General features: G+C 39.3%; 1 protein-coding gene across 1 annotated transcript; it reads left to right on the top strand.

The window, feature by feature from the left end:
* The first annotated feature begins 1,184 nt into the window (after window positions 1-1,184).
* Window positions 1,185-37,310, top strand: ANKRD50 (ankyrin repeat domain 50). Its single transcript, XM_010081479.1, has 4 exons — window positions 1,185-1,755; window positions 22,103-22,332; window positions 30,946-34,493; window positions 36,786-37,310. The coding sequence occupies exons 1-3, from the start codon at window positions 1,277-1,279 to the stop codon at window positions 34,488-34,490; spliced, it is 4,254 nt and encodes a 1,417-aa protein (XP_010079781.1). The 5' UTR covers window positions 1,185-1,276; the 3' UTR covers window positions 34,491-34,493; window positions 36,786-37,310.
* The last annotated feature ends 24,140 nt before the right edge of the window (window positions 37,311-61,450 follow it).

The raw sequence follows: 61,450 nt of genomic DNA, 5'->3' as shown, positions 1-61,450 counted from the left end.
ACCCCCGTCTGCCCGCAGCCCTGCTGCCTGTGAGTGGCGAACAAAGAAGTGTGCGGAGAGCTGTCGGGAGCGCTCGCGTGGGAATGAAACTTCACCAAAACCCCGTAGCTAGCAGTGGAAAAAAATGGGTGAAGAGAGAATTTGGTGATGAAGCCTTGTTAGGAAGAGTGGTTGTGAAATAAAGGGGGGTATTGTGTTGTCCTCAGGAGAAAATGCAAGACTTGCTGCTCCTGTGGTTTTGAGGCCACTGTCATATCTATTTGTTGGTTTTTGTTATGTTTTTTATATGTGGCTAATCGTGCCTGGTAACAACAAATTTCTGTAAAACAGCTTTTTTAGATTAATTTGATTTCATAGTATGAGTAAAAACAAAGAATAAGAGCCCTCGGTGTTACCCTTTGTTGTCTGGATTTGCAATTGACTGAATTATGACTTGCACGGAGGGTTAAAAGTGCTGTCTTCTTTATTTCAGAGCTCTAGGGGAAGATGTTGTCTCTTCTGACATCTTGCGATTAAGATACCTGAGAACAGGTTCAGTAAGAATCCAAGCTCCTGAAGAAGACGCTTAAGAATGTATTGAAATAAGAAGCTGTAATCATATTTTTTTTCCCTCTGTTGTCTCTACTGCATAAGAAACCATAATCTGAAGCATTTCGCAGACACTCGCCCAGATGTGTACAGTCTGCAAAGCTTGCTGTCCAAGCTGACCACTTCTTAGTAAGTGGTACTTATCCACGTTTCTGGTATGTGTATAGTACTCTGAGGAAAAATCGCTTTCTTTATAAAATTCCCAGAAGGAACACTTTGTTATGGACAGCTTTTCCTGGATGTATATCCAGAGAGATTAATGCCTAGAATTGAAAGGCATTTGGTATACACTGGAAAGTTGGCTTTCCCTCAGTTTCTCCAGATGTATTTTCTCCCCGGTACACTGGGAACACACACAACTGCATAAACTACAGATGCAGCCATGGAGCTGTATGAACTTTTGAGCCATATGAGAAGCACTGTTGAGCGTTGGTATCAGACACCGCTGCACGATGTCAGCTGAACTGTGATTGTGTTATGCTAATCACAACAAAGCACACGAATGGAGTGACACCCTTCCTGAGAAGACGCTGTCAAGTTTTACGAGAAAGGTTAACTGATCACCTTAACCTCTGTCAAGTTCCGTGCAGAAGACTTTTCTGTGCAAGATGAACCTGTGTCTCACTGCTCTGAGATGTTGACGGTGTCCTGCCGCTTATGACAAATCCAAGAGAAGGAGCTTTACAAAATGGCTCAAACCAGCTTGCTGCAGGGAAAGCAGTTCTACTGTAGGGAGTGGGTTTTCCACAAGCTTCAGCACTGCCTCCAGGAGAAAGCTAACTGCAGCAGTAGTGCTGCCAACAAACCATCTCTTGTAGCGAATTCTGGGAATAACACCGGTGTTGTCTCTGGGAAAGGAGCTGCCTGGGGTGTATTGTTGGTAGGAGGGCCTGGGAGTGGGAAGACAGCCCTCTGTACTGAGTTACTGTGGCCGAGCTCACCTGCAAACCTACAAAGAGGCTTACATCGCCAGGCTCTAGCCTTCCATTTCTGCAGGGCCCAAGACTCTGACACACTCTGTGTTGGAGGGTTTATCAGAGGTTTAGTTACACAAATCTGCCGCAGTGGACTGATCCAGGGATATGACGACAAACTAAGAGATCCTGCTATTCAAAGTCTCTTGCAGCCTGGGGAATGTGAGAGGAACCCTGCTGAAGCATTTAAAAGGTAAAAACAAATTAAAAAAGAAATTACCAAAAATAAAACCCAGATAAAAAAAATACTGACTTCTGTTTAGGTCTTCCTTCCAAAGGGTCTACAATGCAGACAGTTTAAAACATGCTTGTTTCGTGGCATGTTATCTCTATCAGAGCTTGCAGACCTACCATGGGAAAATACAACTTTGTCCTTATAGCTGACACAAATAAATATTTACTTATTAAACAAAAATTATTATTAATAGTGAATTTATTTACACTTGTATACTAATACCCTCAGTTGTAACTGGTGTTTTGGAAAGACTTTAAAGTAATTTACTCAGAGTGGGAGATAGCGGTCAGTGGCCTTCATGTGACGTAAAGGTAGGGCAGTTGTTCTTCATAGGCCTGAGGCAGACCTTTTCAGACCCTTGCAAAAGCTTCCAATATTGTGCCCTGTCTAAGAGGAAACAACTAATGGATCTCTGGGTCTGATCCAGCACATCAGTTTTATGTTTGTCTAAAAATATGTGGTAGGGAAATGTCGATTAACTCCTTATGTTGCTTCTCACAATATGTACAGATTATGTCAAATATTTATTGCTACTTTATTCCAAAGCGATGAGTGGATCAGAAATTTGTTAAAAGGGCTCACCCTGCCCCTTAGAAGGTTTGTCAGCTATCTAAGCTGCATGAAAATATTTATTTACTCAGTGTTTGCTAGCAAACCAAAGTCTCTTAAGTATGTCACTGAGGATTTTGTTTCTGAAACTATAATAATGTGTGTGTAAGCATGTATATCCATAGATCACTCAGAGTGTGCTGTCGTGAGCACAGCCTTCATGGGCATGTGTCTCTTGGTCTTCATTCCTTTGGGTCACAGTGAAGGAAAATTTAGAAAGAATACGGCTTGCCTCTAGCAACAGAGCTTCAGGGGATTTTGTTGGTAGTATAAAATCTCCCTGGAAAATTAGAAGTTCTTTAGTATTGTGTAGTGACATAACTTTTTGTGGTGTTGTCTCTCTTTTATCTTCCCTCCCTGCCCCCAACTACAAAGAGTGGGTAAACAAGTCGTGGGGTTGAACAGTGGTGCCTGCTCATTGTCATGGTGGTGTAAAGAGCCTTCCAGTTCTGATGGCTGTTGTGTCCTTGCCTGCTGATTAAACAGGATACGTGTCTACATTGTTCTCAGTGTAGTATCTTAAAACAAAACAAGTAGTATAAACCAAGCCTAATTCTAGATTTTTTTTTTTTCTTTGTTGCTGAGTGAAGATACAACTTCTAGCAGCTATTAAGGTCCTAACTTCAGGAGTGTTAAGCCCTCTCAATTTCTAATGACTAAAAACTGGGTGAAATTAAGTGTCTATAAGTAGAACAGCAGACTGGCCATCTAGCTTTAGGCAGTTTTTTAAAATCATGGACATGGATTAATCTGGTAAGTAAGAGCCCCTTTGTGATTAAAAACCTATTGAAAGGAAATTTTACTAATATAGTCTAGGCAAGCTCTCTCCAAGAGCTGGAATCCTTCCTCTGTTCTAAACATGATTACCTTACTCCAAAGAACAGGAGTTAGATAAATGTCTTGAGACAAAAATGCAGTATAGAAATAGAAAAGATAATTGTGAGTCAGCCTTTTAGACAAAACTGCTTTTTATCAATACAGGGTTTGAGTATTTAGGTCAATATACAGGTTTCTTGGTTTTGTACTGGAAAAATAAAATATGACACAACATCTGGTACTAGTCTTCCCCTTCTCAAATTTTGCAGCTGTGATTGTGAACTCTTATTATGCTAAAAATACTTACGTTGTAGTAGAACAGCTTCAGTTAAGGATCTTTAGGGGTGGTTTTGTTTGGGTTTCTGGGTTTGGTTTGGTTTTTTTTTTTTGTGCCTTCCTGTGTTCCCTTGCTGCCCACCTACCCTGCTCTGCTCTCAAAAGCAGCTGTGGTAGCTGGTCTTTGTTCTCATATTTCAGATTTAAGGGAGATGAGGTGTTAGAGACAAGGTGCTGTGCTGGGAATCTAAGTTTTCAGCACTGTGGCAGGGGACCAGGAGATGGCTGTTGACAGCAGTACGGTGAGCTTGTTCTGCCACCTGTGTCCAACCACTGTCCACACGCAAGAGGAACGTGGCAGCCCCTTCCCCCTCCACAAATATCGCAGTCATTGGGTAGATGAACTTTTGTTAACATACCAAGCGTGGAAGAAATGTTTAAAAAAAACATAAGTTAGTATTTTTCATGGTTTCTGAGATTTATCACTGAGCGTTTCAGCATTCTGATCTGGTGTGTTTGCATGTGCTTTCTGTGAAGTGGAAGCTGTAATGTGAAATGAGTTCTAGGAAGACTTAACAGTCATCGGATCGCCTTTCACGTTGTGTAAAGGCACTGAAACAGCATAAAGCTCTCGTTTCAATGATCCATTGATTTTTACCTTATTTTAATTTTAATTATTCGGTAGAAGAGGGGAAAAGTCTTTCTTTAAAGACACTGTCGAATTTTGGCTCTGCTTTGCAGGGCTGCTCCAGACCCAGCTATGTATTCATGGCCTAAAATGGAAAGGCTTCTCTTCATAGCTGCTAAACAAGATTATAGTATTCTATTTTTGTGCTAATTGTCCTGGAAATAGTAAGAAAGAAAAACTTTCTGATGCCTTGTAATGTGCCAGTTTATAAACAATGTAACATCAGTCAAAGTAGTGAATCTTTTTCTAAAGAACACTTTTTCAGTAGGTTTTCAGTAACCCTGATGGTCATAGTGATACACGTGCAGGTGATAACCCAGAAAGTTACGACTTTTCACCTCCTGTGTGAATGTCTTCTCTTAAAAATTTCTCATGTATTTATATGATTATAAAGTGCCCTAAATATTCTTTCAGGGGCAGATCTTGCAGATTTGAAGAGCTGGAAGGGCTGCTGCATACAAATATATTTAGCAAGCATTTGTTGCTGCACTGCCATCTGAGAGAAAGAACTACCTACAGCCCTGCTGCTGGGGCACTTCTCACCTGTGCAGTGGTGGGGCAGAAACCGGTCTTAAACGTAAGGGAGAATGCTGGAACCTCACACTCAAATTTTAGGTGAAAGTGAAGCAGGAAATATAAAGGAAATGGCAAAGAGTGTTACAGACTCCAAAAGTAGGAAGAAAAGATGTGTGTGTGGTTGAAAAGGTCTATTAGGCTATTCTTCCCTATTTAAACAGAAAACTTGAAATCAGAATAACCCAGATTTTCCCATATGGTTGTGAATGGGAGTTTTTTTCAGTTTTGTTGCTGCAAGTTTATACTTCCAGTGATTAGTAGGAATACAGGTGGCTGTCAGCTATCCAAGGCCGTGAGGACATAGAGGATCTCTGATATAAACCCTGGATAAGACTGAAATTTGTGCAAACCAGGCTGTAAAAAGACATTTACCCTTATGATCCTGGTTTACATTTTTCAAAGGAGATTATGTTAAACAGATTTAGACAGTAGGGGAAGGCACATTGTCTCCCATGGGTTGTGCTGCAGTTAGGATCAGTGGCAGGAGGCAGAGCTTGGTTAATTCACATCCTAGAAAGTAGCCAATACTGGAAGTGTAGACCTAGTTTACCCTGCAGAGGTGATTTCTTTTGCAGCCATTGATGTGAGTTTCAAAGACACCCATGACCAGAGCTCGTGAGTCAGTTTCAGACAACTTAGAGATGGAACAGCTGTCTCTTAAATAACATAATGTAGTTAAGCTTGTGCTCAACTCACCTTTAGTGTGTGTTGGTGTAGTACAAACTTAAAGCAAAATTTGAATTTGTTTGGGTCAGTTGCTGAAATGAATAAATCCCTAAAACGATGCAATTTCCACATCTCCCAGCAGGTTGGTGCGGATTGATCTCCTTTGCTGTCACTTGCAGATGAAGTTTCTTGCTGCCTTCTGCATGTCTGTTCAAGAAACTTCAAATCTTGTGACCTTTCACATAGTTATTTCTCACATATTGAATTGGGTCAGTGATGTTCAAGTGCTTTCTTTACTTGTGAAGTGTCCCAAAAATTGATTACTAGAGTATATCTAATACAATTACTTTAACGTGAGATGATCTCATAAAAGAGATTTACACAGGGGAAAAAATTAAGCTGTGAATTCAGATTTCCACTTCCTCACGTTCCTGAAATTGCATTCACCTGCAAGTAGCTGTCCCTGATCAGTAGGGACCCAAGAAAGGACAGTTTAAAAGAAAAAAAAAAAAAGCTGATGAACAAGTTTGTGATTGTATAAGAACTTCATAGAAGTTTTCTCAAGCTGCAGCTCTATCTTCTTTATGAAAAATGAATATAGTGAAAACTGTGCCCCAGAAGTTTTGCGTTATATTGGAATGGGAGCAACGTTGATATAAAAAGTAAAGCTGTTCTGTAGTTCTCTAGAATATGTGAATATCTGTAGACTTGATTGTAACATGTGTGAGAGGTCATGTGAGGTTTTAGGCTGACTGCAGGTTTGAAGCAGGGGTCTAGGCTGATTAAAGTTGAAAGCCTTCTTGTGTGAGTCATTGGTTTGGACAGTGTTAAAGCACAACAAACCTTGTGCCAATAGCTGTTATCTAGGTAAAGCTACTTTTACCTCTTTGGAGGAGAACTGCAAAGATTTGAGCCTCTGGTGTTTGGTATTTGTCAATATGATGGAAATCTCATAAGAGCAGAATTCAGAGTGAAAAACTAGGACTATCAACTGGTGCTAACAAGCATCTCCTCCCTCCCAGCCCTTCACCTGTAGTGGCTTTCCATGCTACTAATTAATTTAGTTTTCTTTTTTCTTCCCTGTTTCCCTCAAGAATGGTGTATCATCAGAAAGTTGTAAATTGTAGGTGACTGAGAGAGCTTTTACCCTTACCTAAATGATAAGGGGAAACAATTTGATTTCAAGTTCTAGATTGTTTGTCTGACGATATAGAAAAACACGGGTTTGTTCAGCGAATGTTCTGTGATGGTTGTCCAGGAACTTTAAGTCTGCAGTACTGAAATGCCATTTTTCTTGCTATTTATTTAGCATAGATGAAGGAACAGGTTTAGTAATTGAGTTGTGTGCAGTAACAGATGAAGTGTGAAGAAGCTGTTCTTTTTGGAACTCCTTGTACAATCTTTGAAGCCAGTAACAGAATTAAAATTACCACAGATTGTGTAGGCTTTATTGAGCAATTAATTAGTGAGATTTTCACTGTGCTGGAGTAGCTTATTCTTAATTGCAAAAACTTAAGTGGTTTTTGGAGTAAATCTGAAAAGTTGAAGGCAAGCTCCTGCTTAGTTCTTTCCTTTCCCTCTTTTTTTTTTGTCCCTCTCTTTTAACTGTTTATGTTTGCATTATCTTTAGCTAACAAAAAGTTTCGAATCCACTTTAATGTCTGAGCCCAGAAATTAGAGTATCCTGACTTTCGTGGAAGCAGTAGGAGTTAGTTTTTGATACTTTACCCTACAAACTCTGAGTTATCCTTGCTAGTGCATTAACCACAGTGCATGCTTCTGCTGCTGTTGGCAGCTGGCAGAAGCAGGAAATGGGCATCATTTCTGGACGTTTTACTGGCACCCAAAGTCCTGTGATTTCTATGAAAATAAGCGATACTCATTTAGCTCTGGAGGGGGTGAAGTGGTAGTGTGTGATATTCGTGCTACTTTTCTCTTGGTTTTATTTTTATTTTTAATTAAATAAATTTACTAAAAGTCTGTTTTTACTATGAGTGTAGGAGGGATTGAAAGAAAAGATAACACTGAAAGGCAGCCTGCATCTTTTTCTCTAATCTTCTCCCTTCTTCTGGAAAGGACTGCTACACAGCCTTCCCCTTTGCTTCTGCAGCTTCAGGACAATTTTGGTAGCTGTAGCTTTGCAATGGTTACAAGGAGGGTATGAACATAGATCTTGTCAGACTCTCTAGTTTCATAGTGCTGTAAGTGGTAGAAACAAAGCCAAGGACCAGCTTCATGTGAAAAAAGATCTGAATGCATAATGAATTAATTTACAAGACCCTTTAAAGAAGAAAGTTGTTAAACTTCCTGTATGTTTATTCACTTACCACATGTAAAGTTCAAATGTGCAAGTGACTGATTTCCACCTTGAGAGAGAAGCTTGGAAAGGGACCTCAGAAAATCAAGTCCATCTCCTTCCCCAAGCAGAAGAAACCAAGTGTGTTTCTGAGAGATGCTTGCTTCATCTGCTCTTACACTTCACAGTTCTAATCAGCAAAAAATTCCATGTGTCTAACCTCAGTTTTTTCTTGCTGTAATCTAAGCTTGTTACTACTTAAGATGTTCTCCAGAGACATGGAGAATAGATTATATTTTTCCTTTCTGGGACAGCCTTTTGTGTATTTGAACACTATTTCATTCTCTTTCATCTCATCTTTAAATAATTCCAGCTTGTTAGGAATAGGAGTAGGAGCTATAACTATTTTTAGTTAAAAACAAGCTCAGAGATCGAGTAGTTTTGTGTTAGGTACCTTTGTGGGGACTTCCTGTGATGCATCGATGAGTTGTTTCAGATCTTGGCACCTGCAGCATGCCAAAGGAGAAGTGCAGGGCTCTGGCAAGGGAGGTTCTGCCTCTATCACTGACACTGCTGTGTTCTTGCTCGTAATGGAATAATCACAGTTCACTTTTAGTATTTAATTTCTGGTGAAAAAAGTCTGTGTCAAAAATATGTACCCTCAACATCAAGTGACTGGGGTACTTCTTAAATCAAAAAAGTCTGCTAAACAAAATTTTTTTTTTTTTTTTAACAGTGCAACTCCTGTGGGTTTCACCAAAAAGACTGGACGGTTTTACAGTCTTTAGCTCCCTAGCAGATTGATGCTCATACTGTGGAAACTTACACTTAAGGGATTGTGTAGTGAGAGACGTAAAATATTAAAAATAGCAGACAGACTTCACGGCACATAGTCTTTTACAACTCTTTATAGGAAGCAGATACATGCAAACTGGTATCTGCAAGATCAAAAGATCTTTCGAGATCTAATGAAAAAAATGATAAACAAGACAGTCTATATGAAAGAAGTAAGGAACAGTACAAAAAAAAAAATTATGCTGAAGCTTAATGCTGCATCCTCTGTGGTGGTGTACTGTGAAGATCTGAGCAGCTACAGCGTTAATGGTCAATGTGTGGGACAGTGCTGCCTATCTGCAGTGTAGCTTACTAGTTGTAACCGTTCAAGTAATTACAGTTTCTGTGCTGACTTTCACTTTTGTTTGGAATGAGTCTGTTAATTTACAAGTATTTTCATATTTGTCATTTATATTATGGAGACTTCTAGTGAATACAGCATTTGTCTACATTTTGATTATTCAGTAACATGATTTATTTTATACTCAAAAGTGATCAAGGACACCAACAGCAAATCATACCAGTTCATGGCTGAGATGAGAAACTATTTTTATAAGAGCATGCACAAGAGGTTAAAAAGAATCTGCCAACTCAGCTTGTGTTTCCAGTTCAGTGAAAGTGAAGTTGCAGAAGATGACTTGGCATTTCAGAAACTCACTCTTGTGAGAATATCTTGACTCTGATGGAGCTTCTGATTCCTAGTACGTACACGTAATGTGTAACTGATGCTTTAGACTTTTAACTGATGCTAGGTTTCATAGAAAATGCCGTGTTCTGGTGCTTTCTAGACTGTTAGAAAGTTGGGCGTTGCCTGAAGTTTAAGTACTTTGTGGCATGTGTCTCTTTAGGCTTTAACCTAAAATGTGTAGAGTTAAGGGCTCACATAGTAACAGTTAGTGTTTCTGCAAGAGCCAAGTTGTATGTTCTTTCATTGTGTGGAAGCACAGTGTACAGACTGAACAGAATACCATTTAAGGTTTTAACCTTTTCAGTTTAAATTACCATAAGAAAGTTTCCCTAAGGCATTTTAAGAATGACAACTTACATAGGCCTTTTTGTCTTCTACTACTATAGGCATTAACATTTTGCCTTTAATCCATATGGCTCAGTCTTAAACCCTACAGGTTTTCCTATAAGCTGTTTAGTTAGATGGACCTTCGTAGCAATTCTCACTTGTTAATTATTTCCCCTCCCTCCAGTTTTCTATGCACATGTTCATAGCTTGTGGAAGGGTTTAAATTTCTTTTCTTTTCCTCCTTTTTAATTAAAAAAAATGAAAAGGATTTGGTGGATTGTGAAGTAGGATTTAGTGGGTCTACTATACTGGGAAAAGAGTAGTGAGATACTGCCTTCTGAAAGTGTTAACGAAGCAGTGCATTGAAGAGGCTTCAGTTTCTTCTGCGTGACAATGGGTACAATACACTGGGAATGGTGAGAAATCTATCTTTTTTAGGAATGTTCTAAAAGTTAGTGTAGAAACACTTCATGATTGAAGACTTTCTGCTCAGAAAGAAATAATTAGGGAAGAGGGTGAGTGTGATTGTAAAAAAAAAAAATTAAGAAGATAATTCTGTTGAAATAAGGGTTGAGTTGCGTATAGGTGTTCAAAGGTATTGCAGAAGAGGTGCCACAAAGAATGCAGGTGGGGAGGTTGCTGGTACACTCAACAGCAAAATGTGCTGGGTTGAAATGAAAGAGGAACGAAAATGAGATCAAGAAAATAAAGCAAATGGGGAAATTTACATAGCTGATGGAGTGAACAGGGCAAAACAATTACAATCAAAGTCCTCTCTGTGTTGCATGTTTGTGTATACCTTCAGACAAAGCAGGGACCAAAAAGTCTCTTTTGTTGATAGAAGGTGATCAAACTTCTTGGCTCAGTTTTGGATACTGTTGTTTGAGTTGATGGGCTTGGGAGGAAGAAGGGGAATAGAGGATCATATGTGAGTGGACTTTCGGTCTGGTGCTTATCAATTATGCTTATCATTGTTTTTTCTTTGTCATGTACTAATAACAGTTGGTAGTAGTGGTATATGTGTGGAGAAGGAGAGATGAGTATCTGCCTGTACAGACGGAAGCTGTGATATCCTAGCAGATGAAAGAGATTAGGAGCAAGAGTGCATGGTAACATCTTATTTGAGGTTACTTGAAGAATCGTGTAGTTGTCCTGGAAGAAACAGAAAAATGTTCAGAAGCTTTAGGTTGGTTAAGGAAAATACCAGCAGTATAGAGATGACAGTAATGAAGCAGATATGAATGAACCTCATGAGGAAAAGCTGTTAAGAAAGGGATTACAACATGATTTCCGTCTTAAAGCAGTTAATTAACAAACCTTGGTTTAACTACAGTAGCTCTCCTGCGGTGATGATGAGCATGATAGAAGCACTGAGCTGTCTATCCTTTTTCTACACTTTCATGAAGTAGAGTTTAACAGGACATTGCAAAAAGCTCTGTTTGTAGGTAAAGTGCAGCTGATGTGCAATAAGAGAAATTTTGTCCTATATGCTTCTAAATTAGCAAAGGAGTATCAACTCTGCCTGGTCTACCAAATGGAAACTTAAGTAGTCAACAATGCAAAGAGTTTCAGAATGTTACAAGCTTGTAAATTGCCTCACTGCTGCACTGGTATGAATGGTGGTAAGGTTACTGACACACCTTGGTTTTGACTAGTCTAGAAACACTCTGGTAAACTTTCCAGATTTCTGCAGCCTTCCGCTGACAGTTGTATGCATCACTTTAATTTCAGATTCTTTATTTTGTATTGGAGAGTGTTGCCATTTCCTTTGCTTCCGCTTCATTCCACTTAGTTTCTCTTAAAAAATGAAGAAAAAAGGTTATTTTTTCCCCAGAAGATTTGTAGCAGGTACTGCACAATCACATTAAGTTTGATTTTTGTGACTTCAGGAGCCCTTTTGTCCTTTAGTACCTCCTTCTATTTTAAATTATGATAAAGTTACCATCCACAGTATCCATTTTGTGTATAAATTGTTGCAGGGGGGACAGAATGTAGTTTCTGTCACTTGTTCTATTGTAGTTAAAGCTAAAAATAGATCTTACTAACTATAAAGCTATAGAATCAGTTCCAAAGCTAAATGCATCACCACTGTAAGATAATAGCACCGTGTGAACCTGATTCTAACCTAACAATGTTTTTTTTAAAGTAAATTACAGAGAAGATACAGAAAGGATCAATAGGAGATTTACAGTCAAATTAAGAGAAATTATATCTGCTTGGGTCGAGGGAGAAAAATAAACCACAAAGTGATTTATATGGACCCAGAATGATGCACGAGGAACATATGCTTTGGATTCTACTTTGGGGAGTATGGGAGAATAATTTGGAATGGGACACGTGAAAGCTGCTCCATCTGTTGCACTGTCTTAGTTGAAGAGGCAATTAAAGGTTAGGATAGTCCCTTTTACTTCAGAAAATAAGATGGGAAAAGGTATGTGGTAACGCAAACATAGGAGGAAAGCTGTCTTAAGTGTTTGACTAGTAAGGTAAAACCTTAACAGCTTTTCATCTTGTATTTGTGCAGAGGATTTTCTGAAAATGAGGTTGGACGGCATAATCCTGCAATCAGTTCAACAGTTGCAAGTGTGAGGTTCTTTATGGTGATGTGCAAGAAATGAGAAAGGCAGGTATATAGCAACTTCATTGGGGAACGATCAAGATTTCAAAATGTATATTGTTGTTTTAGTCTGGTTCCTCCAAGTAGGCAATTCAAGAACCTTCCTGCTAAAATAGCCACTGCAGCGCCTCTCTTTGTGCTTCCCAATCAGTAATGTATTTTTTTTTTCTTTTGAAATCAAATGCATAGAAAAAATCTAATTCATTTGGGGACTGTCAGGCTGAACTGCAATAGTAATGGAATGGTGGCTGGGTTTGGATCGTGTGCATTATGCTATTTTCTTCTGTTACACAGTCATGGAATAACAGAACGTAGGGCTGGCTGGGCAGTGACCTAGAATGCAGCCTGACAAAAGCCACACCACTGAATGTATTCAGTGCAGTTTTCTACCTGTCTCATCTGGGAGGTTTTTTTTTTTTTTCTGCTTTGTGGCTAGTATTTCTCTCATGTCAACAAATACAATCGTATACATGGAAAGCAATATGTGTTTCTGCAGTTGTGTTTATGCTCTGCATAAATTGAGACATAAGAAAGAAATGAATTTCATCTGTCTCCAAGAGGTAGAATAATACAACTTAAGCTACAAGAATTTTGATTCAGTTGTATACTAATGTGTTCAGATAACACTACTCATAGAAGAAGATATATTTTTGTTTAACAAGTGAATATTAGGGGTTTTATGGCTAAGGAACCAGGTAGTTAATAAGGAAAACTGAAAAGACTGTATATTTCACTTTGCTGAACCTTTGGTTTCACAAATGGTTTAAAACTAACTTCGCAATTTTAATACATGCTGTTGCATATATAAGCTTGTTTTTCTTATTGTGGTACCCCACTCCTACATGTTGCATTTCAACCACAGACTTCTGAATACTTACAAAGTGAGTTGTTATCCTGACTTTAAACGTATGGAAAACAAGGTGCAGTATAGGTAATTCTGTCATTTCAACTAATAATAGTTTTCAGTGAGTCTGATTTGATGCTTTCATCTAATGCATTTGATGTAAAGTGTACTTTCTTTGACAACCTCCACCTTTCTCTTTTTTATTTTTAAGAAGGAGATTGAATTGTGGAAACAGACAATGATATTTTAATTCATGCTTAATTCAGAGAAAAGCAGTGATACTTTTTTTTTATTATTTTAATAAAAGAGAGCTTTTCAACAACACCTGGTGGATGACAAATCCCAGGGGTAAATATAAATGATAGAAACTTAGACAGTGGCTCAAAAACGGGGGCTGGAGGAGGAGAGGAAAAGGGGCTATTCATATAGGGCCATGGGATGGACCAAGAAGAAAAGTGAGGTAGTTAATCAAATGCCTTAGTTGTCTTTATACTAATGGAAAAAAGGTATGGAGTATAAAGCAGAACTGGAAATATTAGTACACAGTCAGGGCTGATTTAAATGCCCTAAAAGATCTCTTGGGATAACTTGTATAACTGGTATGTTTAAAAAAAAAAAAAAAAGCAGCTTGTTTAGAAATTGATTTGTATGGTCTGCACTTGCTAGTGGTTCTAGAATAAACTAAAGAAGTTAAAGGTACTGGAAGATCTGTGAATAAAAGATACATACTACATGTGATAATAGTTTTGCCTGTGTCATATCTACCTAAAAGTGTGTTGGTAGAAGTGTTATCTTTTATGGACTGCAAATAAAACTACCTACGAACTACCCTATGAGACCATCCTGTCTATCTAAAAGTTTGCATGCTTTGGTGAAGTATAGTAGTTGTCAGTAACTGAGATTCCCACACCTCTAAACCATGTCTTTCCTAAAATATTAATGTTTTACTTTACCAGACCAGCAAGACCAAGTAAGTTAAGCTTCTCCAAGATATCAAATGGATATCCAGTGCATAGAATTTGAGTCAATGGCTCAGTGTCCAGGTGGCGTTCCACATGGACAGTGGGATCGAGTGCACCCTCAGCAACTTTGCCCATGACACTGAGCTGTGTGGTACAGTTGACATGCTGCAGGGAAGGTCCCTCTGCCATCCAGAGGGACCTTGACAGGCTGCAGAGGTGGGCCTGTGCAAACCTCCTGAAGTTCAGCAAGGCCAAGTGCAAGGTCCTGCATGTGGGTTGAGGCAATCCCCAGCACAAATACAGGCTGGGAGGAGAATGGATAGAGAGCAGCCCTGAGGAGAAGGACTTGGGGGTGTTGGTGGATGAAAAACTCAACATGACCCAGCAATGTGCACTTGCAGCCCAGAAAGCCAACTGTGTCCTGGGCTGCATCAAAAGCAGCGTGGCCAGCAGGTCCAGGGAGGTGATTCTCCCCCTCTACTCTGCTCTGGTGAGACCCCACCTGCAGTACTGCATCCAGCTCTGGAGTCCCCAGCACAGGAAGGACATGGACCATTTGGAGCAAGTCCAGAGGAGGCCACAAAGATGGTCAGAGGGCTGGAGCACCTCCCGTATGAGGACAGGTTGAGAGAGCTGGGGTTGTTCAGCCTGGAGAAGAGGAGGTTCTGGGGGGGCCTTATAGCAGCCTCCCAGTACCTAAAGGGGGCTACAGGAGAGATGGGGAGGGACTCTTGACAGGGGGTGTAGTGACAGGAGGATGGGTAATGGCTTTAAGCTCTCTCTTTTTAGTGTGTTCTGTAATGGTCTGGCTGGCTGTGTAAAGGGAAATGGTTACAAATTTTGGATGCTACTGGCTTCCTTGTAATGACTTGTGTTATGCATGGGACCAAAGTAATAGGACAAGAAGTACTCGGCTTAAATGGCAAGAAAACAGGTTAAGTTTAGACTCATGGGGCAGGGGGGAGTATAAAAACTTCCCAATTATAAGAATATTGAAGCACTGGAATAGATTGCTTGGGGAGCCAGAGTATGGGTCACTGGAAGTCTTTAGGAATGCCTTAGACTAGTGTTTTTCAGGGATGACAGGTGTAGAGCTTATCTGTCTGTATGCGGGGAAGGGGACTAGATGACCTCTTCATCACTAAAAAACAGAACTGGGAGAATTTGTGTAGAATAAATTGCTATTTAATATTAGGTGTTCAAGAAAGTGTTTGCGTGGTTTCCTGTACTCTCCTTTTTGTCTTTGGTAGGAACACAGGTTTTTGTATGTCAGGCTCTGAGCAGTTGGAACATATTGTATATGTTAGCACATATGGCAAATCTATTGCATTTAAAATGAGATAAAGTGAGTCAACCTGCTCACGGTAGCAGGTGTGAATGCTTTTCAGCTACAGTTGTCTGTCCTTTATAATAGCTGAGTTGTTTGCAAACTGTTGTAGGCAGTCCCACTATTACACCAAAATGTTTGCTCTTAAGGTTTCTCTTTTCTGAGATCTAGAGTAAGTCCACCAGTAGATCCACTGGCAATGCTTTGTGGACAAACATCCCCTGTGTATTTGTGTGACACAGTAGGAGGTCTCTAATGGGTACACAGGGTCTAGCATGCTCTGTTTGTGTGTGACCAGTGGTGCTGGTTCTATGATCAACTCTGCTTTTGTCTGGCCTGATGCCCTGGGGCTACCTTTTGGGCTCTCCTTGTGGGACTACAAGCCAGCTTTACAATTACAGATAAAATTCAGGTTGCAAAATCAGGTACTGAATTGCACAACAGGACTTGCCTGCTGTTCCGAATTCACCACTTGTGAAGAGAATAGGCCCTGGATTTACATCCATGTAGTATACCTAGAGCTTTCCTAATAGGTGATTCTTGGGACTTTTTTTCTTTTCTGCTTTCTGCCTCTCCCTTCATCAGGCTGCCTGTAGTTGGGTAGGACTGCTAGAGCCAGTTTTTCTTTCTGTGCAGACTGTAAATAAGTCATTTACTAGAAACAGTAATCTGTGTTGTACTATAGTCCATGAGTGTGTTGAATTCCAGCATTGCACTTTGTCAGAAAGTCATAATCGTTTGTAGTACACTTCATCATGTTGAAAAATTGCAGAACAACCACCTCAGTAAGCTGATCAAATCACTGCTATGTACGCAGGTGTGCACACATCACCCTGGGTAGTGCCACTTTTGCCACACTGAGCCGTATGGTTGTTGGTTTGGGGTTTTTTTCCAATTTAAGTGTAGACATGTCCTATGCTTCACAGCCCCCGTATTGCTTGAGTGTTGCCACTGTCAGTTAAGGGTGCTGTGTGTATGTTTTTCGGGATGCTTTGACCAGTCTGAGCAGCTGGGTGATTGGTAAGAAGCAAAAGCCTGTGTTGTGCATGTATATATAGTGCCAAGAATGGGGCTGGTACTGTACAGAAAGCAGCTATTGTACCTGGCTATTAGACTTTCCCTTTTAATCATTAGCCAGAATGCATTGCGAGGAGGTGAATAAACGGTTTACTGTCATCATCTGTAAGACATAAATGCCTCGTCATAGGACAAAGTAAAACTCCCTGATGTACAAACAGTACTGCAAGTAATTTGTGAAGATGCTTTGGTTTTTCTTTCTGTGTGAATACATCTGCCGAAGGTTTTCTTAGAAAGAAAGTAATATTTCATCAACTGAGCAGCAGGAGCTATCAATTTTATTAGAAGTGAAATTTACCTTTTCCTCTTTTGTTGTGACCTGTGTCTCATAGGGAGTTTGGAAAACAACAGAGAAAAACTAAGCCACTGGCATACATCTGTCTGTGCTGAAACTCCTGACAATCTTTTAACAGCTTTATCTGCACTGGCTTCACTCTTTTAAATGCAAATTTGAAACTGTGGGGGGACAGCTTTAACGGATTATACTCCACTAACCAATCCTGAGTTTATTATAATACACAAATGAACATGTGTCTCTTATCTCGTGAGGCAAGGCGGGGTATTTGCTGTCACCTGAGAGAATTTCTAAAGTACAGATGATTTAAAATATGTGGAGTTTTGCATTTTGTCTTCTATTCTTATACATTATAAACCTTTTATCTGTATTCCACTGCTCGTGGAAGTAGTGGAAACCCCATTACAAATAGATTTGTCCCCTTTAGGTACCTGTGTCCTTAGATACCTTACAGTGGTATGGGCTGCCCTCTGTAATGTCTCTATAACATATTTCCTTCCCATTTTGCTGTCATGAAGCACCTCCAGCTTTTAACTGCCCCAGAGAGCTGCCTTCTTCCCTGGGTGTCCCCCAGCTGTGGGCTAGGGAAGGTGGAACTTCTGCTGCACCTGATTCGGTTCCACTTACTGGTTAGGATTTTTCTAGGTCTCTGTGTGATTTTTTTTAGGCAAAATTCCCACTACTACTTATGTTGCAGGCAAAAAATTACTACAACATTATGTAAAGAGAGTTGGCTTATTCACAGTTTCTCTATGTAGTGCATTTTCTGTATTATCTGATACAGCATAAATGGAAGTGTCTTAAAAATTCCATGGTAAACTGCTGGGATGTGTCATGTTGTTGTAAACCGCCTGTAAGAAGGAAGATGCTTGTTTGCTTTTCCAGAGATTGAGACTAGTACTTGAAGAATTGTCTATTTTGTTATAAACTAGGTATTATAAACATTGTTAAACTAAGTGTACTTATATATCAAAAAGTATCCATCCTATATATATATATATATGTGTGTGTGTCTTCTTCTGTAACTTTAGTCTTCAAAAATTGTTAGATCAAATGGACAAATGAGCAGTTTCCTTGTAAACTCTGAGGCATCCAGATCTCATACAGAGGACAGCACAGCATTGTCTCTGTCATGTGAGGTGAATATTTTATGAAGTTCTGTTGGCAAGTTTTTGCCAATAGGATAATAAATGCAGGTAAAACTCAGTGTAACCTCAGTTGCTGCCATCAGTTGATCCACTCCATCGTGTTACTAGCAATCGCCAAAGCTGTTCTTCCAAGGTATTATAAATACATTTTTTCAGCATGTTTACAGTCTTCAAGGATTTGTTTTAAGGAATTACAATCCTGACGGAGTTTGCAGCTGTTTTCTGTTATTCTGTGTGATCGCCTACCGGCACTACTGTTTCTTATGACTCAGAATAGAGGCATTAATATTAATGTAATTGTAAATATCGCATAGGAACTGTCTCGCTAGCAGTGAATATTGCTTTCCTTTTTGAAATGCAAAATAGTCTTTATGAAAGAACACCTTCTGATGGAGATCTCTGCAGGGAGGTGCTGCTGAACTCAAGCAGGAGAATGCCAGCTTCCTAAAATTTTAGGACTCCTGTAAACAGAGTGGAGGAGACAAGTGAGCTGAAGTAGAGCATAAGGGGAGCCTTACCTGACATAGCAATAAACATCATTCAGCGCATTTAGCACCATTTTTAAAAATCACTTTGAGAAGCTTGCCTTACTTTTCCTGTGCTCGTGTCCTGTAGTGCTGGTTTTTAACTTGCGTCGCTGCCAATGAGAGATTGTTCTTTCCAACCTGACAAAATGCAACAGCAAAAAATACAACCCAACCAGCAGATCCGGCCACATTGAGAGTGATGATGGTGCACATGGTTCAAACCAGAATGAGCTGGATTTGGATTCTGACAAATAGTTGATTTTAATTTTTTCTTCTTCTTCTTTATTTCTGTGCTTCTGGCTTGCATAGGAGCAGAGTTTTATACAGTTATTCTGTGTGTTTATCTGTAGTGATCGCTTAGCAGCTGGATAGAGAAGAGAGAGCCCTTTTATAGGGATAAGTTTAGTTCATGCTGTAACAGGCATCAAATAATTTAAGTGGGGATGTAACTGTATTTCCTGTACACCAGAGACAATCAAATATGAGGGACACATTCATAGGGAACTAGGACTTATCGCTGCTCTTGCTCCTAGAAATGCTTATTGTTAAATGACATCTATGCATTTGCCTGTGTTTTTTCTTTTTTTTTCTTTTTTCTTTTTTTTTTTAGCAAATATGTGCATTATGTGCATTCCACTGTTACACTTTTTTCAGCCTTTGTGGACAGCACCACTGTCTTTCTGCTTTGTTCTGTTGTGTCTTGGTATTTTTGTGGATCCAGTCTAAAAATCTCAATGATAATCACAAGCAGAACTTCAGCATAGCCTGTATGTATTCCTTCCGTATGTGGAAAATTAGAAAATTGTGTTTGTGTGGCTTCAGTCAACTCAGTAGCAATCCTGAAGAATTGTGTGGGATGGCTCATTGTTCTGCGGACTCCTTATTTGCTAGAGAGCGTGTAAAACGTCTTTGCTCTGCATAAATAAGCCATTGCATTACATTGCCATTGAAATGAATTCCGTCATTTAAAATACCTAATTGTACTGTTTTCTCTATAGAGATTTTGCATTTTTACTGACTAATTAGTTTTGTCGTTTTAAGTCACAATTTCTATTTCAGAAGTTTTCTGTAATGATAACCACTTTTGTATCTGTATTGAATATAGAAGTTCTAAAGGTAAAGCTGTTTGTGGTTATCCTTTCAGAAGATAAGGAAAATCAACTTCTGGTCTTTTGAGTGGCACTCTGCAAATTAAGCAATCTGGTACAACAGTCTGTAGATGAATCACCCTTTACGGAAGTACTTTAAGACATTGTTAGTTCTGTGTCAATTGATGTGATTTTTCCTGTGCAAGCAAGAAATTGGAGGGCAGTGGAATTACTAAGTCACGTTATGGAGGTAAACATGGTGTGAGTGCTGGGAAGTTAGCACAGCACTTACCGTCTCTGAAAAGTTTCACTATTATGTTATTTGGCATCTACTCTGAACTGAAGAGATATAAAATGTCTAGAAGGAACAGGAGTTTATGAAACTCCTTCTAAGGGCACTTTAAGAGAAAACCTTATCAGTGTCTTGTCAATGCCACACTTTTAATACTATTGCTGTAAGCTGGGAGAAGTCGTTGTGCCTCATTTTATATATGCGTGTGTATATATTTTTCCTAGTGGAATTTAAGTTATGTTATGATTCAGAAATGAAAGTGTGGTGAAGTGGAAAAAAGCAGAACACAGGGAAACAAGGATCTGTGGAATAGCTTTTTATGAAGCACAATCAGTATGCTGGGACTTTTCTGCCTGGAAAGAAATGGCTCAGGGAGGCTGGGATAAAGTCAGAAGACTACAAATGGTATGGAGAGGGTGAATACGGCAATACTGCTCACCGTTCCTTCCAGTACAGAAGCAAATGGGTATCAAATGAAACAATGATGTTTTGCATTTAAATCTACAAAAGGGAGTATTTTTTTCACGCCGTGTGTAACTAAGCTGCAGAAGGCATTGCCATGGGATTGGTTTTGATAGAAAAAGAAATGTTGCAGGGAAAATGCCTTAACAGAAATAGCTGAGAGGGCAAGGCGGCGTTCTGGTGGGGAAAGGGTGGAAAATGTGGCCATTTCCAACTGCCTCCTTTCATTGTGGGATTGGCATCACTTTGGAAAGTAATTTTAACCTTCTGGCTACTTTAATTTCCTGTTCTGTAAATTGGTAGCTGCTTAACTTCCCAGCTTAGTGAACAGTGATTTTAGTTTTACTTTAGGCATCTTCTGAAAGAGTAACCAGCTGTAGAAGTACCAAAGGATTCTAAATAGTCTTGTGAATCTGGAAAAAAAAAAGGGGGGAGGAGGGCAGTATTAGGGATTTAAAGTCCATCTAATACTGGATACTTTCAGAACACAAGTATTCTGTACTTCCTTTATATACCTTTGGGGAAAGTTCTTCAAGGGTAATAGATCACTTAGTCTGCTCCACTAGATTCTGCTGTTACTGTCGGACATGAAGGGTGCACCTCTCTCTTTCCATTTTACGTTTTTCTCAGTCAGAAAGCCAGAAAAGCCAGAAAATAACAAACCTTCCACTAGCAGTGCTTTCAAATAATTTCTGAAGTGGGTTGTGTTCTTCCATTAACAGGCAAGATTTGCCTATATTCCAATTTGAATGCTTGGTAGGTAATAATGTCTTGACCAAAGTCTTCTGAAAATGAATTTATATCAGTAAAACAAATGAAAAAAGATTATTATGGTCTTGAGTAAAACAAAAAATACTTACAATGTGCATACCTTCTAGACACATGCAAATAAGTCTACAAAAGAGAGCGAACTGCTAGCTACATGTTTTTCTCACCTCATTTAATTTTCTAAATCTTTTTACTATTAGTCAAAGTTTACTTGCTGAATGTATTTAGAGATTATTTAGTCAGTGAAACTTATGGGCCTAAATAATTATGAAGTTTCCCAAAAAATAGTAGCGTAGCATGGAAATACCAGATAGACACATGATGGTTATGTAGAAGCTGTTCAGTAAGTTTGCTGTTTAAAGATACATGTAAGTGCAGAGTTGGGGATATTTTTAAGGAGTACCATTAAGGGTGGCAACAATACATGCAAATTTGAGATTTTTAGCTGCGCAGTCAGATGCGTTGGTATAGATGTTAGTGTTCCGAGGATGCAGATAATCCTTTTCTAGTAATAGGAACTTCGCTGTGAGTAAAAACTTAATACATCAAAGTCACTACAAAGTGCCTCAGTCTGCTACTAAATTAATTTGCATTTTGTCTGTGGAGGTATGACAGAAATTCTGTTCTTTGCAATACAAACTATTCTTCCTTCAGACTTGAACTCTTTGAGCTTTGATATTTCATATGTCTCTTATTTAGACTTCTGTTTCATGACCAACTGTTCTTTGCTTCTAGTTTCTGATAAGCAATAATAACAGCTTGGGCAGAGACAATAGTAATGAAGTTCTTAAATGTTAGGCCAGGTAGCTGCTTTCTTAGCAACATTTTTCAAGTCTTCTGATGAGCCTTGAACAACATAACAGTACTTTAAAATGGTGTAATAAATTATAAGTTCCTTAAAAATGAATATTATCTAAGTAAGAATTACATCACTGACTGTTCAAACTATCTGTTTGTTGGATCAGCCTACCTCAGTATTTTCTGTGGTAACTATTTTAAAAAATCCTTAGACTGTTTAAAAATACCTTTGCCATTTAAGTTGATCAACTTGAATGGCTGCGTGACAGTCAGTGTATTGTTAAATGGATTTAAAATACTGGTTTTGTTTTGTGTTCCTTACAGGTGCATTCTGCTCCCTCTCTTGGGGATGAAGCCGCCTCAGCAGAGCCTCTTCGTGCTCATAGATTCAGTTGACGAGGGCTGTAATGTTGCCGAGGGTGAACAGACTTCTACAAGTTTATCTGGAACAATAGCAGAGCTTTTAGCTGCCCACTTTGAGTTCTTCCCTCCCTGGCTTCTCCTCCTGTGTTCTGCCCGCAAGCAGAGTAAAGCTGTTACAAAAATGTTTACAGGTGAGTACAGAGCATAGGCAGTGTGTTGTTACCTGTGCCTGTGACTAGGAGGTAGGATTTACAAGACCCCTGGTGTTGGTTGAAAGCACTGTTGCATTCTTCATTCTAAAAAATGACACTCACAGAAACGGTCATTCTAAGAAACACACGTTTCAGTTTACTCATGGCTATAGAAAGCTTAAAATCCACCAAGTATTTTAGAGGTGAATTATGTCTGCAATATATCTGCAATATATCTGCCAAGAATATGGGTGCTCTGAGTTTTCATCTTGCTTTGCTAGTTTTAAAAAGCTTTGAAAAAGTGTAGGTGATGTGTAAGTACATAAGTATGTCGGCTGCATACACTCATTCCTTGCCACCTCTAAAGATTTTTTTTTTTCATCTCCCATTAAAATCTCTCCCCTTTTTTTCAAAAAGGGGGGAATAACCTTTGAAGGTGGAATTTGAGAGGCTAACAATGTAGATGTGGATTCTTGGAGTGTACTTTTGGCAAAGGTTGCTCAGTAAAAAAAAATTCATTACAGCTTCTTCATCCAGTCTTTACTGTGTCCCGAGAACATTGCTTCACTATAATGACATCGTTACTGGAAGTTCTCTGAAATTTAATAAAGGGCAGTATCTAGACTGGATTCCAAGCTTATCTATAAAGCCTGTGTGTATTAAGGCAACAATTAGAACAAAAATGTGATTATAGAACATGGACCCATAGGCTTGCTGGCTTCCACAGTGGCAAAAGGTCAATGGGATAATTGCATTTTGGAATGAAGCACCGTATTAATCAGTGGCAGACATGAACACTGGTATTTGAGAGGATGTAAGAACTAAAGGAAACTTTGGGGTGGCTTCACAGGGCTCCTTTGGGCGTTCATATGGGAATAGTTTTGTCCAAGCTCTGCTGATTAGATACGTTGTCATTGCCAAAACAGGCAAGACTTTGTCAGAGCAGTTTTATTTCCTTTCCATGGAATCACGTAATGTTTTAGACTAGTCCTAAAAAATTGCTGCCGTCTTCGAAGTATGTTTCCAGATGGAATTCCTGACAGGAAAAATCAACAGAACTAATGGATATGTCTTTAAAATAAATTTAATTTGAATGAGTTAATTTCTCATTTCCACAGAGAATGACTTGATGAATAGCATAGAGGAAGTTGGCTTGTATTATAATCCCATCTTCACTGTGGAAAAGGTAAAGAAAAAGCAAAGAAAGAATGAATCCCAAAATAATTGGAGAAAATTGAGAAGCAATTTTAGGTCTATTTGAAGGAAGTGGTGTGTTTTCCACTATGAAGACAACTGTCTTTACAGCCAACGTGACGGTTGCCTGCTTAATACACTGTTGGATGATTTTCCTGTTTACAGCCAATGTTCAAGTTTGTGAAAGGTGTAGTGAGGATGTGAGGAGCATGGTTGAAGCTTCTGTTCACTTCAGATATGTTGCAACTTCAGACTTGAGATACTGTTGTGTTTTGGTTTTCTTGTTTTGTTTTTTTTCTTGGTTCTGGCCTGAAGAGGATAGACTGTCATTAACACTTCTGCTGGGGCGAACTCTTCTCCTCCTTTGTGTTATTTTAATGTTTACTTTTAGCTGAGCCAATTTATAAAGCTATTTAATTGGTGGGCAGGCAGAATTCAAGATCAACGATATGTATTTTTTGCACTCGTGACCGAAGACATAAATGATATATAATGTGCACTGCACTCTGGGACACTATTGCACTGAATTTCTAATACTTCCAGTTTCCCAGCAAATTAATGTTTGCAACCATAATGATCATAGAATCAATGTAGATTTTCTTCAGATGTGTTTCTTTAATTTGGAAAAAAATAAAATCAGTTTCACTCTATCTTAGTAAAATAGATTGGAATCCTTTTAGGATCATTTTAGGAAAATGAGTCTCATCTATAGGGTTTTTTTTCTGTTAAAAGAAATAGAGTATGATATGAAATATATTCTAGCCAATATTTATTTGTTTACAATCAATTTATATCAGATTCCACTTAAAATTTTCAGGCAGTGAAAACTTCCTCCAGAAATCTCCTGAAGTCAGAGCTAAACCTATGTGTCAGAAAGTGTTATCAATGACTGGGAGCAGGCATGCCGCAGTGGCCTGGTCCTGACAATGCTCATTTTTGGGTGTCCAGTACAGATGAGAGTTCTGCCAACATCTCTCTAGCCAAAAATAGTGGTGACGTGGAAGAGAGTCCAAGCTTTTTCATCCACTGTCATCTTGCCGCTGCTAGTGAAGAATACATCATCCCTACCACTCTACGCATGAGAAAAGGAGAAGAGGTGTTTATTCTGGTCTTCTTTGTTCCTTCACTTTTGTCAGTAACTGATCTATGAAAGTTGAATAGTTGTGCCTGCATCTGCTGCAGCTTGTGTTCTGGGCCGCTGTGTATTCCAAAATTCTGTAGTAGCACAATGTGCTACAGATTTTTCCCCTTACTCAGATTCTCAGCTTTCATTAATTTAAAAAAAAAAAAAAAAGGTTTTGCCTCTTGTGGCTGCAAAGACTAACCTCAAAAATATGAACCAAATGTAAAATGATGCCTGCTTGAGTCTGCGGTCACCCTCCACAGTGAGCAAAAGCCAGCCAACTGAGTGAAAAAGGAGGAGAGCAGATAATGCGTGTCCTCCTGCCTTCTCTTGTGTGTGCGCACTGTCACCAGCTGCCACATCAAGCCTTTTTGTTTTTCTTACAGACTTTTTCCCTATATTTAACTATTCTCTTTCTGGCACTCATAATTGCCCACATTATCTCCCACATCACCATTTGCTATCATTTGGCTACACATGTGGAAAGTCAAGCAGCTACATTAAACACAGTCTTTCCAGTCTTTGTATTATAATGTTGGAAAAAGTTTCCTTATATTGCTCAATAACTGAAAAAGCCCTCTAACCCAAAAATGGCACAGAACACTTTTTTAAAAAATTTTTTATGCTTCAGCTAATTAGCTAATAAAAATGCTTCTTCTGAAATGAGGCTAAATCTGGAAAGCATAACAGTTGTCCTTACAAAACCAAATACCTTTTTTAGATATATTAGTTTAAAAACTTAGGCATTTGAAAATCAGGCAATTTTCTTTTGGTAAGTTTGAGTGAAAAGCAGATAGTTTCTCATTAACAGCATCAGTAAGTAGACAGAAGATGCTTTATTTATTGGTTTAAAGAGGCTTTTTAATAGGCATTTAATTAATTTATTTTTTGCTACACACGTAAACCAAATATCTGTGGCATCTGAGTTGCTTAAACACTGGCCGCAATTAAAAACGGACATTCTTCATCCAAAGAGTTCCTTCTCATGCGTGAGGCATGAATTCACCAGTGTGGTACAACCCATGCAGATAGCCGTAGTTTCTGTGAAGTTGGTGTTAAATACTGGAAACATACTGGAGACTACAGTAAGAAGAATCCAAAATGTACATGAAAGGGCTTGGTCTAGGCTCAGAGGCAGCTGAAGTTCCATTCACCGCCATATCCATAGGCAAAAGCAGACAATCTTTCATTCGTCAGTCTTGCTTTTATCTATCATCCTGTTCCAGACAGCCAGATATTGTTAAGAGATTACATTTATCCAAAGTTATTCTGGATTAGAAATCTTGGGAGTGTAAGCCTTGTATTTTTGCTATTTGCTGGTTCTGGTCTGAATAGATACGGAGAGTTTGTTTTCTTGTAGAGTTTCCTAAAATTAAAAAATAAGCAAAAATGTAAAAACTTAAGAGCAGTATAGTAAAAAATCAGAACCCATCTTCTCTGCACCCAGAAGACTTATACTGTTTGGGGATTGAACCTAGTCAGGTAGTCGCATTGCTGAATCCCTAAATCGAATCGCTTACCTGATCTGCAGCTGAGCCTTTTCTCATTAGCTGACATTCCAGAATATAAGTGGTGTGAGATTGCTTCAAAAAAAGAAAATCTTAGTTGTCCTCTAATTTTTCACTGGAGGTTGAAATGTATTTGTGTGGTTTCATCTTACTCTAAAGTCTTTATGGGAGTTGGATTTTGTCTATAAAAGATAATTTTTATATATTTATGTAGTTGTAAAATTTACTTCTGTAATTTTAAAGCTTTAAAAAAGTTTGTTGTTTTGGATTGGTTTTTGGAAAAAAGTATTTAAAAGACTTGGGAAATAAAATGGGAGCTTTTAATTACTGTTCCTTCTCATTTCCACTTTCTTCTGGTTAACACTCTGAAAACTTGATACTAGGCAATTTCATATTTCCTAGTAGCAAGTTGTATGTGCATTTTGAACTTACTTGCTTTGTAATTAAAGAGGAAGACTAAATTGGTTTAAGTGGACTGTACCTGTAAATCTAAGTAAACAAACATGGACCAAGGAGAGCAGCAGGTTTCAGCCTCAGTGGTTTAGCATGTGTAGTAGATGCCGTGGAATTTGTAATGCATAGTATCCTGCAAATGCACTAAAAGCTATGTGTGCTGCTTGAGTTTCCAGGTGCATTTTATTCAGCTGGATACATTTATTCTTTTTGAGCAGGTGTGTGTAAATGGCCATAGAAATGCCTATTTTAATACGTGCTTAGATCAGCAGTGTAAATTAATAATGCCAGAACATTGCCATGTTTTTAATCATTTAGATTACTTTAAAGTTAACAATCCAATTAAATGGAATATAATAAAATGTATTTAAAACTTTTCTAATTTACTTATGTAAATGTTTTTAAAGATATGAAGTTAGAAGGATATTTTTAAGTATTTACTGGAACCTGCTAGTTAATAGCTTATTTTTTATTATTAAAGTTTGAAAAGGTTGACATACTGTAGAAGTACTTATACAGCCAAGATACTTTTTTTTTTTTTTTTTTTTTTTTTTTTTTTTTTTTTTTTTCTTTGAATGACCCCAGATCTTGCCAAGAAATACATTTGGAACTGGTTTGTTTACAGAACTGCCAGGAATTTAATAAATCCATATTGGAGGTCCCATTGGGTTGAAAGTGATGTGTTGTAAGAAAAATTTTAACAATGTAAAAAGCAGGGTCGTGGGACTGGAAGTTCTGTCTACTGTACTTCTGTTTTGCTAAGCTTAAGTAGTTCATGGGAATGCATCTGAAACAAAATGAGCTTTCTCTTAATGTTTTGATGCTTCTTGTCCATGAAAGTGACCTATTGTATCTGGTAGTGTTGAAAAGCAAGTTTGCAGGATTTTTGTTTGAAAATGTAAAATGACCTCATTTACATAGATGTTTGGGAAAAAAAACCATAGCTTTGTTTTACTCCATCAAGCTAGCAACAAGAATTAGTGATATAAAAAAAAAAAAGATTCTATCTAGAAGGCTTTTTTGAATTATTTGCTTATTATAGTACGGCATGGTGCAGTCACTAAAAATCTATTTCTGTTTAAAAGTCTGTTATAATGGAAGTTCGTTAATCCCAGCCCTATAAGCAGCATACCATCCCTGCGATGTGTGAAGATCTGTATGACAGTAGTCTGCTTGTTGCTATATAAACTTGCCTTCAGATACGATATATAGGTTTTCATTTAAAAGGAATATTTGGAAATATACCAAAAGAAAATAAATAATTTTTGGCTTCCATGAACGTATAGCTACTCAAATTATTTCAGTTACTGACTTCTTGAATATTCACTGCTCTGAAGTCTTCTGTAGCTTACTTGCTTGGCTAAAGTGCTTAGACGTTTGATGTGTCTTGGGTAAGTACAAAGTAGGGCAATATTTTTAACTCTAGTATGGAACAATGTAATGATACAGCCTCATATAAAGGCAAAAAAAAAAAACCCAAATCCTTCAGTTTTTACTTTTCTGGAGGGCTTGGGATTTTTTTTTTTTTTATCGTGTGTAAAATGGTTTTGTTCACTTTCCCAGATGTTTTGGGAAGCAAAATGAAAATTGGTATTCAAAGAACCTTTCAAGGTAAACAAGAGTCTCTTGCTTTTGAAGCATGCATACAGGGACTGAGATGCTTAAACAGTCGTTGTTTTGCAAGTTTTAGTGTGCAGGCTGGGAGTCAAGGACGATGAAGTGTAGTCATTAGTCAACACTGAACTTCAGCTGAAGTTTTAGGATTGCTGTCATATGAGTCAATCGGAAGTTTTCTTGTTGGGGGGAAATGAAATCAACTACTGTAAAATTAGAAAAAGCACTTTAGTTATTTAAAACCAAAAATAACTTGCATATGCAGATACATATTGGAAGGAAGGATGTGAGCATGGGATTAATGTGAGTGATTAAGGATGCTGTGAGGAGTAATTTCTGACTAGACACGTTGAGAAGGAGTTTGCAGAGCTCTGTGCCTGTTCTCCATCAGCCAAGTGACAGGCGCAGATCTGTCTAGAGGAAGCAGAGAGGTTCAGAGAGCTGGAAGGTGAGTGAATGCGGTGGTTGTACTTTCTCTGAGTTGAGGCAAACAGAGCTGTTCCCTGTGTGTGTGAGACAACTGAAGGACACTTGTGTCTGATTACAGCTCTGCATATGCATATAACTGTGAATGCATGCACCAAGCAGTGCTCTGTTTTTAATGCCTTTGTTTTCACTTCTGGATCTTCTGAAGGATCATAACCTAGAAACAGCCTTTCACTTGAAATGAAAGCTTGATATCTGCAGAATCCCAGGCCACTGTCTCTTCTTATTCACCAAAGTTTCTCATTTGGCTTGTGTGCAAGAATTGAGGGCTTTACCAAGTTGCATACAGAATATTTTATTCAAATACGTAGTAAATCGATGAATTATGCCATTTGCAGGTTAGGTTAGGACATTACTTGAAGCTGTGACAGCATATGGTGGATAAAGATGGTTCTGTGTTTCTTTGGAGGGCAAAGAAAATGCCTCTGTGGAATAGAGAAAGATCTCCCCAAAATAATTTTTTGCCTTCTTGTCTTGTCATTCAGAAATCTTCAAGCAGACAATCTCATTAGTGTAGTCAAAGAAGTGACTGTGCACAAGTGTCCTATTCAGTGATTTTACTTTGGGGAGAAGCGTGCTTTTGTTTAGGTATTCTGCTGATTTAGTCCCATTAGATTTGTAATGCTAACATAATTAATAAGGGAAGCAGGAATATTTTGGTAACACCACCATATAACACCACCATAGTTTGCCCCCCAGTTCTAATCTGTTGTGTTTGGACAATGCCTGTGTAGACTAAACAATTAACCGAGTGAGCTTAACGTGACATTCAGAACCCTCTGCTGAAGGCACTCAGGAACAAAAAACACAGCTGTTATCAAGCTGAGTTTTCAGTCAGAACAAGCTCACAGACTGAGCAGTTTGATCAACACAATGTTTAAATACAATAAAAGCATAGAACTGAAAAGAACATTCTTCAGAGTCTCATGTAAAATTATTTGTTCCATGGAGATGGGGCCAAAATTACACTGAATGCATTGCTCCGTGGTTGCTTTGCCTTCAGTATAATTGAGAGGTTAGGAACTGCTTTGATTTGAAAAGCAAAGTTGAGTGTTTTTTGTGACTAGAGGAGCTGACTGTAAGGAAATGCGTTCATTCTGCTACACGGGAGGAAGAGGTTGCAGCCTGTCCCTGGAGAAGTGAGGTACAGTGCTGACCTCAGACAAGGTAATTTAACTGTTACGTCTGTGACCTCTGCAGTTTCCCTGTAGCTTCTGGAAAAGTAGTGTTCAAACAGGATACTGTGTCATTAATCAGAGAAGGTAGGTCTTCATCAAATGCCTGACTTGGCACTACCAAAGCAAATATTTTAAATGACAGAGATAGCCACGTAGTCCCCGCAACTATAGCATCGTTTGTATGTTCGTTCTGCCTCATTCTCAAGAGCCTTGTGGCTACAAAGGTTGCTCTAGGGACTGCTCGTCACGTGCCGCTAAGAGCAATGTCGTTTGCTTGTGGTGGGTATGTATCTGTATACAGAGCATATGTACACACTATGCATGTAAGAAATAATTTCCTTTTTTCCTCTAAAGAGTAAACAGGTTGGAAGAACAATGAGATCATATGACTATGAAAAAACCTGTTTCCTTATCCAGTGAATTGCCTACCAGTTCTTTAACTGGGGTGTTTATCTAGAACAGTGCACAGAGCTGTAAAGATATTTAAAACTATTTTGGAGTGTGTCTCTCTTCTATATCATAAAAGCTTTTAAAAGCAACCAAGATGATCAAGTTAAAGGGATTTATGTACATTTAATCATGCATATGCACCAGGTGTGAATAACCTCTTCTATAATTATATTAATATAAGTTGTCTTAATCTACGTAGCTGAAAATTATTTGGAATTCCATTGTTAACCCCATTGGAGAAGGGATTGTTCCTATAATAATACTTAATAATCTTATTTTGGTTGCAGTTCTGATGGTTTTTCTTAGTTATTTAGTATTGTCCAACTTAAAAACAAAATGCCAGATGCAAAGTGATTTTTAAAACTTTTTTTGTTTGTAACATGTATTTCTTCATGTAGTAGATGATGATAAAAAGTGTCTATTATCAAAGTTCTCTGGTATTACTATTAATTTACATTCACTATGTTTACACACAAAATATATTATTGTGGGTGTTCCCTACCCAGAAATGTCTGGGTGGGTTTTTGTGTTTTGTTTTGTTTTAAGTATTGAGTTAAGTTGAAACTAGATCAGAAATAATAACAACTTTCTTCTTGCCTTTTAATAGGTTTTCGAAAAATAAGTCTGGATGATCTACGAAAGGCTTATATTGTGAAAGATGTGCAACAATATATTCTGCATCGTTTAGACCAGGAAGAAGCTCTGAGACAACATCTCACAAAAGAAACTGCAGAAATGCTGAATCAGCTTCACATCAAAAGCAGCGGTTGCTTTTTGTATCTGGAACGTGTCCTAGATGGAGTTGTGGAGAATTTTATTATGTTACGAGAGATCCGTGATATTCCAGGAACGTTAAATGGCCTATACCTTTGGCTCTGTCAGAGACTTTTTGTGAGAAAACAATTTGCAAAGGTCCAGCCTATTCTTAATGTAATTCTTGCAGCCTGCAGGCCGTTAACCACAACAGAATTGTATCACGCGGTATGGACCAAAAACATGACATTGACGATGGAAGACTTTCAACGAAAATTGGATGTTCTGTCAAAAGTCCTTATTGATGGGCTTGGAAATACAAAAATCTTGTTTCATTACAGTTTTGCAGAATGGTTGCTAGATGTAAAGCACTGTACACAGAAATACTTGTGTAATGCAGCAGAAGGACACAGAATGCTGGCCATGAGTTACACTTGCCGGGCAAAGGATTTAACACCGTTAGAAGCTCAAGAGTTTGCATTGCATCTAATTAATTCCAATTTACAGTTAGAGACTTCAGAGCTGGCTTTGTGGATGATATGGAATGGCACGCCTGTCAAAGACTCCCTGTTAACCTTAATTCCTAAAGAACAAGAAGTATTACAGCTGCTGGTAAAAGCTGGTGCTCATGTCAACAGTGAAGATGACCGCACATCTTGCATTGTTCGGCAGGCTCTAGAGAGAGAAGATTCCATTCGCACCTTGTTAGACAATGGAGCATCGGTAAACCAGTGCGATTCCAATGGGAGAACGCTCTTGGCCAATGCAGCGTACAGTGGCAATCTCGATGTCGTCAACTTACTGGTTTCAAGGGGAGCAGATTTAGAGATAGAAGATACTCACGGGCAAACAGCACTTACCTTAGCTGCTCGGCAGGGACATACCAAGGTTGTCAATTGCTTGATCGGATGTGGGGCTAATGTTAATCACACTGATCATGATGGCTGGACAGCGTTGCGATCTGCAGCATGGGGTGGACACACAGAGGTGGTTTCTGCGCTCCTTTATGCTGGAGTCAAAGTGGACTGTGCAGATGCTGACAGTCGAACAGCGCTGAGAGCAGCAGCTTGGGGAGGACATGAAGATATTGTGCTGAATCTGCTTCAACATGGTGCTGAAGTTAATAAAGCTGATAATGAGGGCAGAACAGCTTTGATTGCAGCTGCATACATGGGACATAAAGAGATTGTGGAGCACCTGCTGGACCATGGTGCAGAGGTAAACCACGAGGATGTGGATGGAAGGACTGCGCTGTCTGTCGCTGCACTTTGTGTGCCAGCTAGTAAGGGACATGCCTCAGTGGTTAGTCTTCTAATCGACCGGGGTGCTGAGGTTGACCATTGTGATAAAGACGGCATGACTCCACTGCTGGTAGCTGCTTATGAAGGACATGTAGATGTTGTTGATCTACTTTTAGAAGGAGGAGCTGATGTTGACCACACAGACAACAATGGTCGTACACCACTCCTGGCAGCAGCCTCCATGGGCCACGCTTCGGTTGTAAATACTCTCTTATTTTGGGGTGCAGCTGTTGATAGCATTGATAGTGAAGGGAGAACAGTTCTGAGCATAGCCTCGGCACAAGGCAATGTTGAAGTAGTACGGACTCTGCTGGACAGGGGGCTAGATGAAAATCATAGAGATGATGCAGGCTGGACACCTTTGCATATGGCAGCTTTTGAAGGTCACAGGTTGATCTGTGAAGCTCTTATAGAACAAGGTGCTAGAACAAATGAAATTGATAATGATGGGCGTATACCTTTCATATTAGCTGCACAAGAAGGTCATTATGATTGTGTGCAGATATTACTGGAAAATAAATCCAACATTGATCAGCGAGGCTATGATGGGAGAAATGCTCTCCGGGTTGCTGCTTTAGAAGGTCACAGAGATATAGTTGAACTACTGCTCAGCCATGGAGCGGATGTAAACTACAAAGATGCTGATGGCCGGCCAACTCTTTATATCTTAGCATTAGAAAACCAGATTACGATGGCTGAGTATTTTTTAGAAAATGGTGCAAATGTAGAAGCAAGTGATGCTGAAGGAAGAACAGCACTCCATGTTTCCTGCTGGCAGGGCCATTTGGAGATGGTACAGGTGCTGATAACGTACCATGCTGATGTGAATGCTGCAGATAATGAGAAGAGATCTGCCTTGCAGTCTGCTGCATGGCAAGGTCATGTGAAGGTGGTGCAGCTTCTAATTGAGCATGGAGCTCTGGTTGACCATACATGTAATCAAGGTGCTACTGGACTCTGCATTGCAGCCCAAGAAGGGCACATTGATGTCGTCCAGATATTACTGGAGCATGGTGCTGATCCGAATCATGCCGACCAGTTTGGGCGCACTGCTATGCGTGTTGCAGCTAAAAATGGACACTCTCAGATTATTAAATTACTGGAAAAATATGGTGCATCTACTCTGAATGGTTGCACTCCATCTCCAGTGCACACAATGGAGCAAAAACCCTTGCAGTCGGTCTCCTCTAAAATGCAGTCGTTAACAATGAAGTCAAATAGTTCAGGGAGTACTGGTGGAGATATGCAGCCCAGTATGCGTGGCTTATCTAATGGGCCTGCTCATGCTTTCAGTTCTCCTTCAGAGTCGCCGGATTCTACAGTTGACCGTCAGAAGTCATCTTTATCAAATAATTCCCTGAAAAGTTCAAAAAATTCTTCTCTCCGCACCACGTCATCAACTGCGACTGCTCAGACAGTGCCCATTGATAGTTTCCACAGCCTGTCCTTCACAGAGCAAATACAGCAGCATTCCCTGCCACGCAGCAGAAGTAGGCAGTCTATTGTTTCTCCTTCGTCTACAACTCATTCCCTAGGTCAAAACCATAATTCACCAAGTAGTGAATTTGAATGGAGCCAAGTAAAACCTAGTTTGAAATCGACTAAAGCTAACAAAGGGGGGAAAACGGACAACTCCAGCAAATCTGGGTCAGCTGGAAAGAAAATAAAACAAAGTAGTTCCTCCCAGCCAAAAGTGCTAGAATATGAAATGACTCAGTTTGATAAACGAGTACCTGTTGCCAAATCTGGGACAAGTGTGCCACTTAAATCCATGCCACCAGAACCACAGTGCAAAATTTTGGTCCCTCCGGCTCAGCAAGAAGTTGGCCGATCTCAGCAACAGTTCCTAATTCACCAACAGAGTGGAGAACAGAAGAAGAGAAATGGTATTATGACAAATCCAAATTACCATCTTCAGAGCAATCAGGTTTTTCTCGGTAGGGTTTCAGTCCCACGAACAGTGCAGGACAGAGGGCATCAGGAAGTACTGGAAGGCTATCCTCCTGCAGAGACTGAACTCAGCCTTAAGCAAGCCTTAAAACTTCAGATTGAAGGTAGCGACCCGAGTTTCAACTACAAGAAGGAAACACCATTATAAAAGGTAACCTATTCGGTCACAAAGGAAGCAAATGCATGTATCTCATCACGTGCATTTAAATATGCTAAAAAAAAAAATCTTTCATTGTAGTTTATAATCAGAATTGATTTCTTAATGGAAACTATGAATGTTAAAATCTTAACCTGGCAACTGTTTGTTTTACTGTCGTTTAAAAGCATCAACTTTAGAGAAATTGTATTACTGTCGTATTTTCTGATGAATGCTGATTGCTCAAATCGTAAACCACTGTCTTTGATATATAACAATAAAATGGCAAGTTCCATGTAGCATTGATTTGAAATTTTATTTTCAAATATAAGGACAGCTGGGAATTATAATATGTGATGTTTTCAGTTACAGTAATTATTTTATTATTTACAAAAATCCTTTTCAGGAAATTTCTGAAGATTGTTGTAAGTTACAGGCAACCACTTTACTTTAGTAAATATGGATTTGAAATGTGAAATCTCAGCATAATTATCTACAAATTTAAAAGTTAAAACAGTATGCTGAAGCCTTAATATTATATTTCCGTTTCTGTGAAGGTAACCCTCCTATAAAAGAGATTACATTCCTCAGAGCATGATTAGAATCTATGTTATGGTACCAGTTTTCTGACCATTCTGTAGTTCTTAACCAGTGGAGTTGGTTTAGATTTCTCTCTTTCTTTCCTATACTGAATTTTAAGCTGAAAAAGAAATTTTATGTGTTTTTTTCAGATCTAAATTGTCAGAGAGTCAGCTAAAATAGAACTATTTTTCTCCCTCTTCCTGGTGAGATTTATCTTTCTCAGGATATTGGGAGTGTGTTAATAATTAATATTTTCTATTTGAATTTCAAAGAAGCAGCATCTTTATGAAATGCACGCACATCTCTTTGCTTATTTGCATATTTCTGGAAATATATTTTTCATTTCTGGAAATAATGCATTTCTGACAGACCAGACTGCTGCTCCTTAGGACAAGAATGTTCTTGCTGCAAGTCGTCAAAGATAGCAGATTTCTAGGCAATTGCAGGTGGCGCAGAATCCACAAAGGGGAGTTTTTCAACTGTCAAAACACATAGAGTTTTTCCTGAAATGTCCTGGAAATAGATTTCACTTTAACGGGATGCATCTCTCCAGAGGTAGCTGAAATCTCTTGTGAATTGCACCATTATGCAGGACTCCAAGGTGTTTCCTTGGGGCTGGCATTTTACTTAAAGTATTTGAAACAATACTGTGTTTCAAAAAGCTGTATACTAGAGCCTGCACATTTGTAGAATGAAGATATTGCGAAAGGTCAGATGAGCCGTGGGGCAGGCGAAAGTGAAGAGGCAGGATGACAAGAGGAGGCGTAGAGAGGAATAAGCAGGTAATAAATATAAATAAATCTCCATAAAAGTCAAAAGAACTTTAGATTCCTTCAGTTCTACATCATGGCCAAAACAGTATTTAAATTTGTTTGTAATTTTTTCCTACCTCCATGAAATAGATTAAAATGTACAATTAAGAATTGTATTTCCTGACTCTTCTGCACCTGATGTTCAGTGCTTGCTTTCATGTAACACTTTATTGCAAGTAATTGTATGGTTCTGACCATGTATTGACTTGACCTGACCTGTCATCAACAGACTAGTTTTGATGAATTTTCTGTCTTTGTTGGTTTTAAAATATAAAGAAAGCATGTTAAAAAAAAAAGAACATTATGCATATCATTTTAAAACTCAAATTAGGCTTTGGTTTGTCTGGAACAAATAGTGCTTTATTGCAAATTCAGGAGTTTTCTCTGGGAAGTACTTGTTTGTGCAAGTAGCTAAGATATGAAGTGATGGATAACTAAATGGTTCCTTTTGCTTTTTCTTTAACACTTTTTCATAGCTTCATTTTAAATATTGAAGTTTAAAACAATTTTGTGTGGATTATGAATTGCTTGGTGCAGGCTATAATTTACCTCCCCTTTTGCCAAATCTCCAGCACAAAACCAGCAATTTCCCTGACCAGTGAATAAGTTAGTCACCTGTGGAGAATCACATCAGAAATACTCTACTGGAGCACCTGAGGAAGGGCTTTCCTTCCCTGGCTGCTGCTTCTGAGCTCTATTCAGAGAGCTCTCCTGCTGTGGGGACCTTGTGGTTGCTTTGGATGCTAGAGAGCACAGGGAGTCAATCATGAGATTTGAGTTAGGCAGGAAGTACTTCTAATCATTGGTATGTTGTTGTGTAGTTTTAATTAGAAATTATGTAGCTCTCGTTCTGACAATGCTGTATGTATTACAGAGTATTTCAAAACTTAATGTTTTTATTTTGTACTTCTAGGCCAATTCCATGATGCTTTATGAACAGAAGCGCTTCTGCTCCAAATGATTTATCGGCTGGCTGGGATGGAAGCACACAATGCTTGTTTAGTCCACCTACAAATTCAAGAATGTGATTACTACAGTACAGTTACCTTAATTACTGTAACGTGCCTACATTTTCAGGCTGCCTTCTCAGTATAACCCTCTGTGCTTCAAAAATTTATTTTGTGTACTTTGTATTTAATACACAGAATGAGCACTTTTTTTTTATTGCAGAAAGATATATGCTGTATTTCTCTGTCAACAGCTGAAGATGGTAAGAGCAAGGAATTCTGATTTCCTCTTCCAGAACGCTTGGTTAGAGGTGCATGTGCCACAGTGAACTGTGTATGGAAAGGCAGTGCTTTTTGTATTTATTTTCCTGTGGCTAAAGAAAATAAGCAAACAGTTTGTCACATTTGCATTGTTGTAATGTATGGTCCGTTCCCTGTGTTCTTCAAAAAGTTCTCTCCAGAAATACAAGTCTTGTACCAGTATTTTATAAATACTGTGCTTGTGTGTTCTGTCCGTGTAATGTTCAGTGGTAGCAAAGGAGCCATACTGCAACCACCTGCAGTATCTTTCGGATTTTTAAGAGACAAAATCCACTCTCTGGTACTACTACACCAAATCTGGATGGCAGACTGTGACCACTGAAAGCAATAGCAATTTTGGTCTTGGACACCTGATCTTTAAATAGCCTCTGTTATTGTTATGGTAATGAGGTAACTGAATATGGGTATGCTCAAGGTGCTAAAGTAAAAGTCTGATCCTGCTTTCATGTATGTCTTTGTATATTAGAAACAGCTCTTTCTTTTTTTCCAAGGTAAAGGACTGTATTGAAAATACCAGTAAAACAAACTGTGTAAAATATAGACACTCTGTTAATTAGGCTGAGAGAATATACAGTGAGAGTACAGTGGAGAAGCAAACAGTTAGTAATACTGTTGTCTGGGGAGTACGAGAGTTGCTGAGTTAGCCCTGTCCTGGGATAATAACTCTCTAAAGCACAATTTGTATGAGTGTGGTTACTGCTTCAGATGGATAAAGTAGAGCCAGCATGAGTATCTCTGTACCTGGGGCATGGTTAATGGGCAGCCTGGATAGCCCGGATAATGGATAACAGAAAGCTGGTTCCCCACTCTTACAGCAGAGGGATTTTATGTATATTAAAGGAGAAAAAAATCAGGCCATTGTTGTGAAGTGAACAGGGTGATTTTTTTCTTTCAAATGTGCACATCTTACTTGCACAGCTCTGTGAGTGATAGAATGAAACAAGTGGTTATTTTCTCCTAAAAATGCAAGCTATCTTCTACTATCCACCATTACACGGCCTTGCTCTTTAGAAAATAAGCCTATTTTTGTATGTGAGTATTTCTTCTAAAGGCTTGGGATTCATCTTTTCCATATTCTTAATTCTGATCATTCCACAAATAAGATGATAGAAAGCTGAGGTTATTTTTCATAGAGGATTAATTAGATGTATGGCTATCCTTGAACTTTGATAAATGGCCCCTGGATGTATGTGTAGTGCATATTCTGAGGCACTAAAGGGCTCAGTGTCTTGTTGTTATGATTAACAATCATCAGAACATTTTGGAAGTTGGAATTTTTTTTTTCATATCTTGCACCTCCATACTTACTCACTTGTTACTAAGTGTAAAAAGAATCTTTTATAGTCAGGCATTCAGCATATAGTAAAATTAGATGTTAAAAGGTGAGATACGGCAATATTGATTATTCTGAATGTTTCATGTATTGAATTTCTTGTCCCTGTGGGACAATTATAAAATAAACATAAGGGGAGTCTGGCAGAATGGCCTTAAGAGGGTTGGTTAGTGGCTCAGTAAAGAGAGAGTACCAAAATGTTCTCAGCAAACTTATTCAGAACCTCAAGTACAGTACATTTGCAATACTGTGCAAGAACAAAACTTTTCTTAGTTATTAGATGTGTGTTTTGTTCTGTAGAAGGGGATCCCTGGATGCTGACCTCTTTCTACTGACCTTGACTGTCATTGGGATTATATTTATTTAATTTTATTGTGTTGTTATTAATTGCACCTTGTGGACAGAGGACATAAAGATATGGCCAATTTCACAAGGGGCCACAACTTATAGATAGCCTGATGGGTTTTGTGTGAATAATATTTACATTTGAAACAGTTGGTGGGGAAACCTTATACCCAAATTGGCAGAAAGTAGACCTGTTGAAAATGGTTTCAGAATGACAATTCCTACAGATTTGGAATATCACTTTGGAACAGAGCATGGATTGCTTTAAAAAAATACACAGACCTTCTGAGAAAGTATAATTCCGCATTGCTGTTGCGTGTGATTTTTTTAATATCATCATTTGTGAAGGTTTTGCGTACAAAGAGAAGTTGCTGTTTCCCCTGTTGTTCACTCTGTCCTGTTCTGCTCTTTCACGTCTGTACTATCGGTGAATGGAATTGCATAGCTGTGACTCAGCACGGATTCTTATGACAATTTAATAGTTCTCACAACCTAAAAAACCTGAATAAAACACAAATCCTGTTTCTCTTCATCCCATTTCACTTGTCCTTCCAAGGTCATCTCCACAAGACGTCTAAAATTCTTGATGGGAGAGCTGGGGAAAAGACTGTTTTGTGGACACTGGTATCAATACTGTATGCATGTGGAAAAACTCTTCAAAAGAGAAATGCATTAAGAGATAATAGAGTCACAATTAATGCATTTTTGTCTTCTCTGTGATCAGTATTGAAAACTTTACCATTTATTTAAAAAGAAAAAAGGTATTTTTCCTCATCAGTTACTCTGCTATGCAAATGTCTGTTATGCTTAATATTCCCCATCTGAACTCCTCAGTTAACTTGGTTTGCAGACAGACTGTTTTTCCTGGAGTAGGTTGTAAATAGCCTTTAATGTACATTGAATGAATTTCACATTGTAAAATTTTTATTTTATTCCTTGTATTATATTAAGCAAAAATCCCTGTGTATATGAAAGTGCATAATAAATATATTTGCTTTTCAGCAGACATCTAACTGTTTTAATTTTACTACCTCGTGTCCTGGGACATCTCAGGAGAAGGTTATTAAAACTTGATTAACATTTGTGCAGTCTTTAATGAGACAGTGTATGTATCCAGTAGGCAGTCTGGGCTAGCAAAACTCAGACCGCCAAAGTTAATTCCTGTGACCCTGCTTGTCATTCGCCTGACTGTCATATTAATCTGAGTCAACCCTGAGCATTTGCAGGAGAAAATTCACTGCATGTTCTTTTGTTTAAAATGACCGTTATATACTGTGTATGCCAGGAGGGCCAATAAATTAAATATTTCAGTTGCTGTAAGTTCTTCACCACTTCAAATGGTATTTGTTAATTATCTCTGATCGGTATTTCTCTGTAGTATTTTCAGTTTAAGCAAAAGCTCACTTACTGATGGTGGCTACTCACTTTTCCTGAGAATGTTTTAATCAACTTGTTATTAAAAAAAAAAAAAAAGAATGTTCCAGTCATTGCAATAATGCCATTTGCCCTTGTAATCTTGCCTCGCTTCTGGTTTAGATTATGTACCAGTTGTGATTTCTTTATAGAGGGTGCGAGGTGTGTTGAGTGTGAAGGAAGAGCTTGGCTTTGCCTTCTGCCAATGATGATTCAGGTTTGCCTCCAGGTATTCTGGTTCACACTGCTCCCAGCTGTTGGTTCTCATGGGTCAACTGGTTACTAAGGTTGGGAGAATGACAAGCAAAATTGTCAGTAACTGTTGACTTGACTTTTCTATATATTTCTGTGGTTTCTCTGAATAAATCTTGACCCTCTTCTGTTAAATTCCTTATGTTGGAAATAACAAAGTATGAGATGCGTTAGCTCAGTGGCTATTTTTCATTGTGGCAAAGAATTATTTTCACTGAATTAATATTTGTGTAAGTTACATTATGTTCCAGAGATACACATTTTCTGCAGATAATCACTGCAATAATATTTAAATAAAATTGTTCAGCACCTGCTTTTAATCTCTTATTCTATGGAATATAAACAGTCACACTGAATAACACTTCAAATCTTCTGTGAGATCTTTACAACAATTTGGCTTGTATTACGTGCATTTTCCAAAAGAAAGCTGTGACTAGTTGGCACAGCCAGCTAAAGCCCTTCAGTTGGAGGCCTGTTGAGAGACAGCAATGAAAACCTGGCATTGATCTAAATCCTAATCATTTTATGCTACACCGAGTCACAGAAATAGGGTATAGGACTGAGAAATCTACTTGGCAAATCGTTTTGTTAAAGAAGTTGCCAAATTTATATGTAGATAATATAAACAAACTGACCTTTAGAATTAAAATCTAATTTGCTGCTGTCCCAGAAAGACCTCCTGGTCTCACTTGTAAGTTTTTATTAGACCAGCCAAGTCACAGAACTACTCTTACAGTTAGATTTTAAGCTAGAAAAGAATAACTTCTAATGGACACCAGGGATAAAGTCTTGCATCTTCAGGAATTTGGTTTGCATCCTGTAATGGTTTCTGATGGGTTAAGAACACAGTTAAGGATTTCATGGTTTGGTTTGGGACTTTTTTTTCATCTTTGTGCCTCATTAGTTCATCTCAGACTCCCCAGTCTGTTCCGTAGGAGCCTTTTGGGGCCTGCTTGAGCATTTGCATAGGGGACTGCCAGAGCTGCAGTGGTTTTCGGCCATTGCACTTGTGTATCCTTGAAAAACGGGGGGATGAGGAGGATGATGCAGGAAATGTCTACGCCAGATAGAGCTAATCAGAAAATAATTGCCATTTCTTTGAATCTGGAAGGTTTCAAGTAGTTATCTCTGCTCTAAGTTTTTTTCAGTTGAATTGCAGTTTCAGGCTTTATGTCTGAGTCGCTCGAAGCCCCCTGGCAGAAGGGTGTTGGATCTCTGGCCAGAGCACAGGCAACCCAGCACTGCTGGGCATACCGGGGAGGTGTGCATTTCAAGTGAGAGTCAGTCTTTGCTGAAGGACTGTATTTATTCAGAACACAATCTGCTGTTTCTGAGGGGGAAATAAATTCTGCTTTGTGAGAAACTTTTTGAAGAAAATGGTTTTACAAAGAAGCAGTGTGCAACTTGGCTGACTAGCCTGTTTGTGGGGACTAAAATCTTTAGCTTCCAAGCCTACAACTGTGTTGAGAATTGTTCATATTGCATGTTAGTCTGCTACAGAGGTTCTTCTGTTTTACTTACTGCTGGCCTGTGCTAAATAGGCTAGGTTCCAGAAACCCTCGGCTCAGTCGGTTTGCTATTCCTTCATTATTTTGGGTTTTGTTTTTTGTCTTTAAGATGATACTTCACAGAGTTAAGATGAGAAGTCTGACTTGCATAATGCAGGCAAGCTGCAGTGCCTTAAAGAGTGGTTTTCCAACTGTGGTCTGCAAAACCCTCATGAATGAATTTTAAGGGCTTCATAAAAAGGTAACAGAAAAGCAAACCTGTTATCAGATTACTCGAATTCATAAGGGGGCCTGCCCCTCCTTGACGAATGTCTTAGGCATTTGCAAATCAAAAAGAGGAAAACCACAACTTGAAATTTCAGCTAACCAAGGAGATGGGTTTAAGGCTAGAAATTTTTTATTCACATGTTGGTTTGGGAGCAAACAATAACGTAGAAAGCTTGAAAGCTGCTGGCCTGGGCACCTATCGCAGCTTCACCGGTCAAAGCCTGGCAATTGAGTTATGATTTGATTTAAAGTTACAGTTGTATTTTTTCATTTTTGTTCATTACAGATGTAGGACAGATTGCAAACAGTCCCTGCTGGGAAATAACACCTGTACCTAGACTAGTACTTTTTTTTTTTTTCAGTGCAAAGGTAGTATTCCCAAAAGAGAAGAAAGTACCATACAGAAAAGCATTGGTCAAATTAGCAGGTGAGGGGTTTAATGCAAAGACCAAAACAGAGTAAGTTAAAGTAGGCATTCATAATATTGTAGTTTTACCGTGTTCTTAAAGACTTCCCATTTTTTTTACTGCCAGAATGGTGATGCTAATGTACCTTGCTAAATCTGTATTGAGAAAGCAGTCTATTTTATTTGGAACTGCCGGAGGAAACAGGACGTTTTTTGAAGAATCCTTTGCAATATGGTTGGTGCTCTTATTAAAGGAGCTTGCTAGCAAAAGAACCTCTCAGTTCCCAATGGCATTACAGATTTCTTGGTGAAACTGGTACTCTGAAAATTCCAGAGAGGAGAGTTTGGGGACAAAACAGAATAAACTATTGGGTTTGTTTTGTTTTGTTTTGTTTTCATTCAACTTTGATGCAACTTGTTTTCAGTGTGCATCTCTGAAAATTTTTTAAAATATCGGGTAAGTAAGAAAATTCTTTTTCTTTCCATGATGAGTTAAGGCTGTGAGCACAGCTATTGTGTATTGCTATGTTTTGGCAAATGTTAAGCTACCTTATAGGGAGACTGTTTAAAATTCAAGGCTTTATTCATAGGCGATAAAGACAGAGTGCACCTTTATTATGATTTATTCTGTCTTTGTACTGGCTGTTCAGTTTACCATTGTACTCTCCCCAAGTACAAACCAATCCAGCCTTACTCAGTAGAGTATCTGGACAAATGTGATGATACAGTGCTGGAGATTGCTTTAATAGTAATAATGTAATAATTACATTGCTGTTTTTCATAGAATCATAGAATGGTTTGGGCTGTAAGGTCCCTTCGAGTTCATTTAGTTCCACCCCCCTGCCATGGGCAGGGACACCTCCCACTAGCCCAGGTTGCTCAAAGCCTCATCCAGCCTGGCCTTGAACCCCTCCAGGGATGGGGCATCCACAGCTTCTCTGGGCAACCTGTTCCAGTGCCTCACCACCCTCACAGTAAAAAATTTCTTCCTAATATCTAATCTCAATCTGCCCTTCTCCAGTTTAAATCCATCGCCCCTCATCCTGGCACTACATGCCCTTGTAAAATGTCTCAGTCTCTCCTGTAGCCCCCTCCAGGTACTGGCAGGCCGCTACAAGGTCTCCCCAGAGCCTTCTCCTGAACAGCCCCAACTCTCTCAGCCAGTTTTTCCATATCATTCTTTTAGAAGGTGTTAATTTTTACCAGTAAATCCCAAAACACTTTACAGAAAAGACAGGAGGAGTACTGAGATAAGGACATGTTTGGCCACTCAGTCACAGAACAGGCCAGAAACAGCCAGGAAAAGCCACCAGGTCTATCCCAGCACTCGGCAGTTCTGCTGCCTTGGATAACCTGTTGTCTGGCACCAAGTCATCCGCTTTTTTTAGTTGCTTTTTCTGTGTTTGCAGTATAACTCGCTGGAGGCTATCCACACAGCTGGGAGCAGGCAGCTCGAGCTCTTTGGCCGGCCGTTTGAGCTCTGTCAGGGCTGAGCCGGCTGCGATTTGCAGGCCTCTCGTGACAGGTTCTGAGGAGGCCGGGCAGAGCGCTGCCTCGCTGTGGGGCGGCCTGTGGCCAGGGCTGGAGCAGCACGGCACGTGGGAGAGCTCGGTAAGCTCTGGGTATAGTCCTGCTCATTTTTCCTGCTGCAATCAGATCTTCCAAAAGCCTCTCTTGAAAAAAAAAAAAAAAAAAAATTAGACCTCTCTGGAAGCCTGACTGACAGATGTGGAAAGGCCCTGGAGTTTTTCAAACTGTGTGAGGAGCAATACTGAGTGTGCATCCCAGCCTTCGTGTTCTGGGGCCGGTTTTCTCCTGACGTGATACTCTGAACTGAATGGAGGATAAAGCAATGTGGATATTTCTGGTAACATTTGATGTCTCCCTTGTGGGTTGGTTAGCTGTCGGTCTTTTGGCAAACTGACGGGGCTGGCTGTCTCTGAAGGCTGTCATTTGAAGGTGTTTGTAGTATTGAGAGACAAATCTTTTACAGGAACAGTGTTCAAAGCACAGTTTTTCAGAAGCTGGGTAGGACCAAGGTGTCTACATGTCTTTCCAGTCATACTTTTCTGAAAGGCAGGAACAAAAAGCACAACAGCCATTGACATACAAGGTTTGGTTGCATGAGAGAAAACACGGTGAGGGAGAAAGGTTCACGACATCTCAGAAGTCTTCAAAACACAATTTACTAATTGCCACATCTGCAAAACTTTCTTGCTGGAACATACCATGAGGTTGTTAGTGGGTGCATAATTAAAAGCAAGAGTCCTCATTTCTCCTCAGGAGGTGTTCCTTGCAGACCAGTGACAGGGCAGAGGTGCCGTTACTCTGGCTGTGGTGCAATGTTTGCCCCGGTAGCACCGCAGTTACCTCACTCTGCTTGTCTGCTGTTGAGATTTCCCACAAGAGGACTGAATGAAGTTGGTTTTGACATTGTTTTGCTAATTGCTTTTTAACATGTGGCATTAATGAACAAACATATTCATGGACTTTCTTATTTACAAGGGGTAGAGACTCCCTTCTTGAGCAGTTACACCGATTTATGTAGCAGTACTTCTTGAGCGCAGTTCCTTTTATTTGAAGGAAAGGAAGCAAGATCTGCAGCTAAATTGATATTACAGGGCTTTTTTGGCTCACATGGCCAGCTCATTTGCATGAAACCTGTTTTTGTAAAAGGTAAGTCCTACCCCTTTGGCAAGATGGGATGATGAATTTAAGAACAGCCATTTCAGGACACCTCAGAAATTCATCCGGACCAGCAATCTGTCATTAGCAATGACTGATATCAGATGTGAAAAGTATAAGAACAGGGTTAGTTTTAAGAGATAATGTCTTTGTCTCTAATATTTTATACATTGGTCAATGTTAACAAAGTCAGCCAGGAACAAGTGGCTGAGATGGGAAAAGAACATTGTGATTTTTAAAAGGTATTTAATATTTGTTCTTTAAGAGCAAGACCACTGAGCAATCAGCTACCTAACACAAGTTTTAATCCCTGATTAGATTTATACCAGAGCTCTATATGTCAAAAACATCTTTTTTGGTATGGAATAAATATGGAGCACCTGATATTAGCATTATACAAAGCAGAAAATAAAGATATTACTTGAGACAAAATAACTTCCTCACATATGCTGAAAATCTGTTTTGCAACAAGCAAGGAAAGACATCACACTATCCCAGATCCTTGCAGGGAAGCTAGTCGGTGTTTTTGCATAGAGACAAGACAATCCCAAGAGTGAAAACATCAGACTTATTGTTTCCTTATTACCAGTTAACAACATGAACCAACTGGAACATTGATTCACTGTCTCTTCAACTGTTAGTCAAAGCCATCAGATGCCGGTAATAAGGAAGGCATACTCTCCAAAAGGAGTGTTTTCAAAATTAGGAGTGTGACTATAAAGACAGAAAAAAAAATATCCATAGCACTGCATAAGAAATAGTGTCCCATTCTGAAGTTGTGCCTTGCCATAGCAGATGTTTGTAGCTGAAGGACAAAAACCTTTCTTTCATGATGGAGTGTACAGCTTGCTGCTAATGTAGTCTGGGCTGTCCCCTGTTTGGGAACTGCTGGTCTGAAGGTGTTGTTTGGATATCAAGGTGCTGCCGTAGCATTAAGGTAGAAAGTAGGCTAGCACATTGTGACCGCTCCCTTAGGATGTGGACTTTAATCCGTGCATTCATTAGTCTGAGATTCCATAAGGCTATTCAAGTGGGTTTCTTCTATTTTAAGGATGTCTGACAAAGTCTATTGTGCAATTAAGACCAGTGATAGCTTGTTCTGTGAGGCACAGCTGGGACTGCAGTGTGATCAGTGCATATTGTGCTGGCAGGCACTGGAGCAAAGCAGCCTTCCAGATATGCTGTCTGTCTGCAAGTGACACCCAACATGCCCGCGGTACTGCAGGCTGTGGCTGGGAGCCACTGCACTCCTTCAGGGCTATTCAAAAAGCTTGAGTCTCTTTCTAAATATGAAATGCAGACAGTTTATGACACAGTTCATTCTCTGTTAGCGGAGACTAATAAAAGACTGGGACTCTCCAGGTACACTCCCTTGAACGTCAGAACTGTGGGATGTGCGTGGGAATGCAGTGTGCAAACATCCACATGTGGGCCAGCAAGTTTATTAGCCCCAGGGCAACACTGGCTTTTCCTGACCTGTGCTGGCTGCTACAGGGAGCATTAATGCAGGCACAGAGCAAGCAGGAGGCAGCTGAAGCCAGGGCTGCTCCTAAGCTCACACAGCATCCCCAGGGAGAACACCAAACAGGTGACCCTGCATGGCTCAGCCTAGCCCCAGGGCTCTCCACTTCAGCTAGTCTCTCTGTGGTGTGAAGGCATTTGGGTGCCTTTGTGCTGCTTTGCCTGGATGGCTTTTGTGGGTCCCTGTGCCCATATCGAGAAGCTCCCGCAGCCTTGCACTCCCTCTCCTGAAAACAGAGATGCAGCCCTCCCTGTGCCCATATCAAGAAGCTCCCGCAGCCTTGCGCTCTCTCTCCTGAAAACAGAGATGCAGCCCTCCCTGTGCCCATAGCGAGAAGCTCCCGCAGCCTTGCACTCCCTCTCCTGAAAACAGAGATGCAGCCTGCCTGCAGTCCCACATTAGCCTTTGAAGCAGTGGAGAGCTGTTGGTGGGGCTCCTTGCCTGGGCTAACATGCCCTGTCACATCTGTGCCAGCTCCATGCCCAGTCTGTGTGACTGAGTTCAAGCAATGAGACCCAGCTGCGTGGGTCTCGGGGTGGCGGAGCGGCATGGGGTGCCTGAGTGGCCCCGGCACTGGTCAGCCCCTCTTAGAGCCTGGCGGCCTGATGCAGAGTGAAGACTCACTGCCTCCATCTCACATAGGCTTTGGACTGGATCCTTCTGTTTCAGTTTCACCCACGTCTTTGTGGTTCACAAGTAGAATTACTTTCCAGTGGGAGTGTGCGCTGTGATTAGCTTGGTGCCCGTCTCCACTTTATTTTCAAGGTAGGTAGTTACCAGCTTCTTGGCAGAACTTTCCCTCTGTCGTTAGGTTGCTTAGGAGGAACCAGAACAACATATCTGCTCATTTTGCCCTCCACCACTTTAATCCCCAAGTATCTGTTCAGACTCAAGTTTACTGTAAAGTGAGAATCAGTTTACTTTAAAGCAATCCAAATGGAGCATGATTGAATAGTGCTTAGCTAACTGCTGCTGCATCAACTGGTCATTGGCTGGCAGAGGGCGAGGGATCTTTACAAATGTGGAACAGGCTGACTAAAAAGGAAAACTATTTCACACAGCAAGAATCTCCACGTTGTTGTTTTTTGTTTTTGTTTTTTAAAAAAAAGCAAAACCCAAGCCCCTTTCCTCCCACCAGAAACTGCACACATATCAGAAAGAACAATGCAATATAATTTGCAAAAAACACGGGCTTCACTCCTGAGCGTTTTCCCTAGCTTTGTTTTTATTGCTGCAATACTAGCTTATGAAATATTAGTGTAAAAAGACTCAAAACATGAGTCTGAACAGACACAAAGCTAATAGACTCAGAACCCCGAACTGAACAGCTCTGTCGCCATGCTTCAGTATTGTGCTGTTCAGTGTATAAGTGCAGAAATAATGACAATCATTTCTCTCTTACTGATGAAATTGCTTTATTACTAGTCATTAGTATAGAAGTTCTGTAACTGAAATTCCAGTGAAAGAACAGCATTTTATTGCTGAGTTCAAAACCCATGACAAAATACTCCAAGAAACATTTGTGACTGCATTTTAGTCTGTGACAAATTACAATGGAATACTGTTTGGACAGTCCTTGCTATTAACCAGATGCAGTGGGATTCATGCTTCTCCATTGTACAAGAAAATGACTCACATATTCCTCTTTCATCCTAAGGGACAGATGAAAAACCGATTGCAGCCTCTCTCTCGGCTGTCCTTTCATGCTGTTTGGCCCATCCTGTACTCAAGCTGGGTTTAAGGAGAAGAAAAGTTGCTTGTGTAGAAGAGATTAAATATGTTTAGACTGTAATCATTAGTCCTGGCTGTGGCACTGTGCTAAATTTGTGGTGCATCCCAATCCCAAGGCGTGACTACAGAGCGAGCCCCCAAGTCTTCATCCTGGTTTTACATTGGTTTTGCTCCACTCCCAGCTTTGCAGTCTTTTGGAACCACATGGCACAGGAGACTGCTCTGGTAAATTGCTACTGCTTTAATCTAGATTCTGTTTCAAAGATAAATAGGCTCTCTTTTCATGGACCTGAAATCTAATGGAAGTTTGGCCCCATGGAATAATGTTTATGTTACAGTATTTTGAGAACTATAAATGCTGATGAGACTCAAAGCCAAATATAACTGCAGTCAATACAGACCCACAGAAATTGCTTTCAGACTCATGCCAACAAATTGTGATTAATTTCTTTGTTGTGGTGCAAGCTCGTTTCTGAACATGTTCCCCATTATCTCTGGGAGCATCCAGTGCAGTCGCTGGCACAGTCTGCAGCACAAATCCATCCTCGCTTCTCTAGTGCTGAATGCAAAATGCAGTACCAAGCTCCCTGCAAAGCTGGGGGAATCTTTCTTTGCTCTATATTTACTTCAAACTAGAAAACCTTTTTCTTTTTTTTTTTTTTCAAACTGCTCTGAGAAGGCATTTGGGAGCAGCAAAGATGAGCGTCATTTATCCTCCTGGTCTGTTTTTTAGCAATATGATTGGCAACTGGCTCTGTTAAAGTAACAGCATTATGCTGACAATTAAAAAGGTGCCTCTGGGTAGAACTGGTTAGTTCCTCAAATTCTATCTCGATTCAAGGATAGTCAGAAAGTCTTGGAAAGCTCAAACAGGTTTTATTGCTGGAAACACTGCAGTTCCTGGAAAAACCAGGGAAAATCTGGTTCTTTTACATTATTCTCTTGGAAGTGGCAATTTATCTAAATTGAAATTGTTCAGCAGAAAACACAAGTTCAGAGAGACCTCCTAGTTAATGTTCTACAAAGTTTGAAATCATCTTTTGTAATTTTGTTACTCCAATCAGATGGTATGGAGTACTATATTTTCCACAGCATAAATTTTCACCTCCTTTTAGTTTACTTTTTTGTCTAAATCACTCAGAAGTATGAACAAGCATATTCCAGTCTCCTGTTGCTCTGCTTTATGACTTTCCTCTGTCTGTTGTCCATTACAGAGAAGTACTGAGGCACAGGTACGATTTGGCTTTATGGGAAGCGATGGTGAGGATTCAGAAGCAAGTGAGACAGGACAAAAGGGAAAAAGAGTGGGGGGGAGTAAACTCATTTCCTCCTCTTGCATATTTTTTCCTTGATTTAATCATTCTAAGAAGCCTATAGATATAAAATCCGAGAGCGAGTATCTTATCTGCTCATGTTTCAGAGCTTTTGCTCAGCATAAACGAACTGAGACGTGTACTTTCCCAGAATATATTAGTTCATATTTGCCTGAGCATTTCCTGTGCTCCTTGGTCAAACTGAGGGGAGTCAGATTCATGGCCACGAAAGATACAGAAGCCTGGATCCTGGCATGTCCAACAGGCAGAGAGTTTAATGGCTGATGCCTTGCCTGGGGCCAAAGGTACATGGGGAGATGATCTCAGATTATCAAGAATACTCATCCACATTAAAATCCTCAGGCATAATCAAATTTCCTTTACACTACTGTACATCTAGACTCGGTTCATTGAAGCTAACTTTAGATTGATGCATGGTTAGGACCGCTGTTTAAAATCAGTAGTGAGGGAAGGAAAGGTAATAATAGAATCACAGAATGGTTTGGGCTGGAAAGGACCTTAAAGATCATCAAGTTCCAACCCCTTGCCATGGGCAGGGACACCTCCCACTAGCCCAGGTTGCTCAAAGCCTCATCCAGCCTGGCCTTGAACCCCTCCAGGGATGGGGCATCCACAACTTCCCTGGGCAACCTGTTCCAGTGTCTCACCACCCTAATCTCTGTTTCTAGGAAAATATTATGGTGAACTCTGCTGGCTTGATTTATAATAATGGAAATTAGTGTCTTTGTTCCTCTAAAATAAAAAAAAGTCATCCACTCTTAGAGTAATCTGTATGGAGCTAACTGCAGAAGGAGCTCAAATAATTAGTGTATGATCTCAGTATGCATGCTTCAGGAGTTGTTCTGAAGACTCTGGAACTCTGCTTCCAAACAGTTAATGTAGCTGGTAGAAGATCATATGAGTTTGGAATCTAAGGTAGCTTTAATGTCACTGAAAGTTATGTTGTACAGAGCTTCCAATGCTGTTATATACTGCACTACAATAATTTTTCTCTGTTACTTAGAACCCCGACTCTGCCTTAAGTCGTATCCCCTTACGCTGTGATCAGATTTCACAAGTTAAAGAGAGTTGCACCAGATCTGTGCGTGGATGGAGTCCTTAAAGTACATCCAGTGCTGCAGACGAAGACACCTGAGTCTCAGCTAGATGGTTGTGCTTCTTCTCAGGGGTCTCTCTAGTTGGATGACAAATTATTTTCTGCACACAGCACAGCTGCAGTAAGAAGGGTACAGAGAATGCTCTCCTTCTTTTCTCTCTTTTTAATCCCCTTTTACCGCTGTAGCTGGGACCCTCTTCCCCATAGACAGGAACTGTTGGTTTGAATCTCTTCAGACTAATGGCCAAAAATAAAAAAACAACGAGAGGAATGGTCTGAAAACAGAGAGATCAGTATGAGTGTGGCTGGCACCTGCCAGCACTGCAACCCCAAGCCTTTTAGTACGTTTGCCCCCTGACCGAGTGAAGCCAGTGGTTCATGAAGGAGGACGAGGGCAGCGGGGAAGGCATGCCATGGCAGCCTCTGCCTGGCTCACCAGCAGCTCTCTGACCAAGAGAGACACAAGTTTCACCACCAAAGTAAACCTGGTCGCTAATGACATTATCATTTTTTATTGTGGTCATTTTAACTAATAATGAATTTGTCCTTCTTTCTCGTGTGAGGTATTTAGAGGCAACTTGTGTGCCTAAGGCCTACAGAAGATGATAGTTCACATCCTTCTCTTTCTGATTCCCTGTTTTATTAAATAAAGTATTTAAGCTAATTATATAGGCTCCTGGGCAATTACCGGCTCCATTCAGAAAGTGACAGGCACAATGAGCATTAATGAGAATGATGCTTTTTTTCTTCACCATAAAACTAAGCCTATTGCTTCCAGGTCTCAACTGCATAAACTCTGGGATGTATTTTTATGTCTTTCAGTTTGCTTTAGCATTGTCTTGCAGAGAGTGTTTGACAATAACCTTTAATTTGGAGAGAAGCTACTGCAGACCATAATTAAGGCAGCTATTTGGGTTTTGTGGGGTTTTTTGGTGTTTTTTTTTTTTTTTTTAAGCAATCAACCAACAGCAGTATCTTTTTAAAGAACAGGAGACCTCCTCCTTGTTAACTTATTTTGAGAGGATGTTTTTAATTAGGACATCTCCCAGAGAAGTAATATGTTCTAGCTGGTGCCTTAAGCTAACAAACAAAAAGGCTTGGAGCCTTTTTCCTCAAGAAAATGCCTCTCCTTTAAAGTATACATAAGGTATTTTACAGATATTCTTATTGAAGGTGACTTCTTAATAATTCTTTACTAATGTAACCAAAACAAAGTTGGGAAGTGTTTTGATTATGGCTAGGCTCAAATTTCATTTTGAAGGGAAAAAGTCTTTTGATTATTTCTTAAATAATTGCTTGTCATAATGCAAACTCCTTTGTAATGTTTAGTTAGAAATAGTTTATATATAAATAAAGCCATTTAATGTAAGAGTAGCCTGATCTTGTATATTGAACAGTGAGATACTTCATGCCTTACTGCAGGATCAAAAGGTTCTCATTTCAGTAGATAGCTGTTTAAAAAAGAGTTTTAAAGGTATTTGAAGACCTAATTAGTTACTTTGTAATACTTAGCCAATGTCTTTACCACTTCAAGAACTAGCAAGAAAGAGAGGCAATATCTCTGACAATATAAGCTAAAGGGACTCATAAAATAGGAATTTAAATGGGCTATTTTTTAAAAAAGTGAAAGATTCTTTTATATTTAGAAAGTCTTTTAAAATGAACTAAATGAGGAAACAGTTTCAGCTTTAAAGAGGTTCTGAAAGTACTATTAACTGGATTCATGGGTTTGAACACAAACCACAGAGGAGGTCACTATTGTGTTTCTTGTTTTACAGAGAGGAAAATCAAAGTGCAGAGGAGGGGGTGAGATACCCAAGGCTGCCCAGGAGCAGACACCAGGCCTCCCATGTCCCAGCCCAGACTCCCTCCCCTCACCTGCCAGAGGTGCAAGGATGTAAAGCACAGAAACGATGAAGCTCAGGGGCATTGCTGCCCTACAGCTGTGACGGTGCTTCCAAAGTCATTGTACCTGGGCGCTAAGGTAAGGGCAAATGACCAAGTTCTCAGAAGGTCGATGGGAAGGAAAGGGTATCAGTGTGATCTCCATCTATTTTGCATCCATGGATTTGTTACATCAGTGAGGATTATCAGGGATTTTGATACACAGTAAGAGATTTCACAGCAATCTAATAAGATGGATTACATTGAGTATTACTAGGAAGGTTTCTGGGTGTAGAACAAGGGAAGATGTGAGATGTGTGGAATCTGGTATCCAGGCAAAACATTCAGATTTGTTTCATCTATGCTTCTCAGCAACATTACAATCTCTATTTATTTACTTTTGCTTCTGTGCATACAGTAGTCCTTAGATGGAGAAGAAACAGTTCATATCACATGCTTTCTCCAAAACGTGCTCATCCTTGTAATGGAGTTATATAATTGTGCAAAAACACACATTTTTTTGGAAAACATTTTTTATTTGTAGGATTCTAAAAAGTGATCTACATTGTTACGAGTACCAGATGAAAAAAGCATTCATAAATAAGCTTCAAGAGGGATTTCTGGTCTGCTAGGAAACAGGTTTAAAGCCTTCAAGCTTCAGCTATCTTCAGAATTATGCAGGTTGAATGTTCTGAAGAGATCTCTAGTCAGTAGCTTAATGCTTACAGTGTGCTGTGCTAGGGATTATTAATTCCCAGTTGTATTGCGATAAATTGCTTGTGACTTGGTTTAGCAAAGGAAAAAAGCTTTGACATTGCACCGGCTACTTTTGACATAGACATAATAGTTCATGCCAGCCATCTGTGCGCCATTGTGTAGGAAAAATAGAAAATGAGATGGTTTAGATGTGAAAGTAAAGTGATGAGGAAAATTAGGCACAGCAATTATGATATATGTATTTTTAATTAAATTTCATAGATTTTAAATGTCGTTCAAAGAGAGGAGAATTCCCAAGGCTAGCAATTATTTTACACAACTTGTAATATCTGTAAAGTACTGCTACCTTTCATCAAGCCACTGGGAAAAAAAAATCTTTGAGCATAATGTGGGAAGATTTATAGCAGTGGAAAAGTTTGCAAGAATGACAGTGTTGATATCCAAACTCCAATTTCAGCAATGTTTGCTATTCATTTAATCTTTTTGCTTTAATCTCTGCAAAGGAAATCGACTTAAAACCTCTGATTTTGTTACTATCCAAGCTAATTCTAGGTCCAAAAAAATCTGTGATGAATATGCCTGAAGGATCATAGAAATTGCTCTGTTTGGCATTTGCATTACTACAGAGTGTGCTTTGTACTATATATACGAAAGTGCTACTGGTTTATCATCATATGGAATCTTTTTCTATAAATTTTTTTCAAGTGTTTTTGTTTCTATTTAATTTCTCCTTGGTATGCATGGAACACAACTTTCCAGTAGCAATATTCAGTCAGATTGTTAAAAAAAAGCCCAAGGATATATTTCTACTAAGCAAAATCTCTGAAAATAAAGAGACAACAGATAAAGTACCCCCACAGAAACAATTCCCCTAGAAGATTCTGCTGCTGAAAATATATAATTATCTAATCACTTCCATCCTGGTATGAAGCATACAATTAGCTGACATCTTCCTTTCTCTTAAAAGAGAACAAATGCTGCATGGATTCCATTAGAAAATTATTTAATAAAAATATTGCTAGAGTTCAGTGCAAGGAGAAACCTGAAGGATCCAGATATTTCTTTTCTGCATCCCAGCATATAAAACGAACGATACATGAACTGTATCTTTTAACTTGCTCAAAACAAGGACTCTAGCAATACAGGAAGGCAAAACATGAATCAGGAAAACTGTTGTGTAAATAGGCTGGAAGGCAATGCCAACCAGAATACATTTAAAACAATAAAGTTTGGAATGACTCTTGTTCACCTCTGAACTTGCATTTTTCATTAACATGGCCAAGAAAAACTCCCTGAGCAAGTTCTGTGACCTCTTTAGCAACAGTCATTAGACAGTGTGGTTTATATCACTGTGAACTGAATTAGAGCAGCAGCGTACTGAAGTCTAAGAAGGCTACAATCATTTTAAAAAGTTAATAATATATTCAGTATATAATGATTCGTTACAATTATGTAATGAATCATTATATACTTCAGATACCTAGTGACTCTGGCAAGTACCAGTTTATAACTTAGCTCTTGTGAGATTTAAATTAATGGAAAAAGTATTAAGACAAGAATGTGAAATCTTCCAGAAAATAATGCTACTATGTGCAATAAAGAGTATTGAGCCTTAGCTTCTAATCTCTTCCTTGGCTTCCATGTATCTAAAGGAGATCTTTTGCTAATTGAATTAATGTAATTAAAAGGGCAAGCAAAAGAGAACTGCAAGAGAAAATAATATTTTAAAGTTATTTATATATAAATGTGATATATAAAAAAGACAGAAAAGCTAGAATAATTATAATTCAATGCACTTTGCAAAATAGATGCAGATGTAGTAAGCTTATATTTGCATATGGAGGTACAACTAGTTAAAATGCCATCTATGGAGTTCACTTTCACAACTGAGCAATCACAGCGTTGGAGGTTTGTGCACACCAAATCCATATCTGTAATCTGGAGTCAGAGATGTAGCCTGTAAGAGTATTTTTTTCCATACTCACAGTTATTTTTCTAGCACATGAGCTCTGAATCTGGTTCCAATCTTCCTGGCTGTGTGCATCAAGTATTATTCCTGACAAATATTCTCTCTCTCAATGTCTGACTCGGTTTGGGATTGCCATGTGTCAGCAAGCCCCACGTGGTCTCTGCTAGCAGTGCCCGAGTATAGATGATATGTACGTATGTCTGTGGGTTTAGGTCTATGCAGTACACAGATGTAAGAAAGCAGCTGAGCTTATTCCCTGGGGAAGCCTGTGCCAGCATGGGCAGCGTGGCAGACCTGGGGCAGCAGCACTTTCCTGCCAACCAAGGGATGCACCAGCCTGGCAGCACTGAGTGATACATGTTTATGGTGATAACTGTGGGGTTTCTGCTGGTATTATGCTCATTTACCAGGAAAAGACTGCCTCTAGTTTTTGCGATTGGTTAATTGTATTAACCCTAAACTTTGAAGAACTTGTTTCTCGGTTGGTAAAGAGAGTTTGCTGCGTTAGGTCAGTAGATTTCCGTAAATAGCGTACCACACCAGTACAACACTCTCTGTTGTGCTGTGGGTTTAAAACAGACTGTCCTGTTGTAATTTCTGATTTTTCTTTGCTAGTACCTAGAATTTTTGCTTGCTGTAATGCACAGAGAATCTTAAAGGTGCAGGATTATGAAGAAGGGTGCGATTTTATGACTGCTGTAAAAATAGTTGATTCCATATACCTTTTTGCCTTGCAAAGCGTCAGTAACTGGATCCTGGCTACAGCATGTAATTGCATTGCTTGATGCATTGTTGGGCATTAGTAGGATTCCTTCCATCTGTCTAATATTTCCCATCCAAGAATACTGTCACATTTTATTACAGGCATTTAAGAATTTCTGGTGCTTTTCCAGGCTCACTCTGGGTGTGATAGTACAGAATTTCACCCAAAATATTTTAAAGGAAAACTAGGCATTATGAGGCAGATGAGGATAGTATTTTTCTTAACAGTGTCTCAAGTTTATGCTTTTTCTGGCTTAAAATAATTTTGGGTTCATTAAACATGACCAATATTTTTATTACTCTTTTTATTTTCTCAGAATCAATAGTCAAAACCAAAAATGCTTCTCAGAGGCCAAGGGCTTCACAAAATAAAAAATTAGTTAGTACATTTTCTCCTGCATTAATATCTATTAAATTAGCTCACTGTATAAGTGAGTAACTTAAAATCAGATCTGAAGAGGTGTCAGCTGTATCAAAGTATCGATTAGTTTACCAGAGGAAGGCAAAAGCCTGGCCCCAGATCCCTCACCGTCCCTCATCCTTTGTTGCTCCTGCAGCAGCTAGAGGCACAACATGAGCTTGAGTTAAAAAAGAAAGGTGCAGCCTTTGCTTTTGGTGTTTGAAACATTGTGATGCTTTTCAGGGGAAACACAGCATCTTGTGCTCAGGTCCTGGCACCAGCAGGAACATGAGGTCTGGATAGAGTGATAATATTCCTCTAGGCCACACTTCTCAGGGTCCTTCCTGTGCCCTCTCATGCCATCAGCAGTTGGGCATATGAGTCCGTCCTCTCAAGGGACCACTGGCCATATGGAGCCGTAGCTGCCTGCGCAAATACAAATGACTGCTTGTAGGTAAGGGCGATAACAAATCAACTGCACAAGGAGCACTGGAAAGAAAGCGTGTTTGGTGTTCCTCAGCAGGATGGGGCTGGCCTCTGGGGACAAAGGACTCTATGTTGTTCCCCCTTTAGAGCTGCTTGCCGTGGGGATGGCTGTCGCTCCTCCTCTGCAGGTGGCTCTGCACCGCTCAGTCTGGCCTGGCAGTGGTTCTGTCAGAACTATGAACGGTTTCTAATGTTTCTGTAAAAAAGTTGAAGGTGTGTTTTGTGCAAATATTTCTGTTTTAAATTTAGTTATCCAATGTAAAAAGAGAAACTACCAAGCCTATCAGTATCTTTGCTGCTCTGCAGGAGATATGACTCCTTAAAAAAAGCCACATAGACTCTTTATCTTTTCTTCTTTGGGATAAACCATTTTAAAATTTATTCTTTACATCCCATTACATATTAATCTCAGGCTTGAATTCCTTTCTTCACAGTACACCCACTTCCTTTTAAAATTATAGTCCAGTTGAGAGAAAAAAGAAAAATACATTCACTGTGCATTTCTGCCCTACCTGGATGAAAAATGGCAAATATCCACAAACTGAAGGAGCAGACAGCATATCAGATTCTTAAATTACAACAGGCTGATGAAACCTCAAGAAACTCCAAGACAGCATCTGTTTGTTGTTTGAAGTTAATTTACATACAGTGGGATGAAGCTTTCATTAACACTGGAGCTAGATTTTCTGCACTCCAACTTTTTATGGAGACACCCATCTTGAATGTAGAAGTATTGTCGTGTTTCTCCATTGAAATCTGAGCAGGAATACCCTTTCCTGCCCTTCTCCTCAGTACTTCTCCTATTGTTTCAGCTGTCTCCAGTGTCTTGCTTTGAATCGTTGATTATAAATGACCTAATTTCTCAACTTACCATTCATGTATTTTCTTCAGGAAGCTTCTGTCAGATTCCAGGATAGAATATTTTAGGGATAAGAGCTTAAAATAGACACATATGATTTTGAGAAATAAAAGAAAAACATTGTAGACCATAAAGCCATTTGACTCTGAAAATAATCTGTCTTTTGCCCATTCTAATTAGACAAAAATAGAAATCTTTGAGCAGGGCATATCCAATTAAGTTTGCATTTGACCAAGCTTGAGGTTTTCTTGAAGAGACTTCTACCATAATAATAAGAGATGGAAAAAGAAAGCATTCATTAGCAATGCTCAGGGAATTTGGTTTTCTTGATGTGAACCACTGGTGTGGTAGATCTGAGAGGCAGCAGTACTTAGTGGCTTTTTCTTAGATAGTTCGCCTTGTAGTGAAGAGTGTAATGACGGTCTTCAAGTGGCATCAAAGTATGTTGATGCTACTACTGAAATGGCTTTGCAGACTTGAGAAATCAGCATCCTCACATTTGCTAAGCTGTGCATGATTATGGGGTTGGAAGGAGCAACTTCGTTTTGATGGTTCCCACAGAGGAAGGGTCTGGGGTCTTAGAACAGGTCAGAGGCCTCCAGAACTTGGTGGCCTTACTGGCAGAGAAGACACATGGTGCCTTGGTATATTGACAGCAGAGGGATAAGATAACAGGCTTATTTTTTACATCAGTTCTTGCTTTTCTCTTCTGAAGTGGAAGCTTCAGCTGCTTCAATGCAGCTGAATTCTCAAGCTACTCTTCCTGAGGTATCTCACCTAAGAAGCAAATTTCACGAGGGAGTGTTTCAAAGGAGATCACCTCTGGCAGCAGCACCAAGGCATACTCCTGGGCTTGGGTTTCTTGGTTGCGTGGACATGAGAGAGGAAGGGTTGACCAGATGCCTTCCAGAGGACCCTTCCAGAATAAATTATTCTATGGTATTTCTGTAAGACCTTGACCTGATGAAGGATTTCTTGGAGATGGGGCTTCATAATCATCCTCTCATTCCTGTGAGATCTCTTTGCCCAGCCCATGCTGTGGAGTTCACTCAGCACCACTTTAAGTGAGCAAGTGTCTCTTTCTGAATAGTACTAGCTTATGCCAGAAAGCTGTCATTCACCAGAGAAACGATGGCTTACTGAGTGGTGTAATTGTATCTCTAAAGAAAGAAAACTGGCGCAATCTGTGTGCGAGTGAATGAAATGCTGCAGCCTGTAAGACAGGCTGAGAATCATTTTCTAGTATGTGTCAGGAAATTCTGGAAGACAACACATTGCTGAGAGATTGATTGTCAGACAGAGGCGAAAAGAAGAAATTCTGAGACCAGTATACACACGTACTGTTAAAAACTTACCTGAAGTAACCTTTATAAGCTCTAAGACAAGGCCTAAGACTGAGGAGTTTATCACTGCTCATTTGCCAAAGGAAATGGGTGAATTGATAAATTATTAGGATAACTTGTATCTACAAAAATAGTTCACCAGTTCACAAAGAAGAATATATCATACTAAAAACAGGCTTGTGTTTCAAACTGTGGATTATTAACAACTGAATGCATGCTGGTACATAATTTAGATTCCAGCCATGAAGTCTCTGAATTGTGAGCTGGAAACTACAATAATATATTTCATAAATACAGCTATTGTTTTTGCTGGTGTCATGTTGCACATAACAGTTATAAGGGCATTGTGCAACATTTAGCGATCTTAAAGGCCAGGGAATGGTCTGAAAAATCTTCTTTGCATTATTTGAAGCATGAAAAGTTTTTTCCAAATCAAATTAAAATGCACAGATCAAATTACTATAATGGAAAGTACATCGATGGTTTGGGAGTTTTCCCTAATTTGTAACTCTTATTTATAAGGGAATATTTTATTAAAATATGTTGTTCTTAAGATTGACTATTTATAAAAATATTGAGCTGTAGGTTTCCCCTCCAAAGAAATATTTGCAGATGTTGGATATTTGATGTCAGGATGAATTTAAAATGAATCAAAATGTATCACTGAAGTGAAAAATTGCTGAACCCGGGCAACTTTACATCTCTCCTCCAGTGACATTATCGTGTACCTCCTTACCAAACCATAGCTTTTAGAAAGGAAGTATATTTACGAGTGGTTTTTAAAATCTGGGAAAAAAAAACCAAAACATTGCTGCTGATCTTTATAGCAAATTTCAAATGAAACACCATAAACTCTCTTTTAAATGTAGGCTTCATAGGTGTAATTTTATGTTAAAACTAATGCAATTTCACTTTAGGTATGAGACTTAAGTGGAGACTTGAATAAATAAGTACTCCTCTTTTTTAGAAGTAGACTTTTTGGCCTATTTTTCTTAGCTTTTAAATCACACAAAATAATAAGGATGATTAAAATTCACTTTTCCACAGAAAGATTTACTATGGATAAGCTCTTGCATATTTAAATGGGTTTAAATAAAATGTATGTTTAGGTTTTACTCATCCATATTCTAAGGCTGATGAAGGAGTTTAGGAGTGAATCTGATGTGCCTAATTCAGGGAAAAGAGAGACAAGAGAGAGCAGTAGTTCTGTTCCCTGAGCAGAGATTAAAAGAAGATTAGCTGAGTAGGTGTTGTCCGTCCTACTTGAAAAGTTTCTATTGATTATTGAGGGAGCTCATGCTGACTTTTTTTTCAGAGGAAAACAACACATTACAGGAATAGTGCCTTGATTCCCATGAAGAATATTAGGAGCTTAGTGACTCAAATAAAACACAGCAGCTTTGAGCAATCACACTGTGAGCCCAGATTTGCACAGCAGTGAAGTTGCTGGAGGCAGTTGTTTTACTTAGAAACTTCGACCTAAATGGGTTCAACTCACACAAAGAAAAGTCATTAACTTCACATGGTTCATAAGTCAGGTTGTAGGCTCAGGGATGCAACACACCTTGCATTAGCAGCAGGAACACCCTCCTGGACTAGGTAGGTTCCTATGTAGGGCCTATAATGCATGTCAAGAGTTAGATGTCTGATAGGTAAATCCATAGAAGACTGTGCGTTAAGCTGGGAGTCTCTTTAGTAGCAGTAAAGGCCAAAAGGAAAGTGTTTTCTTGCAGTCCATCTTTGAAAGAGAGCTGGAAACTTAATTCCAGGCTCCAGCCTGGAAGCATTTAACCTTCAAATTAAATTACAACTGTGAATCCTTCTCTGGAGTTAATCACTGCAACTGAGATGGTCTTTCTCAATATCCACATCAAAATACTAGGAGGGAGGTGCCCCCTGTTCAACAGGGTGCTCACTAGGGCTGTGGCAGATCCTGGCTAAATTTCTCCCTGGTTATTGGAAATGAGCCCATTTCCTAAGAAATATGATACTCATTCT

The sequence above is a fragment of the Pterocles gutturalis genome, unplaced genomic scaffold (genome assembly GCF_000699245.1).
Source record: "Pterocles gutturalis isolate BGI_N339 unplaced genomic scaffold, ASM69924v1 scaffold19826, whole genome shotgun sequence".
NCBI classification, from domain to species: domain Eukaryota; kingdom Metazoa; phylum Chordata; class Aves; order Pterocliformes; family Pteroclidae; genus Pterocles; species Pterocles gutturalis.
This window is presented reverse-complemented; position numbering and strand designations above follow the sequence as displayed.

Coding starts and splice junctions, on each gene's coding strand:
- ANKRD50 (XM_010081479.1), top strand. CDS start 1,277: ATGGCTCAAACCAGCTTGCTGCAGGGAAAGCAGTTCTACTGTAGGGAG. Junction 1,756..22,102: donor CCTGCTGAAGCATTTAAAAG/GTAAAAACAAAT, acceptor TGTTCCTTACAG/GTGCATTCTGCTCCCTCTCT. Junction 22,333..30,945: donor TGTTACAAAAATGTTTACAG/GTGAGTACAGAG, acceptor GCCTTTTAATAG/GTTTTCGAAAAATAAGTCTG.